A 71,951-nucleotide genomic window follows, 5' to 3' on the forward strand; every position below is an offset into this window, starting at 1 on the left:
AGACATCCGCACAGGCACAGTAAGACGTGGAGAAGCAGAGTTCACATCAAGAGCTGTCTCCTTTTTTTTTTTTTTTTTTTAAACTTTATTTTGGTTTTATTATTTCCAACAAGGAACACAAATAAGAAAACAGGGAGAGTAATACGGTCCATCCAATGTGAAATCTTCAAGGTGTATGCAGTTATGCAAATATACATAAGGTGCAAAAAAAACATAGGGTTACAGGAGAGCAATACAAAAATCGTAATGCACGGCACTACAACTGTTCAATCCAAGTAAACCACACATCAATACGTTGTTTAGAAAGTCCTAATCGTTTAGCTATGAGGCCCTCAAGGGTGAGGTTATTGCGTATTTCTGCTTTAATGGCTGGGAGGGCAGGAATGTCTGTTGACTTCCAGCACCTAGCAATCGCCGTTCGAGCCACAGTGAGAACCTGAAACAAGATCGTAATGTGTTTAGGAAGCAACAATTCTACATCCAGAGTCAACAGGGCCACCTCCGGACCCCATGGGAAGGGAACCGTGAGTAAGGAGGCAAGCAGGCTCCTCACTTGCTCCCAGAACGGTCGCAATTTGGGGCAGGACCACCAGACATGCAACAGCGACCCCTCCGCTGCCCTGCATCTCCAACACAATGGCTGTACTAACGGGAATCTGACTGGGGTGTAGTACCATCTATACAGGAGCTTGCGGGAAGCCTCAAAGTGAGAAGCACACCTAGAGTGTTTTTTAGGTAAAGAAAATGCTAGCTCCCACTGTTCGGAGGAGAATGTCATATTCAAGTCCCGCTCCCATTTGTCCTGAAAGGGGTAACGCTCCGGGCGATCTAATCTCACTATCTCAGAGTATCCAATAGTAATGCCTTTCCGAAACGTCCCCCCATCCAGGAAATGGGATTCGTAAGTCGTTTTAAGGGGAACCACCGGCCACTGTAGGGAGTGCATAAAATGTCTCAGTCTAAGATATAGAAAAAAGTCCTTATTAGGGATCCCATATCTAGCAACTATCGTGGAGAAAGGAAGCAGGCCATCTCCATCGACTATGTCAGAAAGGAATCTGATACCTCTAGTCACCCAGTGTCGAAAGTCAATGTCTGGAAGGTGAAGACCGATTGCCTCCACAGGAACCAGGCTTATTCTAGGGGGGAGTAATCTATTGCATACTGCAGACCTACTCCACTGTCTGATTGCAGCTGCTATCGTAGTGTAGGGAGAAGAGGGCGAAGAGGTAGAGTTGAAGCGGAGAGTCCATAGGAAATAGAAAAGTGAAGGAGAGGACAGAAGAGATGCTTCAATATCCACCCAATGTGGCGATTCCACCTGCCACCACCACTTCTTCAATTGATCTAATATAACCGCCTGGTAGTAAGCCCTAATATTTGGGACTCCCATACCCCCCCCTCTCCACAGACTGATACAGTAAGGCTGCTCTAACCCTGGATCTCTTCCCTGACCATATAAAGCGGAGTACCATCCTCTGGAGTTGTGCAATATAGAAGGCTGGTACTATCACCGGCAAATTCCTAAAGAAGTATAGAATTCTGGGTAATACCATCATTTTAGCCGTGGCTATCCTCCCCGCCCAGGAGATAGGGAGCGAATTATACTGTTCCATATCTTTCCCAATTTGTGCCTTCAAGGTGGAAAAGTTCACTGCCACTAGGTTGTTGGGATGGGGGGTTAATGATATGCCCAAGTAAGGTATCTTCTCTGAAGCCCACCTAAAGGGAAATTGCGCTTTCAGTCTATTCTCCAAGTCTACAGGTATGTTAAGTGCCAAGATATTGGACTTAGAAGCATTCAGTTTGTAATAGCTAGCGTGGCTGAAGTTCTCAAGTATCTCCATCACAGCTGGTAGGGAGATTTGAGGACGGGAGAGGCACAGGATAACGTCATTGGCAAAGAGGCCGATTCGGTCATTCGTGGGGCCCACTCTAATGCCGGTGATAACGGGAGATTCTCTAACCCGTTGTGCAAACGGCTCCATAACAAGGGTAAAAATTATTGGGGACAGGGGGCACCCTTGTCTCGTCCCATTAGTCAGGGAAAATCCCTCAGAGAGGGCACCGGACGAGAACACTCTCGCCGAAGGTAAGGTGTAGAGGGCCATGATCGCTCGCCCAAATGCAGGAGGAATGCAAAATTTAAGGAGAACCGCTCGCAGGTATCCCCAGTGAACCCGATCGAACGCCTTCTTCGCATCCAAGGAAAGGAGCAGAGAAGGCGTCCGATCAGCGCGGGCCTTAGTAATCAGGCTCAGAAGGCGTCTCGTGCCATCTAGGGTCTGACGTCGCTGCACAAAGCCTACCTGGTCTTTATTCACAAGGGAAGGGAGATAGATGTTAAGTCGGGATGCCAACACCATAGCGTATAGCTTGATATCACTGTTAAGCAGCGAGATGGGCCTATAACTACTCGGGTCATCAGGGGGTTTACCCTCTTTAGGGATGGTGACTATCAAGGCCTCTAACATCTCTTTTGGGGGCTGACCGGAGTCACTAATATTGTTGAAGACCCTGTTTAGATAGGGGGCAACCAGCGTGTCGAACCTCTTATAAAAGTCATTCAGGAGACCATCTGGTCCCGGTGACTTGCCCTTTTTGAGGGAGCGGATACAAGAAACCACCTCCTCCTCCATGAAAGGCCTACTAAGGTCTTCTGCCTGGTCAGGTGACAGAGTGGGCAGAGATACAGAAGAAAGGAATGAAGAGATAGTGTCAGCAGATGGTTGGTGTGTCAAGGGGTCCTGGCGTAGGTTGTATAAGTTGCCATAGTAACCAGCGAAGCAATCAGCCATTCCCTTCGGGTCAGTAAGTTTGACACCTTGCGGGTTAGTCAGGTAAGCTATTCTGGACCTAGCCATCTTCTTCTTCAACTGCTTGGCTAATGTAGAGCTCGTCTTATTTCCCTGCCAATAGTATGTCATTTTAAGTCTTCTAAGTGCCAACTCGTGGGAGTGTAAAGACAAGGCGTGTAGTTCAGCATGTAGCCGTGTGAGGTCAGCAGCAGTAGCAGGTGAGAAGCATTCTTTGTTATGTCTATGTAACTCAGCTATCCTCTGTTGCAGTTGCAAAGTCCTGGACACTCTCACTTTTCGCTCATGTGACGTCTGGCTAATGAAATGGCCCCTAATGGTAGCCTTAAAGGCGCACCACAAGGTAGTGTCGGCCACAGATCTATCATCATTAATCTGGAAAAAGGCGGGGATAACTGCAGCTGTGGCCTCAGCATACTCAGGATTGTGCAAGATCATGGGGTTAAGTCGCCAGACCGAAGCTGGATGGTGTGTGTACGCCTCCCTGATAGAGATACTAATGGGGGAGTGATCAGACCACTCCAACGGCATGATCGTAGTTTGTGCTATCAAAGGGAGCAGAGATCTAGACACCAAGGTGTAATCTATGCGGGAGTAGGTCCTATGTGCAGTAGAATAAAATGTAAAGTCTTTTTCAGTAGGATGGGTCACCCTCCACGCATCATACAACCCAAAGGCAGAGATCATAGAAAAAAAGCTAGTCGGGCCCGACCTAGAGGGCACAGCTGTAGTGTCAATCTGCGGCCACATTGACATATTGAAGTCACCCAACAGTACCATGTGAACTTTTGCCACTTTCTCCACCTGACGTAGGAGTGATTTAAGGAACATACACTGACGGCGATTAGGTGCATACAGAGCCACTAGCGTGTATTGCACACCATTGAGCGTGCATGTTAAAATTATATATCTGCCGTCAGTGTCAATTTGAGTATGTTGTACAGAAAAAGCCACCGAGTCCCGTATGGCAATGACCACCCCCTCTTCTTGTGCTGGGCGTGAGAGTGGAACATGTGGGGGTACCTAGAATGTTTTAGACGTCCGGCGTCTTCTACATTTAAATGAGTTTCTTGCAGGGAGAGAACATCGGCATGCAAGCGCTTGGCTTCAAGCCATACACGGGAGCGCTTAAATGGCGAGTTCAATCCTTTAACATTAATAGAGACTAAGTTAAGTACCATTGCAAGACATAGAAAAATTCACAGTCACCGCTAGTAACTTCTCAACAGTAATAAACACCAGTACTAGGAACCTCGTCTCTTTTGTGCAAATACAATCGTCAGGACTTGAGGACATGTACCTTAATGATCTAGACAGGACAGACCAACATACAGGGGTAAAACACAAAAAAGGGGAGAACAAGAACAGGAAAACCACAAGAACACAAAGAGCAATGAAGGCCATGTGGTAAGCCTCAATGGGGGACAGGAGAAATCGTAACGTCCGCAGCTGGGCCTGCAGAAAGAAATCCGTCTAGGAAGTACCTAGCAAAAGGCACAAAGAGGCTAAACAGGACCAGAAAGACTGTACCAGTTCCAGACGCAGTAACCAGTAGCAAATAGTCCACACAGCATAGGGAAAAATGCTGAGCAGAGATCACAGCACCATCACATCACTTAGGATTCTTTCGCTTGCGGTTAGTGACCACACTCCATTCCTCCTCTACTGCAGGGATGGGAGAAGTTCCAGCGGGCCGCAGGGACGGTGAAGTAGCAGGTAAGTTCCATTCAATGCATAAGCGCTCCAACTCGGCTGGCGTGGACACCACTTTCTTAGTGCCCTCATGAGTAACAATCATCTTGACTGGAAAACCCCACTTGTAGGGGATCCCCTGCTCCCGCAGCACTTTAGCACCAGCACTGAATTCCCGTCGCCTGGCAAGAGTGGCCGCCGAGAGATCCGTGTATAATTGCAGGGCAGCAAATCGTTCAGGCAGGTCCGAGGCAGTACGAGCAGCTTGCATAAGTTGGTCTTTAATGTGATAAAAGTGCATTCGGAGAATCACATCACGCGGCACAGAGCTGGGGAGAGACTTCGGCTTGGGCAGTCTGTGCACCCTGTCTATGAGCAAATCAAGAGCAGTGGCATGAGGAAGAAGCAAGGTGAAGAAGTCGGTTAGGTAGTCATGAAGGTCATGCGTTTTGACAGACTCCGGCACTCCTCTAACCCTAAGGTTATTACGGCGGGAGCGGTCCTCCACATCCGCGAGCTTCAATTTAAGGGCCAGCACCTCATCCTCCAAGGAGTTAGTCACATCCACCACTGCATTATGCGAGGCTGTGAGCTCCGCCATTTTAGTCTCAATATGAGAGGTACGGTGCCCTATATTAGCAAGCTCAGTCTGAATGCTTGTAACCGCCGTATGCAGGTCAGCCTGTATGGAGCGTTTCAGTTCTGATAATAAGCCTCTCATGACTTGCTCTGTGAGTGGGGCTTGGGCACCACCCTCAGTATCCCTCATAGACAGACCTCTTGGCGGTTGCTTATCTGAAGGCACAGGAGAGAGTCGTACCTGAGGGGAGCCGGGCAGTGCTGCAGAGCCGCCGGGAGCGGACAGAGCCGTGGATGCTGGAGCCAGGTAATGATCGCTGCTTGCCCTGGAGGAGGCCGAAGCTGGAGAGGCACTCCCCGCCGACGGTGATGCTGATCCACTTGCAGAGGGCACTCCAGCCTGCCGAGGCGGGAAGACCGCCGCGACATCTTGGGTGATCTCGGCAGCGGGGAAGAACGCCGTAAGTTTCATGGGGCTTTTCTTCTTGTTTCCCCTTGTACGAGTCATGGTTCCGCTGACAGGCAGTTCCGCAACCGGTGGCAGTCCGTGAGGAGCAGATTAGGCAGGTACAGACGCTATGAAGCCGCTAGCAAGCCCAGAGGAGAGTGGAGCACAGGGATTATGCGACCGCCGCCATGCGCTGCAGGACACGCCCCCCAAGAGCTGTCTCCTTTTTGTGCGGAGTCAGCGTGCGTCTTTCTTGGCGAGGAGGACGGATAGGACAATCCTTCAAGAAATGTTCGGTACCGGCACAGTACAGGCAAAGGTTCTCCATGCGGCGTCGTGTCCTCTCTTGAGGTGTCAAGCGAGACTGGTCAACTTGCATAGCCTCCACGGCGGAAGGCACAGGAACGGATTGCAGAGGACCAGAGGAGAGAGGAGCCGGGAAGAGAAACCGCCTCGTGCGAACAAAGTCCATATCCTGGCGAAGCTCCTGACGCCTTTCGGAAAAACGCATGTCAATGCGGGTGGCAAGATGAATAAGTTCATGCAGGTTAGCACGAATTTCTCGTCCGGCCAGCACATCTTTAATGCTACTGGATTTTAAAGGTCGCGCAGAGGGCCTCGTTATTCCAGGATAATTCGGAGGCAAGAGTACGGAATTGGATGGCGTACTCGCCAACAGAAGAATTACCCTGGACCAGGTTCAGCAGGGCAGTCTCGGCAGAAGAGGCTCGGGCAGGTTCCTCAAAGACACTTCGAATCTCCGTGAAGAAGGAGTGTACAGAGGCAGTGACAGGATCATTGCGGTCCCAGAGCGGTGTGGCCCATCACAGGGCTTTCCCAGACAGAAGGCTGACTACGAAAGCCACCTTAGACCTTTCAGTTGGAAACTGGTCCGACATCATCTCCAAATGCAGGGAACATTGCAAAAGAAAACCACGGCAAAACTTAGAGTCCCCATCAAATTTATCCGGCAAGGATAATCGGAGGCTGGAAGCGGCCACTCGCTGCGGTGGAGGTGCAGGAGCTGGCGGAGGAGATGATTGCTGAAGCTGTGGTAGTAGCGGCTGTAGCATCACGGTCAGTTGAGACAGCTGGTGGCCTTGTTGCGCTATCTGTTGCGACTGCTTGGCGACCACCGTGGTGAGGTCAGCGACAACTGGCAGCGGGACCTCAGCGGGATCCATGGCCGAATCTACTGTCACGATTCGGCTAGCTGGAGGTGGATCCTCTGTGCCAGAGAGGGATTGGCGTGGACCGTGTCGGTGGACAGGTTCTAAGTTGCTACTGGTATTCACCAGAGCCCGCTGCAAAGCGGGATGGTCTTGCAGCGGCGGTAGCAACCAGGTCGTATCCACCGGCAACGGCTCAACCTCTCTGACTGCTGAGATAAGCGCGGTACAAGGGAGTAGACAAAAGCAAGGTCGAAAGTAGCAGAAAGTCAGGGTAGGCAGCAAGGATCGTAGTCAGGGGCAACGGCAGGAGGTCTGGAACACAGGCTAGGAACACACAAGGAAACGCTTTCACTGGCACAATGGCAACAAGATCCGGCGAGAGAGTGCAGGGGAAGTGAGGTATAAGTAGGGAGTGCACAGGTGAGGATACTGATTAGGCCTGCTGCGCCAATCAGTGGCGCAGTGGCCCTTTAAATCGCAGAGACCCGGCGCGCGCGGGGCGGGGCCGCGGAGCGGGGCTGCGCGCGCCGGGACAACACAGACGGGGAACGAGTCAGGAACGGGAGCCGAGATGCGCATCGCGAGCGGGCGCGTCCCGCATCGCGAATCGCATCCCGGCTGGGAGTAATATCGCAGCGCACCCGGTCAGCAGGTCTGACCGGGGCGCTGCGAATGAGAGAACGCTGCGAGCGCTCCGGGGAGGAGCGGGGACCCGGAGCGCTCGGCGTAACAGGACTGACCCTGAACCACATGTGAGATGCAGCCTATCAGTATTCACTGACCCCTGTGATGTCACAACCCCTATATAATCGGCGGCTATCTTGCCTCTCTTCATTTCATCTATGCAGTCAGATGGAGAGGACGGGACTGCGTGTGTGTGAATAGCTCATACCACAGCGTTACACTGCAACTGCTAGTCACATCAGCATTAGGGAAAGACAGGAGTGCAGAGTGCTGTGCTGTAACACTGAGAAGGATCATTGATAGCTAAACCTCCTATTCACGTTATTGAGCATTGCAGCAGAGAGCTGTAGATAGCTGTCAGCTGCCTCATACAGATCTCCAAGCTGCCTGAACTTTCTGAAGCATCTTATCTGCTAATTTGTCAGCCCAATTGAGTTTAGTTTTATTTGCTCCACAAATCTTCTGCTGCTCAAAATTGTGTGACAATGAGTGCAATTTAGGGTTTAATCCCTGGATTTTTTTTTTGTGGTGCTGCACTGTTGGGTCCTGCTGCTGTTCAGAAATAAGTCATATTAGTGTGGACTTTAGTGCCTTTTTACCATTTTTCACCTGTTACTCTGTCTCTGTGCTAAATTCAGTGTTATATCACACGTTATACACCTGCGGGTGTATACAATAAAAAAAAGAGTTTTTTCTGCGTATAAATACGCTTAACAGTGCACTCATCATTGCAAAGGGCATACATAGAACCAAGTAGTGTACTATTTACTACCTGTTATTCTGTCTCTGTGCTAAATTCAGTGCTATGCCACACATTAGTATACACCTGCTGGTGTATTTAAAAAAAAAAAGTTTTTTTTCTGCGTAGAAATACGCATACCAGTGCGCTCATCATTGCAAAGGGCATACATGCAACAAAGGAGTGTACTATTTAGTAAGTGTTATTCTGTCTAGGGCCTATATACTTTGAAAGGACAGCCGTAAGTAATCGCCTGCTGCTGTTCTATACCCTCATAAACGCACTAAGTATGTCAGGCAGGGAAGTGCCAGGACGTGCACAGAGAAGGGGCAGAGGCCTACATATGTCAGGCAGAGTTGGCAGCAGACTTGGGGCGAGTGGCAGCAGGAGCCGCAGCAATAGGCTTGAGCTCCCGTTAACACCCAGCGGTTGTGTCGTCGACCCATTTCTCCTCGTCAATTGGTTTGCACACTCATCCCCATCATCACAAGCGTCATCTGACAACCTCAGTCAAGAGTCGGTGGGTTCCTCAGACACAACCCTCAGTTGGCATGGCACAGGAGCAGTCCCCGTAATCCCATTACCTTTGTCCTATGCTGTTCCCTCTCCCAAAGAAGTATCTCATGCTTTGGGTTCAGCTCCACTATTTAGTGAGGACGATGTAATAGAGGACAGTCAGTAGCTAATGGGCAGCCAAGAGTGTGAGGAGACATGCGTCGCTTGCTCCGCAAGGCGGGCAAGTAGTAATGCGGAGAGTGACGTGGGAGGCGGTGTTTCAATTGTTCAGGGTCCTGAGGCAGACACTGTTGTGGAACACGAGGAGGACATCAGTGACATGCACACATCTTTTGATGATGATGAAGCCGATCGCAATTGGAAGCCGGGTGCAGAAGCCGGGGCTTCATCATCAGGAGAAGAGATTTGCTCTTTGTCTATGAGGCAGCAAGGCGGTAGCATGGTTGGCAATCAGCGTGGTGGTGGCAGTAGTGGAAATTCAGGAGCCAAACGTGCCAGGGGGAGACCACCTGCTTCGCGGCAAACTATCATTCAGGGAGGTAGTGGAACAGGGGTTCCTGGAGACGGCGCCAATAACAGTGAAATAGTGCGGACTGCGGGTGGGAAAATCAGCTACTCTGCAGTGTGGTTGTTCTTCATAAAGAATCCGGAGGACCTTAGCGTAGTCACATGAAAATCTGTCGGCAGAAAGTGAAGCGTGGCCAGGGTCCCAATCTCGGCACCACGGCCCTGCGTCAACACATGATTCGCCACCATAAAGTGGCCTGGGATAACCGTGGCTCCGATGTAGTGGTCCAGCCTGCCGCATCACCCAGTGGCCATACGCTCCCTCCGTCATCCAGCCAAGGCTCCACCACCTCAGCTGAAGAGAGCATTGTGTCAAACCCTCCTTCTTGCGCTCCTACTTCTTCCGCTCGTAGTCAGCCATTCCGCCAACAATCGATTGGCGAAGCCTTGTCCAAGAGACAACAGTATGCGCCCACTCATCCAACGGCGCAGAAGTTGAATGTGCTCCTGTCCAAGTTGCTGGTGTTGCAGTCCCTCCCTTTCCAACTGGTGGACTCTGCAGCTTTCAGGGAATTGATGGCTTGTGCCGAGCAGAGGTGGAGAGTCCCAAGCCGTCATTTCCTTTCGAAGAAGGCAGTACCAGCCCTGCATAAGTTTGTACAAGAGAAGGCGGGCCAGTCCTTGAGCCTGTCGGTGTGTTCAAAAGTGCACGGCAGCGCCGACGTGTGGAGCTGTAGCTACGGGCAGGGACAATACATGTCTTTTATGGCCCACTGGGTAAATTTTGTTCCTGCACAGCCACAACAGCAACTTGGACAGGTCACACCGCTTCCTCCTCCACGCTCTCGCTCCCAGGCAGTTGGTCCTTTTACATTGTGCGCCTCCTCCTCCCCCATGTCCTCGGCCTCCACTGCACATCAAAATCTTGGTGGCCCTTCATCGTACCACGTGTGTAGGGCACAGCGGTGTCAAGCCGTCCTTCACATGGTTTGTCTTGGTGAACGGAGTCACACAGTGGTGGAACTCCTGAAGTTCATTAGGGAAGAAATCCGAGTATGGTTTACTCCACGAAATCTGGAAATGGGAACCATGGTGACCGACAATGGGAAGAACATTGTGGCCACGCTGCGACAAGAAAGTGTGAACCATTGGCCCTGCATGGCACACGTGTTGAATCTGGTTGTCAAGAAGTTCATCAAGTCTTCACCCCATTTGCAAGACGTCCTGACAATGGCAAGGAAACTGTGCATGCACTTCAGCCACTCGTACACCGCCAAGCACACTTTGCTTGAGCTGCAGCGTCAGAACGGTATCCCACAACATAGTCTCATTTGTGACGTTGCCACACGTTGGAATTCCACCCTGCATATGTTGGACAGACTATACGAACAAAGAAAAGCCATCACGGATTTTTGGATGATACAAGCAGATAGGAGTACTCCCCTGTGTAACTTCAATGTGAACGAGGTGAACGCCATGAACGACGTAATTCCGCTCCTACATTTACTCCAAAAAATGATTGAAAACATGGCTGGTCACGGCAATGGAGACGTTGCGCCTACATCAGAAGGCTACATGAGTCCTGTGGGGGATGAATTGGAGGAGGATGATGAGGGGCAGAGCGGAGCACAGTTTACGGTGGATGAGATGGCCAGTGTTTCTGGTCATTGGACAGGAGAGGAGGAGCAGGAGCAGCCAGAGGAGCTGGAGGGTTATTACGAGGGAGGCGAGACAGAGGACCCAGACACACCGTGGCAGTATGCAGTGGAGATGGAGGCAGGTAGTCCCAGCGAGTCACTGTCACAAATGGCACGATGCATGCTGAGTTGCTTGCGTAGTGACCCCCGAATTGTCAAAATTCGTCAGCGCAATGACTTCTGGATCTCCACCTTATTAGACCCTCGCTACCGGCCCAGAATGGGGGCCTTTTTTACACCCACTGAGAGGGAGGACAAACTAACCTACTTCAGGGAGCTTCTACATGTCACGATCCCGGCTGGTAGGAGGTGGATCCTCTGTGCCAGAGAGGGATTGGCGAGGACCGTGCTAGTGGACCGGTTCTAAGTCACTACAGGTTTTCACCAGAGCCCGCCGCAAAGCGGGATGGTCTTGCTGCGGCGGTAGTGACCAGGTCGTATCCACTAGCAACGGCTCAACCTCTCTGACTGCTGAAGATAGGCGCGGTACAAGGGAGTAGACAAAGGCAAGGTCGGACGTAGCAGAAGGTCGGGGCAGGCAGCAAGGATCGTAGTCAGGGGCAACGGCAGGAGGTCTGGAACACGGGCTAGGAACAAACAAGGGAACGCTTTCACTAGGCACAAGGGCAACACACTAATTAGAACCACTGCGCCAATCAGCGGCGCAGTGGCCCTTTAAATCGCAGAGACCCGGCGCGCGCGCGCCCTAGGGAGCGGGGCCGCGCGCGCCGGGACAGGACCGACGGAGAGCGAGTCAGGTACGGGGACCGGGGTGCGCATCGCGAGCGGGCGCCACCCGCATCGCGAATCGCATCCCGGCTGGAGGCGGTACCGCAGCGCACCCGGTCAGTGGATCTGACCGGGGCGCTGCAGCAACGAGGATGAGGCGAGCGCTCCGGGGAGGAACGGGGACCCGGAGCGCTCGGCGTAACAGTACCCCCCCCCTTGGGTCTCCCCCTCTTCTTGGGGCCAAAGAACCTGAGGAAAAAAAACTCAATTTTTTTGTGATGAGGTCCGATGCACATTAGGAGGGGTTCCGTGCGGTAACGCACGGCACAGTCCAATCTTCCATTGTCAACACAATTGATGTAGAGGGGTCCGGCGAGACTGGTCACAGGGACGTTGAACCTGTTGATAAGAGAGGCCAAAAAAAAATTTCCTGCAGATCCGGAATCCAAGAAGGCCATAGTAGAGAAGGAGAAGGTAGAGGAAGATATCCGCACAGGCACAGTAAGGCGTGGAGAAGCAGAGTTGACATCAAGAACTGTGTCACCTTTGTGCGGAGTCAGCGTACGTCTTTCCAGGCGGGGAGGACGGATAGGACAATCCTTCAGGAAGTGTTCGGTACCGGCATAGTACAGGCAAAGATTCTCCATGCGGCGTCGTGTCCTCTCTTGAGGTGTCAAGCGAGACCGGTCAACTTGCATAGCCTCCACGGCGGGAGGCACAGGAACGGTTTGCAGAGGACCAGAGGAGAGAGGAGCCGGGGAGAAAAAACGCCTCGTGCGAACAAAGTCCATATCCAGGCGGAGCTCCAGACGCCATCCGGAAAAACGCATGTCAATGCGAGTGGCAAGATGAATGAGTTCATGTAGGTTAGCAGGAGTCTCTCGTGCGGCCAGAACATCTTTAATGTTGCTGGATAGGCCTTTTTTAAAGGTCGCGCAGAGAGCCTCACTATTCCAGGACAACTCGGAAGCAAGAGCACGGAACTGAATGGCGTACTCGCCAACGGAAGAAACACCCTGGGCCAGGTTCAGCAGGGCAGTCTCGGCAGAAGAAGCTCGGGCAGGCTCCTCGAAGACACCACGGACCTCAGCGAAGAAGGACTGGACTGTGGCTGTGGCAGGATCATTGCGGTCCCAGAGTGGTGTGGCCCCAGACAAGGCCTTTCCAGAAAGGAGACCACGGCAGAGTCTAGAGTCCTCATCAAATTTGTCCGGCAGGGACAAGCAGGGGTTAGGAGCGGCCGGTTGCTGCGGAGGAGTTGCAGGAGCCGGCGGAGGAGATGGTTGTTGCAGTTGCAGCTGCTGTGACAGTGACAGCAGCTGCTGTAACTGTGACTTCAGTTGCTGTGTCACGGTGGACAAGTATGCCAGCTGGTGATTTTGTTGGGTGATCATCGTGGAAATGTCGGCAAGACTTGACAGCGGCACCTCAGCGGAATCCATGGCCGGACGCTGCGGAGGAGTTGCAGGAGACGGCGGAGGAGATGGTTGTTGCAGTTGCAGCTGCTGTGTCAGTGACAGCAGCTGCTGTAACTGTGACTTCAGTTGCTGTTTCACGGAGGACAAGTATGCCAGCTGGTGATTTTGTTGGGTGATCATCGTGAAAATGTCGGCAAGACTTGACAGCGGCACCTCAGCGGAATCCATGGCCGGATCTACTGTCACGATCCCGGCTGGTAGGAGGTGGATCCTCTGTGCCAGAGAGGGATTGGCGAGGACCGTGCTAGTGGACCGGTTCTAAGTCACTACAGGTTTTCACCAGAGCCCGCCGCAAAGCGGGATGGTCTTGCTGCGGCGGTAGTGACCAGGTCGTATCCACTAGCAACGGCTCAACCTCTCTGACTGCTGAAGATAGGCGCGGTACAAGGGAGTAGACAAAGGCAAGGTCGGACGTAGCAGAAGGTCGGGGCAGGCAGCAAGGATCGTAGTCAGGGGCAACGGCAGGAGGTCTGGAACACGGGCTAGGAACAAACAAGGGAACGCTTTCACTAGGCACAAGGGCAACACACTAATTAGAACCACTGCGCCAATCAGCGGCGCAGTGGCCCTTTAAATCGCAGAGACCCGGCGCGCGCGCGCCCTAGGGAGCGGGGCCGCGCGCGCCGGGACAGGACCGACGGAGAGCGAGTCAGGTACGGGGACCGGGGTGCGCATCGCGAGCGGGCGCCACCCGCATCGCGAATCGCATCCCGGCTGGAGGCGGTACCGCAGCGCACCCGGTCAGTGGATCTGACCGGGGCGCTGCAGCAACGAGGATGAGGCGAGCGCTCCGGGGAGGAACGGGGACCCGGAGCGCTCGGCGTAACACTACATAGTCGGTTGGCCAATGCCTATCGGCCACATGGTCCATCCACTCGCAGGTCTGACTCGGGGGGCCCTCGGCGCTCACCTTCCACTGCCACGGCTGCTGGGGAGGGGTGGCAGGAGCAGTACCGGCTCAATCAGCAGCAGCCTGAGTCTACAGTCCCTGATGAGTAGCTTCCTTCAGCCGCATAGTGAAGCTACTCATCAGCAGCAGGTGGACATGGAGCAGGACCTGAACCAGCAGGCGTTGGCTTACCTCGACGTGACCCTGCAGACAACCGTTGAAGATCCGCTGGACTTCTGGGCAGCCAAACTCGATTTATGGCCGCAACTAGCGGAGTTTGCCCTGGAAAAGCTGTCCTGCCCGGCCAGTAGTGTGCCATCAGAGCGGGTGTTTAGTGCGGCCGGGGCCATAGTCACCCCAAGGCGAACTCGTCTGTCCACTAAAAATGTGAAGAGACTGACGTTTGTCAAGATGAATCAGGGATGGATCAGCCAGGATTTCCAGCCACCAACGACAGATGGGTCTGAGTAGATTGACCATGCTCCTACAACAAAATTTTCTCTATTGTGGTTGGTTATGAAACTCTCTGGGGCAGACCTGGGCATTGTACGGCCCGCTTGCCACATACGGCCCTTTGATTGGCTCTGACCGGCCCGCGCTAATTGGGGGACAACTATGCTGCCTAATCTGGGGGACAACTATGCTCCTAATCTGGGGGACATCTATGCTGCCTAATCTGGGGGACAACTATGCTCCTTATCTGGGGGACAACTATGCTCCTAATCTGGGGGACAACTAAGCTCCTAATCTGGTGGACAACTATGCTCCTAATCTGGGGGACATCTATGCTGCCTACTCTGGGGGACAACTATGCTCCTAATCTGGGGGGCATCTATGCTGCCTAATCTGGGGGACAACTATGCTCCTAATCTGGGGGACATCTATGCTGCCTACTCTGGGGGACAACTATGCTCCTAATCTGGGGGACATCTATGCTGCCTAATCTGGGGGACATCTATGCTCCTAATCTGGGGGACATCTATGCTGCCTAATCTGGGGGACAACTATGCTCCTAATCTGGGGGACATCTATGCTGCTTACTCTGGGGGACAACTATGCTCCTAATCGGGGGGACATCTATGCTGCCTACTCTGGGGGACAACTATGCTCCTAATCTGGTGGACATCTATGCTGCCTAATCTGGGGGACAACTATGCTCCTAATCTGGGTGACATCTATGCTGCCTAATCTGGGGGACATCTATGCTGCCTAATCTGGGGGACAACTATGCTCCTAATATGGGGAAAACTGATGCTTCTGGCCTTGGGCCTATAATTTTTTGATGTTTAGCAGTAGTTTAACCCCTTAAGGACGTTTTAATTTTTTCCTCCTTGCCTTCTAAAAATCATAACTCTTTTATATTTTCATCCACAGACTAGTATGAGGGCTTGTTTTTTGCGCAACCAGTTGTCCTTTGTATTGACATAACTCATTATATCATAAAATGTATGGCGCAACCAAAAAACACTATTTTTGTGGGGAAATTAAAAAGAAAAACGCAATTTTTCTAATTTTGGAAGGTTTCGTTTTCACGCCGTACAATTTACGGTAAAAATGACATGTGTTCTTTATTCTGAGGGTCAATACGATTAAAATGATACCCATTATTACATACTTTTATATTATTGTTGTGCTTAAAAAAAATCACAAACTTTTTAACCAAATTAGTACGTTTATAATCCCTTTATTTTGATGACCTCTAACTTTTTTATTTTTCCGTATAAGCGACGGTATGAGGGCTCATTTTTTGCGCCATGATCTGTACTTTTTTTTGATACCACATTTGTATATAAAAAACTTTTAATACATTTTTTATAATTTTTTCTTTGATAAAATGTATTAAAAAAGTTGCCATTTTGGACTTTTTTTTTTCCTTCACGCCGTTCACCGTACGAATCATTAACATTTAATTTTAATAGTTCGGACATTTACGCATGCGGCGATACCAAATATGTTTATAAAATTAATTTTTTACGCTTTTTGGGGGTAAAATAGGACGTTTTACTTTTTTATTGGGGGAGGGGATTTTTTTTTTACTTTGACATTTTTTTAAATTTTTTTTTACACCTGAATAGTCACCATAGGGGACTATTCATAGCAATACCATGATTGCTAATACTGATCTGTTCTATGTATAGGACATAGAACAGATCAGTGTTATCGGTTATCTTCTGCTCTGGTCTGCTCGATCTCAGACCAGAGCAGAAGACGCCGGGAGCCAGAAGGAGGCAGGTGAGGGGACCTCCGTGCGGCGTTCTGAATGATCGGATCCCCGCAGCAGCGCTGCGGGCGATCCGATCGTTCATTTAAATCACGCACTGCCGCAGATGCCGGGATCTGTATTGATCCCGGCACCTGAGGGGTTAATGGTCGACGCCCGCGAGATCGCGGGCGTCGGCCATTGCCGGCGGGTCCCTGGCTGCGATCAGCAGCCGGGATCAGCCGCGCATGACACGGGCATCGCTCCGATGCCCGCGGTTATGCACAGGACGTAAATGTACGTCCTGGTGCGTTAAGTACCACCGCACCAGGACGTACATTTACGTCCTGCGTCCTTAAGGGGTTAATACATGCTTAATGCAAATGTCAACATTGATCTTTAAATGTAAGGGGTTATGAAACCCTCTTGGGTACTGCAAATGACTGCTCCAGACTCATTCTGTGTCTTTCACAAACTACTTGCCTCCCTGGTGCCTCAGGCCTTGGGCCTATAATTTTTTGAAGTTTAGCAGTAGCTGAATACATGCTTAATGCAAATTTCAACAATGATCATTAAATTCTCGGCACTCTTCCAGGGCCTACCCCGCCTGGGCCGATCCGAGGACGTCACTAACCAACTCACTAACTAATCCAATCGCTTATAGCGACGGGCGGTGTGTACAAAGGGCAGGGACTTAATCAACGCCAGCTTATGACCCTCACTTACTGGTAATTCCTCGTTTTAAGGTTAAATAATTGCAATCCCAGATTCCTATCACGAACTGGTTTCAGAGTGCAACACGCACCTGTCCTTGAAAGATAGACACGCTAATCTGTTCAGTGGAGTGCTAGTGCGGCCCAGGACATCTGAGGCCATAACACACCTGTTATTGCTCGATCTCGCAATTGATTGGGCAAGGTAAGGGGTTATTAAAGCCTCTTGGGTACTGCTGAGGCCTACTCCTGACTGCTCCTGGTGCAATGTATGGGGTAATTAAACACTCTTGGGTAGTGTTATTGTTAAATTTACTGATAATTTTATCAGTAATAAAATTGAAATTTGCAGAATGCTAACCGTTACACAACGGAACGCTTGTTGCGTGTGATTTTTTAATGAAAAAAAAATATATATATATATATATATATATATATATATATATATATATGGAGAGGGATTAACTCTGCTTAATCATTTTTGGCAATTATAATCCTTTTGTGATCTGATCTTTTGGAGACAGATGCGCTTACACACATGTAATAATTTTTTTTACCAAATTTCAAACATTGTGTGGTTTATTATTTTTGAGAAGAATGTCTTTTGGTGGTCCACCGTCCTGCATTATAGAGTCTTCTGAACTGCTGTATATGTGCTTATTTTAAAAAAAAACAGGTATTTTGTCAGACAATTTCAATAAAATTTTGCATTTTTTGGGGTGGATTGTGAAGCCCGGGTGTGTACTCGTGCATCAGCCAACTCCAGGCTGTGTCTTTCAGGCAATCTATGGATTCCGGATGCCGCTGAGGTGGGGCCTGGGTCTGGGAATTTAAAATTTTTGGATTGCGGGTGCTACATCCGTTCAGTGGAGCGCGCCTGTGGCCCCGGAGATCTGAGGGCATAACACACCTTGTATTGCTCGATCTCGCAATTGATCGTGCAAAGGTAGGGGGTTATTAAAGCCTCTTGGGTACTGCTGAGGCCTACTCCTGACTGCTCCTGGTGTAATGTATGGGGTAATTAAACACTCTTGGGTAGTGTTTTTTTTTTTAATTTACTGTTAATTTTATCGGTAATAAAATTGAATTTTCCAGAATGCTAATCGTTACACAACGGAACGCTTGTTGCGTGTGATTTTTTTATGAAAAAAAAAATAATAATTAAAAATACGGACAGGGATTAACTCTGCTTCATCATTTTGGGCGAAAAAAGTCCTTTGGTGATCTGATCTTTTGGAGACAGATGCGCTTACACACATATTGACTTAGTTTTTGTAAAAAAAAATCAAACATTGTGTGGTTTATTATTTTTGAGAAGAATGTCTTTGGGTGGTCCACCGTCCTGCATTATAGAGTCTTGTGAACTGATGGATATGCGCTTGTTCTGACACAAAGGTATTTCTTTAAAACATTTCAAAAATTGTGTACTGTGTACTGGTGCATCAGCCAACTCCAGGCTGTGTCCTTCAGGCAATATATGGGTTCCTGATGCCGCAGAGGTGGGGCCTGGGTCTGGAAATTTCAACTTTTTGGATAGCGCGTGCTACCTATGAGAAATCTTGTCAAAAATGTCATATATTGTGTTGTGAAGGGATTGTGAAGCCCTGGTGTGTAGTGTACTAGTGCATCAGCCAACTCCACGCTGTGCCATTCAGCCACTAAATGGTCTCGTCTTGCTGCCAACATGTCCACGCTGTGCCATTCAGCCACTATATGGTGTCCTCATGCTACCAACACCTCCACGCTGTGCCATTCAGCCACTATATGGTGTCCTCATGCTGCCAACACCTCCCCGCTGTGCCATTCAGCCACTATATGGTGTCCTCATGCTGCCAACACCTCCACGTTGTGCCATTCAGCCACTATATGGTGTCCTCATGCCCAACACCTCCACGCTGGGCCATTCAGCCACTATATGGTGTCTTCAGGCTGCCAACACCTCCACGCTGTGCCATTCAGCCACTACATGGTGTCCTTATGCTGCCAACACCTCCACGCTGTGCCATTCAGCCACTATATGGTGTCCTCATGCTGCCAACACCTCCACGCTGTGCCATTCAGCCACTATATGGTGTCCTCATGCTGCCAACACCTCCACGCTGTGCCATTCAGCCACTATATGGTGTCCTCATGCTGCCAACACCTCCACGCTGTGCCATTCAGCCACTGTATGGTGTCCTCATGCTGCCAACACCTCCACACTGTGCCATTCAGCCACTATTTGGTCTCCTTATGCTGCCAACACCTCCACGCTGTGTCATTCAGCCACTATATGGTGTCCTCATGCTTCAGCCTCATCCAAGCTGTGTCATTCAGCCACTATTTGGTGTCCTCATGCTGCCAACACCTCCACGCTGTGCCATTAAGCCACTGTATGGTGTCCTCATGCTGCCAACACCTCCACACTGTGCCATTCAGCCACTATTTGGTCTCCTTATGCTGCCAACACCTCCACGCTGTGTCATTCAGCCACTATATGGTGTCCTCATGATTCAGCCTCATCCAAGCTGTGTCATTCAGCCACTATTTGGTGTCCTCATGCTGCCAACACCTCCACGCTGTGCCATTCAGCCACTCTATGGTGTCCTCATGCTGCCAACACCTCCACGCTGTGCCATTCAGCCACTATATGGTGTCCTCATGCTGCCAAAACCTCCACGCTATGTCATTCAGTCACTATATGGGGTCTCCTGACACTGATGCCACCACCAGGCTCTGTCATTGTGCTGCTGTGCGGCAGTGATTCTAAGAGCGATGCCGGTAATCTGCATGCTATTCTGAATAACAGTATTATTTCACTACCCCAGCACACTCCATATGCGTTTTAGGACACAGCAAAGTGTTCTATACTCCTATAGAGGCTGTATGTAGGCTAGAAATAGCCTTTTTTAATATCGATTCGCCGCGAACAAATTCGGATCGAAGCAAACTTTTCGGGAAAATTCGGCGAATCGGCCGAATCGAATTTTTGAAAAGTTCGCTCATCTCTAAGAATGATCTTGTAATCGACCCAATAACGCATCATTTTCTAGTATGTTTGAGTGACCAGTTTGGTTTTCTTGGCAGTCCATTATATACAGTCATGGCCGTAAATGTTTGCACCCCTGAAATGAAGTATTTCTCACAGAAAAGGATTGCAGTAACACATGTTTTGCTATACACATGTTTATTCCCAATGTGTGTATTGGAACTAAACCAAAAAAGGGAGGAAAAAAAGCTAATTGGACATAATGTCACACCATTACAATACATACACATTATCAGAATAATTTTCACACATAGTATAATCCTTGACACATATTATATAATATTTTTTTCAGATCAATTCCACACTGTTTTCTTTTACACATATTCACATCATTCACACACATTCCTTGCACATCCCTTTTTCTTTTTTCTTTTTTTACACTTGTGTAGTTTTGTGGTGTTTGGTTCACTTTGTGAGTGTTTTTCTATTTTTGCCTTTTTTTTCTTATTTAATATGCTATTCTAGGATGGATTTATTAATTATTATTTTTTATTCATTGATTCTTTCTATTTTTATTCTTAAGTTATAACATTACTGGAAATCGTAGGAAATGTCCACACGGATCCTACTGGAACAATGGGATATGATGTCCATAGGATACATGAATATCGATAACATACTGGATATATTTGCGATTTGGAAACTACAATGTTGCTGTGTGTAGGGACTGCACTATGTATATTTGTTTTGCATGTGAATAGGGACATTAGCAGGATTGGATTATGTCTTTTAGACATTTTTCTGAAGATGCATCTTCAATATATTTAGAGATTAGGGACTTAGTCACCAAGTGCACACTATAAATTTGGTCTGTATAAGACAATGTTATATGTCACCGTGGGTATCACTTAATTGTTTCAGATTGTATAGTGCTACACTATATGTACATAATTGTCTTATGTGCATTCTTCCCAATTTCTGGCACTTTGGGAATGTGTGCTGCGGGCGTGGGACTTGTATGTTTGTTTAGTTCCACTCCCCCAGCGCAAAGTTGATATGTTATATGTCTTCTTTGTAAAAATTTATCCAGGATCCAGTGTATCTTTATTTATTTAATTAATTTTATTTTACTTTCTAGTCAGGTTCCATTCATTTGCTCCCATTATAGTATGGGCAGGTCTGTATTTCAGCTCAAGTCCCAGTCTCATTGGAGAGTTAATTACGCTATATAATGAGCCTCACTCTATCTAAGGGGAGTGTTACAGCGCGCGGAATGAAAGGGTTAAGCCTAATCTTGGCATAGTTAGCATAGTTCAAGCCTCGTTTTCACCATGAGATCGAGCTCTAGTCAGGTCATTTGTCTCATGCGCATGGCGCGCTTGCGCACTATGTGCATGATTGCCTCACCAAACCTTACTCTGATTTTCAGATAGGGAGCCAAGCCTCGCTATGAAATGTAATGACATGCGCATTATGCGCAAATCCGCTAGAGAGAGTTTCATTTTAGGTCACTTGACATTCCCTTACGTCCTAACCAGTAGCACAGATGGGTATTCTACCCCCCGCGAACTGGTAGGACAGATGGAATTTTTATTGATTAATAAACTAATTAACAAACCACACCCACAATACCCTGTATAAAGGAGGGGTCACCCTCTGTCCCCTTGTGTTTTTTCTGTCCTCCCGGACAGTGGGACAGATGGTGACCCTCCGTGCTTAGGAGGTGTTCTCTCTTTTTTCACTGCCAGTTACTGGCTCCCCTTGAACAGCCTTCTGTGGCTGTAGGGAAAAATCTATAGTTAGCTCTGCTCACCTTCGGGCAGGCTCTCTCCTTGGCTATCCCTCTGATGCCGACCTGGCTCTGAGGTTTCCGCCCACCGGCCCGGCTCTTTCTTCCTCTCTATGTGCGGCTAAGCCCCGCATCTCGGGCCGGCGGAAGTGACGTCAGCGGCGTCTTACGTCACTTCCCCTCCTTTCGAAAAAAAAAAAAAAAGGCAAAAGAGAAAAGAACAACTTTTCCTATGTAGATATCGTTTCCCCAGGCGGGGGGATCTCTCTCTCCCAGACACTTTTTAGATAATTACATTTAGATATAATTTTTTTTATTAGAATAAATTATTTTCAGGTTGCTCCGCCCTAGTGGGCGGAGCTTCCTCTAGGCGCCAATTTTGAAGGGTATTTAATCCCTTCCAGAGTGCAGCTCAGTCTCCTTGAGCTCAGATGCATTGGCTTGTCCACGTATCTGTCTTTTGAGATTGTGATCTTAGGCCTGTACTGTCCTTGTGGAAAGTACTGTGACTTATTTTTCACTCGCGCTTTGGCTGCTTTTCGGTAGTCCTCTTTGCTTTAGATTTTATGAGTATTTTTTTCTCTGAGCTTGCTTAATAATAATATCAATATCTTCCTCAGATTATGTCTACGGAAGGCTCCGCTGACCGTGAAGGTCCTGGGAAAAGGACCTCCAAGCGGAAACACCTCGCTTGTCATGATTGTAGTGTTCCGCTAGAAGATTCTTATGAATTTTCTAGATGTCCACCTTGTAGGGCCAAGACTCTACCCTCCCATCTGGCGGAACCTACTGTGCAAGATATGTATGTGTGGGTTTCCACGAATATGTCTGCTATGCATGCATCCATTGAGGAATTAAAGAAAGCTGTTGCTCAGAAACGTCCCAGACCGGCCTCTCCCCCTAGAATGGATGTATCTATGGGACCGGATAAAGAAGATCCTACATCATCCTCTTCCGATGAGGAAGAGACCATCTCTTATTTTTTTCCGCTGGAAAAAACCCAGCGACTTTTGAGATCCATCAGGTCGGGGGACCAGGATGTTGATCCCGGGGAAGCTTCCTCCTCCGCCTCTAAGGGGCCTAGGGCCTTTAAAGCGGACGAGACCCTATTGTCTGTACTTAAGACAGAATGGAAAAAGCCTGAAAAAGGCCCGGTCTTGTCCAAACGTTTCAAGACCATGTTTCCCATTAGGGAAGATCAGCTGGCTTCATGGGGCCCTGTTCCCAAAGTGGACATAGCGGTTGCTAAAATGTCCAAGAGAACCTTGGTTCCTTCAGAGGATGGGTCTTCCCTCCAGGATCCAATGGACAGAAAAGCTGATTGCGCTTTTAGGCGCTCTTACTCGACAGCAGCTGCTTCAGCTTCAGTCTCTATTGCCAGTTCAGAAGTGGCAAACTTCCTTAAGACTCGCCTCTCCTCCATTCAGGCGGATTTAGACCAGGGGGTCCCTAGAGACGAAATTTTGGCCTCCTTCAAAACGGCCAATCTGGCCATGGATTTTCTTTGCGATGCTGCTATCCAGCAGCTAAAACTGGCTTCTAAGACTATGGCCTTGTCTTCCGCCGGACGACGTCCTCTCTGGTTAAAGCCGTGGAAGGCTGACAACGCCTCCAAGCATACTCTTTGTAGTATGCCCTATGAACCCGGCATTTTGTTTGGTAAAGAGTTGGACCGCATAATGGAGGGCCTGTCTGACAAAAAGGGAAAGTCCCTTCCTCAGCAGTCCTTTCGCGGTCGGGGCAGGCGTTTTGGGGACAGATCAGCTGCCCAACCTAGACCCCAGAAGGAGTGGGGTAATCAACGCCGGGGCGGTAAGCGCTCCCGTGGTCCCAAGGAGAGAAGACTCTGACTATGGGCTTCTAGGAAGCTCTGGGTTCCCTGCCGGGTTGACCTTTCCAGTTTCCCATCCTGCCCCCCATATTCCTGTAGGCGGCCGCCTACATCATTTTTTAGATGCTTGGACTCTACTTATTCAGGATCCTTGGGTCCTGAGAATAATTTCAGTTGGTTATTCAATAGATCTTGTATCAATTCCTCCTTCCCGGTATGTGCAAACAAGAGTTCTTCCCCCAGTCAAGCAGTTGGTTCTAGAGTCCTACATTCTGGAGTATATCCAGAGTGGTGCCCTGGAGGAAGTTCCTACACCGGATTTGGGGGCAGGGATCTATTCCCCAGTCTTCCTTGTTCCCAAGCTAACGGGAGACTGGCGGATGATTATAGATCTAAGATTTTTCAATCAGTTTGTAAAGCACAAACGCTTTCGCATGGAAACCATTCAGTCTGTGGTCAACCTTATCTCGCCAGGAGATTACCTGGCCACCCTGGACTTAAAGGATGCTTACCTCCATATCCCTATTCATCCTGCATCCAGGAAGTATTTAAGGATCGCTGTTCAGGTAGGGGGAGTTCTAAAACACCTCCAGTTTGTAGCCCTCCCATTTGGGATCTCTTCTGCCCCTCACACATTTACCAAGGTTGTGGTGGCAGTGGTAGCTGCTTTAAGGCTCCAGGGGCTCAGCATTGTTCCCTACCTAGACGATTGGCTCCTCAGAGCTCCATCACAAACGATCCTGTCCCAACATCTCCAGCTAGCCGTATCCTTCCTTCATCAGTTGGGTTGGATAGTCAATTGGGCCAAGTCCAATTTCCTCCCGACAACATCAGTGAGGTTCCTTGGCTTCATAGTCGATACAATCTCAATGACACTCTACCTCCCTCCCAAGAGAAAACTCCGGGTTCAAAAATCGGCTCAACATTTTTTAATATCCCGGAAAGTGTCCATTCGCACTCTCATGCGGATGTTGGGACTTATGTCCGCTACCGCAGATGCGGTACCTTGGGCTCTTTGGCATCTTTGCCCTCTCCAAGCAGAGGTTCTTGCCATTTGGAATCACCGGCCATCCGGCCTGAACAGGTGTCACTCCCTGTCTTGCGCAACCCGTTCATCTCTGAGGTGGTGGTCTCACCTAGAGGACGGCCGGTCCCTGATCCAACCCTCTTGGATCATACTTACTACCGACGCATCCCTTGTGGGTTGGGGAGCGCATCTTCAGGATCTGACAGTGCAAGGTGCTTGGTCTCCTCAGGACAAACTATTAACCTCCAATCTCCTGGAGATTCGTGCAATCAGGCTAGCATTGCTGCACTTTGCTTCTGTCCTCCAAGGGAAAGCTGTCAAGATCCAATCCGACAGCATGACGGCTGTGATGTACATCAACAAGCAGGGAGGCACTCGGTCACAAAACCTCCTCAGAGAGGTGGGTCTGATCTTGGATTGGGCAGAAAGGAACCTCACCCACCTGTCCGCGGTTCATATTCGAGGATCCCTCAATATGATAGCCGACCGCATGAGCAGAGGACTCCTAACCGCAGAATGGTCTCTCCACCCAGTCATATTCAGAGAGATAACGCTCAGGTGGGGTGTGCCAGAGATAGACCTCATGGCAACGAGGTTCAACTCCAAGTTGGAGAGGTTCTGTTCCCTTTACAGGGAAGACAACCCGGTGGCAATAGATGCTTTCTCAATCCCGTGGAGGTTCAGGCTGGCCTACATCTACCCTCCAATTTCCTTGATCCCAAGGGTATTGATGAAGATCAGGCAAGACCAAGCATCCGTCATAGCCATAATCCCATTTTGGCCCAAGAGAGCTTGGTTCACCCAACTCTTTCAGATGAGTTGGGGACAATATTGGAGGCTTCCCCCAGAGCAAGCATTAGTGTCGGGGGACACGCACAGCTGCTCGAATCTTCAGATGTTCAACCTGACAGCCTGGAGGTTGATCAGTCCCTTCCACATTTAGAAGGGCTTTCCAGTGCGGTCTTGAAAAGACTCTCACACTCCAGAGCGGAGTCAACCAATAAAACATACAAAAGAATCTGGACAATTTTCCAATCTTGGTGCTCCAAGAAGCAAGTTGGAAGAGATATAGCTGCTCCTACCATTCTCAGCTTTCTCCAAGATGGACTAGGCAAGAATTTGTCTCCTTCTACTCTCAAGGTCCAAGTTTCGGCCATTTCTGCTTACATTAATAAGCCTTTATCTCAAGACCCACTGATCAAAACATTCTTGAGAGGGGCCTCAAGGTTGAAACCTACAATTATACAACCAGTTCCCACTTGGGATTTATCAGTCGTACTCAAGGGACTGTCATCTCCTCCCTTTGAGCCTATGGAGGACGTGGACATGAGGTTTGTTACCATTAAAACAACATTTTTACTGGCTATAACATCTGCCAAGAGAATTGGTGAATTACAAGCGCTCTCTGCGTTTGAACCCTATACAGATTTTGGGTCACACTGTACAGCCCAGTGTCAGAAAGCTGGGTTTGCGTCCGAGATCTTTGGTCTTCCAGCAGGACAATGACCCCAAACATACGTCAAAAAGCATCCAGAAATGGATGGCAACAAAGTGCTGGAGAGTTCTGAAGTGGCTAGCAATGAGTCCAGATCTAAATCCCATTGAACACCTGTGGAGAGATCTTAAAATTGCTGTTGGGAAAAGGCGCCCTTCCAATAAGAGAGTCCTGGAGCAGTTTGCAAAGGAAGAGTGGTCCAACATTCCGGCTGAGAGGTGTAAGAAGCTTATTGATGATTATAGGAAGCGACTGATTTCAGTAATTTTTTCCAAAGGATGTGCAACCAAATATTAAGTTAAGGGTGCAAATCATTTTGTCCATCCCATTTTTGGAGTTTGGTGTGACATTGTGTCAAATTTGCTTTTTTTCCTCCCTTTTTGGTTTAGTTCCAATACACACAAAGGGAATAAACATGTGTATAACAAAACATGCGTTACTGAAATCCTTTTCTGTAAGAAATACTTCATTTTCTTGAAAATTTTCAGGGGGGGCCAACATTTACGGCCATGACTGTATATGGGCTGGGGGACAAAGTTACTGAATCGGTGAATGGTGTTTGGCGCAGCTACTATACTCTAACAAATGGAGAGTGAAGTAAGCTGAGGATTGATATAAGCAGTGAATGGAAAAGTCTTCAGATATTAGTCCAATGCATGAAGGATAATTTATAAAAGGTCGGATAGCTTCAGGTAATGAGCTGAAACAAATGGTTAAAGTAAGAGAACCTGATATAAACGCAGTGGCAAATTGTGTCTCTGAGCAGAGGACTTGCATAATGTTTTTTTCTCTCTCTCTCTCTTTCCTCTTCTCGCTGGTCGTGAGTATGTAGTTGGATAAAGATGGAGGGGTCGGGCTCCGCATCTTCAAACCTGATGGCACGACTGAATCCTTTCGCACGCCAGAAGATGCCCAGTCGGTGCTGAATCTGAGGGCGGTTGTGGAGGCCAATGCAACAGCGGAGAACAAAAAGCGAAGGCGCAACGCCAGCCCACCACAGACGACTACTGCACTGGAGTGAGTTGGACTGTTTTTTTGATTCTTTCTTACTAGGTTGGAGGTTACCTGTGCTGGATACCTGGGTGCATAATACAAACCTCCGTGTTCTTTTTCTTTATTATCTACTGCAACTTTTTGTGGCCATGGCTGCTGGGCTTTCACTAGTTTGGTAGGGAATAGCCCGGGACTATCTACTGAACACTCTGCTGTTTAGTTCCAAATGTAAAATTTTTATTTTTGGTGACTTGGATCCTATGTTTGCTTTTTAGCCACTGTTTTTTAACCAACAGTGTTTTCTTGTCACCTACTTAGAGATGGGACTCTTGTTTTCATGATTCTATTGTCACGATCAATGCCGACCGGAGCGTTGCAGACAGAAGCACGCCGTGAGCGCTCCTGGGGGGCAGCAGGACCCGGAGCGCTCACGGCGTGCTTCTGTCTGCAATGCTCCGGTCGGCATTGCTGACCGCGAGCGCTGCTCCCTGGTCTACGGAGGGGACGCGATCCGAGGCACGGGTCGTGCCCGCCCTCGGATCGCGCCCCATGTCACTCACCTCTCGCCCCCGTCTGCTTCCTCCCGGCGCGTGCGGCCCCGCTCGCAAAAATTTAAAGGGCCAGTGCACCACTAATTGGTGCCTGGCCCAATCACTTCCATTCTTATAAAAACCCACTTCCCCTTCCTCTCCTTGCCGGATCTTGTTGCCTTGTGCCCTGAGAAAGCGTTATAGTGTGTTCCAAGCCTCTGTACCCAGACCTTCTGCTGTTGCCCCCGACTACGAACCTCGCTGCCTGCCCTGACCTTCTGCTACGTCTGACCTCGCCTCTGTCTAGTCCTTGTGTACCGCGCCAGTCTCAGCTGCCAGAGAGGTCGAGTTGCTACTGGGGAACACGACCTGGTAGTTACTGCCGCAGCAAGTCCATCCTGCTTTGCGGTGGGCTCGGGTGAACACCAGTAACTGTTTAGAACCGATTCCCCAGTATGGCCCACGTCATCGCCTCTCTGGCACAGAGGATCCACCTCCAGTGTCTTCACCAGCCGCTAGTCCGGACCCTGACAGTAGATCCGGCCATGGATCCCGCTGAGGTGCCGCTGCCAAGCCTCGATGATGTCACCTCCGTGGTTGCCCAGCAGTCCCAGCAGATTGCTCAACAAGGACAACAGCTGTCGCAGTTGACTGCCATGATACAACAGCTTCTGCCTCCACAGCCTCAACCGTGAGCTCCAGCATCTCCTCCTCTCCAAGCCGCTGCTACCTCTGCTAGAGTCCACCTGTCTCTCCCAGATAAGTTTGACAGGGACTCTAAAAAGTTCCAGGTATTCCTGTCCCAATGTTCCCTGCACTTAGAGATGTTGTCGGACCAATTCCCCACAGAATGGTCTAAGGTGGCGTTCGTCGTCAGTTAACTTTCTGGGAAGGCCTTGGCCTGGGCCACGCCGCTCTGGGACCGCAACGATCCTGCCACTACCTCCGTCCAGTCCTTATTTTCTGAAGTCTGCAGTGTCTTTGAGGAACCTGCCCGTGCCTCATCCGCGGAAACTGCCTTGCTGAACCTTGTCCAAGGAGACTCTACTGTGGGCGAATACGCCATACAATTCCGTACTTTGGCCTCTGAGTTGGCCTGGAACAATGAGGCTCTCTGCGCGACCTTTTAAAAAGGTTTATCCAGCCATATTAAGGATTGTCTGGCCGCACAAGAGATACCCTCCTCCCTGACTGAACTCATCCACCTGGCTACCCGCATTGATATGCGCTACATTGAAAGACGTCAGGAGCTCCACCAGGAGAAAGATCTCGTTCGCACCAGGCGATACCCACGCCTGGCTACTCTCTTCCAGCATCCTTTGCAGCCTGTTACTGTGCCTCCCGCTGAGGAAGCCATGCAAGTGGACCAGTCTCGCCTGACCCAACAAGAGAGGACTCGCCGGAGGAACGAGAACTTATGCCTATACTGTGCAAGCTCTGAACATTTCCTAAATGATTGTCCTCTTCGTCCTCAGCGTCAGGGAAACGCTCGCACCTAGTGAAAGTGGGAGAGGCGTCACTGGGTGTAAATTCCTCCTCTCCATGCCTGATTATTCCAGTGTGGATTTCTCCAGCTGATAAAGCCTTCTTCTTTGCGGAGGCATTCTTGGACTCTGGTTCAGCAGGAAACTTCATTAAACCTCCTTCATCAACCGGTTTAACATCCATGTTGTCCGCCTCGTCAAGCCCTTCTTCATTTCCTCAGTTAACGGAGAACAACTGAATTCCATCGTGCGTTACCGCACGGCCCCAGTACGCATGACCGTGGGGGTTCTCCATCAAGAAATGATTGAGTTCTTTGTCCTGCCTAACGGCACCTCTGACATCCTTCTTGGCTTACCCTGGCTCCAGCGGCATTCTCCTACCCTCGACTGGACCACTGAGGACATTAAATCCTGGGGCTCTTCCTGCCACACACGCTGCCTTAAGTCGCTACCTACCAGCCAAGTCTCCATTGCTTCTCCATTGCTCGGCCTTCCAAAGGCCTATCAAGACTTTTCTGACGTCTTTTGCAAGAAACAGGCAGAGGTCTTACCACCACATAGGCCCCTACGACTGCCCTATTGACTTGCTCCCTGGAACCACACCGCCCCGTGGCAGGATTTACCCTCTCTCCGCTCCAGAAACTGAGGCCATGCCGGAGTATATTCAGGATAATCTCAAAAAAGGTTTCATCAGGAAGTCTTCTTCTCCTGCTGGAGCAGGATTCTTCTTTGTTGCCAAGAAGGACGGGTCTCTACGCCCTTGTATTGACTACCGCAGTCTCAATAAAATCACTATAAAGAACCGCTACCCTCTGCCTCTCATCTCGGAACTCTTTGACCGGCTGCGCGGAGCAAAGATTTTTACAAAGCTTGACCTCAGGGGCGCGTATAATCTCATCAGAATTCGTGAAGGAGATGAGTGGAAAACCGCTTTTAACACCCGAGATGGTCACTTCGAATACCTGGTCATGCCATTCGGTCTTTGCAACGCCTCTGCAGTCTTCCAAGACTTTGTCAATAAAATCTTCCGGGACTTGTTGTATACTTGCATGGTGGTCTATCCCGATGACATTCTAATCTTCTCCTCCAACCTAGAGGAACACTGCCTCCATGTTTGTCAAGTGCTCCAGCGCCTCCATGTTAACCATCTCTACGCCAAGATTGAAAACGTACCTGTCTTTGTACCTCTTTGAATGTACCTGTCTTCCTTTCCTGGGATATCTGGTCTCAGGACAAGGTCTTCAAATGGACCCCGACAAGCTCTCCTCGGTCTTGGATTGGCCACGCTCCTCCGGACTTCGCTCTATCCAGCGCTTCCTTGGATTCGCTAATTACTACCGTCAGTTTATTCCCCACTTCTCCACTATCGTGGCTCCCATTGTGGCCCTGACCAAGAAAGATGCGAATCTGAGATCCTGGCCTCCCCAAGCGAAGCTTTTACTCGCCTTAAGGCCGCCTTCGCCTCCGCACCAGTCTTGACTAGGCCTCATCCTCTGAAACCATTCTTCCTTGAGGCAGACGTCTCTTCAGTAGGAGCCGGGGCAGTTCTTCTTAAAAAAAACGCTAAAGAAAAAAACGTCACTTGCGGTTTTTTCTCTAAAACATTTTCTCCTCCTTAAAGAAAATACGCTATTGGTGACCGAGAATTGCTGGCTATTAAGTTGGCACTTGAGGAGTGGAGGCATCTCCTGGAAGGATCCCTCCATCCTATCACCATCTACACTGACCACAAAAATCTGTCCTACCTTCAGTCCGCCCAGCGCTTAAATCCTCGCCAAGCCAGGTGGTCATTGTTCTTCGCCTGCTTCAATTTCCAGATCCATTTTCGTCCTGCGGACAAGAATGTCAGGGCGGATGCCCTATCACGTTCCACTGATGCCACGGAAGCAGAAACCTCTCCCCAACACATCATTCCCCCTGAGTGTCTGATCTCTGCTGCTCCTTTTTAAGGCGTGCGCTCCGGTCCCCGTCCCCGGACCGGAGTGCCCGCCCCCTCGACCCTTTGCCCCGGGATACCGGCATCTCCTGGTCAGTCGGGTTCCCTTGTGTCTGGGATGCGGCTGCCGTGACGGCTGGCCCCCGTTCACGCGCCGCGTCCCAGCTCCACTCACCTGGCTCCCCGCTCCTTGCGCCGTCCTTCTCTGCCTCTCGGCGCGCGCGGCCCCGCTCTCAGTAAATTTAAAGGGCCAGCGCACCGGTAATTGGTGCGCTGGTTCCTCACTTCTCCTGCCTTCCCTATAAATGGCACCTGCCCCTTCCTGCTCTTGCCGGATCTTTGTGCTCTAGTGCCTCTGAGAAAGCGTTCCTATAGTGTGTATTGCCTTGCCTGTTGCCGAACCCGTTGCTACCGCCTACTCGCCTGTGAACCCTTGCCGCCTGCTCTTACCTCTGCTACGTCCGACTACGCTCCTGCCTGCTCCCTGTGTACCACACCATATCAGCTGCCTGAGAGGTTTCGTTGCTACTGGAGGATACAACCTGGTGGTTACCGCCGCAGCAAGACCATCCCGCCTTGCGGCGGGCTCTGGTGAAAACCAGTAACCACTTAGAACCGGTCCTCTGGTACAACACGCGTCATCGCCTCTCAGGTCCAGAGGATCCACTACCAGTCCAGCCGGTACGTGACAGTAAGATCCGGCCATGGATCCTGCTGATGTTCCTTTGCCAAGCCTAGCGGACCTCACCTCCATTGTGGCCCAGCAAGGTCAGCAGCTGGCCCAGCTAACCGCCATGATGCAGCAGCTCCTGCCGTCTCAGCAACAACCGGCTCCTCCTCCTGCATCTGCTGTATCTCTACCGCCTGCAGTTATCTCCGGTTTCTGAGTCCGTCTATCCCTTCCGGACAAGTATGACGGAGATCCCAAGCAGTGCCGAGGGGTCCTCTCACAGTGCTCTCTCCACCTCGAGCTACTGTCTGACCAGTTTCCTTCCGAGCGAGCCAAGGTAGCCTTTATCCTCAGTCTGCTCTCCAGGAAGGCCCTGTCCTGTGTGTGGGACAGCGCTGATCCAGTCACCTGCTCCGTCCAGAGCTTCTGCCAAGAGTTCCGGAATGTTTTCGAAGAACCGGCCCGGGTTATCTCCGCAGAGACTGCCTTACTAAACTTGTCCCAGGGAAACTCTACCGTGGGCGACTATGCCATTTAGTTTCGCACCCTAGCTTCAGAACTGAACTGGAACAATGATGCCATTTGTGCCACATTCAAAAAGGGACTTAATAGTGAAGTAAAGGACATTCTGGCTGCACGTGAACTACCTTCCACCCTTAGTGACCTCATCTTGCTGGCCACTAGAATAGACAAGCGTTTTGCCGAGAGACGGGAGGAACTTCTTCTAGAAAAAGGAAAAGCTCAACCTAGACGCTACCCTTGTCTGGCTCCCGTTTTCCAGCATCCACCTCAACCCCTTTCCGGGCCTCCCGCTGTGGAAGCCATGCAGGTGGATCGGTCACGCCTGACCCCGCAGGAACGAAGCCGTCGCAGAGACGAGAACCTATGTCTGTACTGCGCCAGTACTGAGCACTTCCTACGAGACTGTCTTCTCCGTCCACCGCGTTCGGGAAATGCTCGCACCTAGTAAACGTGGGAGAGGCGTTGCTAGGTGTGGATTCCTCCTCTCCACGACTCATCATATCCGTGCAGTTGTTCATCTCTTCCAAGTCCTCTTTCTCCGCTTCCGCCTTCTTGGATTCCAGTTCAGCTGGCAATTTCATTCATGCTTCCTTGGTTGACGAGTACCATATTCCAGTAACCCGTCTTCCTAAGCCGTTCCTCATTTCTACAGTTAACGGTGAGAGACTCTCTACTATGGTGCAGTTCCGTACCCAGCCTCTGCAGATGGACATTGGAATATTCCATACCGAAACCTTAGAGTTCTTTGTCCTCCCATTCTGCTCCTCCGAACTCCTCCTGGGTCTGCCGTGGCTGCAACGTCCCGTCCTGAATTGGACCTCCGGTGAAATCCTGCGTTGGGGCTCCTCTTGTTCTGGCCGTTGTCTCAAGCCTTCCCCTGTCAAACAGGTCCCGCAAGTCGCTCCACCTCCTGGCCTGCCCAAGCCGTACCATTCTTTTGCGGATGTCTTTTGCAAGAAGCAAGCTGAGGTCCTTCCTCCTCACAGACCTTATGACTGTTCTATTGACCTGGTGCCCGGTTCGACCCCACCTCGGGGCAGGATCTATCCTCTCTCTCCTCCTGAGACTCTTGCCATGTCTGACTATATTCGTGAGAATCTAGAGAGAGGATTTATTAGAAAGTCTTCCTCCCCTGCTGGAGCTGGGTTTTTCTTTGTGACTAAGAAAGACGGTTCTCTCCGTCCCTGCATTGACTACAGAGGACTTAATAAGATCACCGTCAAGAACCATTATCCTCTGCCCCTGATCTCGGAACTGTTTGATCGCCTCCGAGGGGCAAAGATCTTCACCAAATTGGACCTACGAGGGGCATATAATTTGATCCGCATCCGATTGGGGGACGAGTGGAAGACCGCCTTCAACACAAGGGACGGGCACTTTGAGTACCTGGTGATGCCCTTCGGCCTTTGTAATGCACCTGCCGTCTTCCAAGAATTTGTCAGCGACATCTTCAGAGACCTACTCTATACCTGCGTGGTCGTATACTTGGATGACATCCTAATCTTCTCCCCCAATTTGATTCAACATCGTGTCCGTGTGCGTAAAGTTCTCACCCGCCTTAAGATCAATCGCCTATACGCCAAAATTGAGAAATGCCTTTTTGAACGGTCCTCCCTACCTTTCCTGGGATACATTATCTCAGCCCAAGGACTTCAAATGAATCCAGACAAGCTCTCTGCAGTACTGGATTGGCCACGCCCCTCTGGACTCCGATCCATACAAAGATTTCTGGGCTTTGCTATTTACTACAGACAGTTTATTCCGCAGTATTCCACTCTCGTGGCTCCTATCGTGGCTTTAACTAAGAAAGGAGCCAACCCCAAATCCTGGCCTTCTCAAGCCGAAGAAGCCTTCCAGTCACTGAAAGCTGCCTTTGCCTCTGCACCGGTTCTCTCTAGGCCAGATTCCACCAAGCCTTTCTCTCTCGAAGTGGATGCCTCCTCGGTGGGCGCTGGAGCTGTTCTTACCCAGAAGTCTCCCGGGGGCAAAACAGTAACTTGTGGCTTCTTTTCTAAAACATTCTCCCCCGCAGAGAGAAACTATTCTATTGGAGACAGAGAACTGCTGGCCATTAAATTGGCACTGGAGGAATGGAGGCATTTACTCGAGGGCGCCCCACATCCTGTGAACATCTTCACTGATCACAAGAACTTGGCTTATCTCCAGTCCACCCAGTGACTAAATCCCCGCCAAGCACGATGGTCCTTGTTCTTCGCCCGTTTTAATTTCGAAATCCATTTCCGTCCTGCATGCAAGAACATTAGAGCAGATGCGCTGTCTCGCTCTTCTGATGTAGTGGGCGATGAACTAACTCCTCAACATATTATCCCACCTGAACGGCTGATTGGCGTAGCTCCCGTGGACCTGAGTCTTCTTCCTCCCGGCAAATCTTATGTACCTCCACGTCAGCGGTTGCAGGTGCTCAAGTGGGGCCACTCTTCTCTTTTTGCCGGGCATCCAGGGATGCAAAAATCCCTTCAGCTGATCTCCCAAAGATACTGGTGGCCATCTCTGGAGAAGGATATCTCGAACTTTGTCCACGCCTGTGTGATTTGCGCCCGGGATAAATCGCCCCGCCAGAAACCAGCGGGCCTTCTCTTGCCTCTGCCTGTTCCCGCAAGGCCCTGGTCTCACATTGCCATGGACTTTGTTACAGACCTTCCCTCCTCCCATGGCATGACTGTGATCTGGGTTGTGGTTGATCGCTTCTCCAAAATGGCTCACTTTGTACCTCTCTCCAGTCTACCTTCTGCACCCATGTTAGCCAAACTATTCTTCCAACACATCTTCCGTCTCCATGGCCTCCCCGAACATATTGTCTCGGATCATGGGGTACAATTTGTCTCCAAGTTCTGGAGGGCCCTTTTTGGGCAATTTGGGATCAAATTGGACTTCTCTTCTTCCTGCCACCCTCAGTCCAACAGCCAAGTAGTATTGGTGAATCAAATTTTGGGTGACTATCTGCGCCACTTTGTATCCTCCCATCATGACAATTGGGTGGATCTCCTTCCCTGGGCAGAATTTTCTTACAATTACAAACAATCCTCTGCTACTAACAAATCTCCTTTTTTTGTGGTTTTTGGCCAACATCCTCTTCCACCTCTGCCGCAGTCTTCTTCTCCTTCTTCTGTACCTGCTGTTGACAATCTAGTGCAGGACCTTTCCACCATCTGGCATGATACCCAAACGGCTCTCCTCAGGGCATCTGCTTGTATGAAGGTCCAAGCCGACAAGAGACGCAGAGCCCCTCCGGAATTCCGCCCAGGTGACAAGGTTTGTCTCTCCTCGAAATATATCCGATTCAAGGTTTCTAGCTACAAGTTGGGTCCTCGCTACTTGGGACCCTACAAAATCAAGAGTAGGATTAATCCGGTCTCCTACCAGCTCCATCTTCCTCCCTCCCTCCGAATCCATAACTCTTTCCATGTCTCCCTTCTTAAACCTGCTGTCTTCAACCGTTTCTCTCCCAAGCTTTTTTCTCCTACCCCTGTTGCCGGTACCTCCGATATTTTTTCTGTTAAGGAGATCTTGGCCACCAAGATCTCTCGGGGGAAAAGATTTCTTCTGGTGGATTGGGAGGGTTGCGGCCCTGAGGAGAGGTCTTGGGAGCCTGATGAGAATATCTTGGACCGCAGTCTCATTCTCTCTTTTCTGTACACCAAGAAGAGGGGGAGACCTAAGGGGGGGTACTGTTAAGGCATGCGCTCTGGTCCCCGTCCCCGGACCGGAGTGCCCGCCCCCTCGACCCTTTGCCCCAGGATCCCGGCGTCAGTGTGACTGACCGGGAGCCCGGGTTCCCTTGTGTCTGTGACGCGGCTGCCGTGACGGCTGGCCCCCGTTCACGTGCCGTGTCCCAGCTCCACTCACCTTGCTCCCCGCTCCTTGCGCCGTCCTTCTCTGCCTCTCGGCGCGCGCGGCCCTGCTCCGCCTTCAGTAAATTTAAAGGGCCAGCGCACCGGTAATTGGTGCGCTGGTTCCTCACTTCTCCTGCCTTCCCTATAAAAGGCACCTGCCCCTTCCTGCTCTTGCCGGATCTTTGCGCCCTAGTGCCTCTGAGAAAGCGTTCCTATAGTGTGTATTGCCTTGCCTGTTGCCGAACCCGTTGCTACCGCCTACTCGCCTGTGAACCCTTGCCTTCTGCCCTGACCTCTGCTACGTCCGACTACGCTCCTGCCTGCTCCCTGTGTACCACGCCATATCAGCTGCCTGAGAGGTTGAGTTGCTACTGGAGGATACGACTTGGTGGTTACTGCTGCAGCAAGACCATCCCGCCTTGCGGCGGGCTCTGGTGAAAACCAGTAACCACTTAGAACCGGTCCTCTGGTACAACCCGCGTCATCGCCTCTCAGGTCCAGACGATCCCCTACCAGTCCAGCCGGTACGTGACACTCCTGCTTCTCTGGTGCCAGTTCCTTCAGGAAAAACCTTTGTCCCCCCACGTCTTCGCCTCCGGACTCTCAAATGGGGTCACTCCTCCCACTTGGCGGGTCACGCTGGAATCAAGAAATCCATTCAGTTGATTGCCAGACACTATTGGTGGCCTTCCTTTGAAAAAGATGTGACTGACTTCGTACGCTCCTGTACTGTCTTTGCACGTGATAAAACTCCTCGCCAGAGGCCTGCGGGTCTTCTTCTTCCTCTGCCGGTACCGGAGCAACCTTTGTCACACATAGCGATGGACTTCGTCACTGACCTTCCTGTATCTCATGGCAACACTGTCATTTGGGTGGTCGTTGATCGATTCTCCAAAATGGGCAATTTCGTTCTGCTTCCTGGTCTCCCTTCTGCGCCACAATTGGCGAAACAATTTTTTTTGCACATTTTTCGTTTCCACGGACTGCCTACGCATATCGTCTCCGATAGAGGCGTTCAATTCATCTCGAAATTCTGGAGAGCACTCTGCACCCATTTGAAGATTAAATTTAATTTTTCCTCCGCCTACCACCTGCAATCTAATGGACAAGTGGAGAGAGTAAACCAGATCCTTGGTGACTACCTGCAACATTTTGACTCCTCCCACCAAGATGATTGGGTTGACCTGTTACCCTGGGCTGAATTCTCGTACAATTTCAAAAACTCTGAGTCATCCGCCAAGTCTCCATTCTTTGTGGTGTATGGCCGTCACCCGCTTCCCCCCCCTCCTTGTCTTTGCCCCTGGTGACAAAGTGTGGCTCTCTGCCAAATATATTCGGTTTCGTGTCCCTAACTACAAGCTGGGTCCACATTACCTCGGGCCATTTAGAGTCAAAAGTCAAATCAACTCTGTCTCTTACAAGCTCCATCTTCCTCCTTCTCTTCGTATTCCTAACTCCTTTCATGTTTCCCTTCTCAAGCCTCTCATTCTTAACCGCTTTTCCCCCAAGGTCACCGTTCCTGCTCCTGTCTCGGGGTCCTCTGACGTCTTCTCGGTTAAAGAAATCCTCGCTTCAAAGGTTGTCAGAGGTAAAAAAAAAATTCTGGTTGATTGGGAGAATTGTGGCCCCGAAGAGAGGTCTCGGGAGCCAGAGGACAATATCCTAGATAAGGAACTCATCTACAGATTCCTCGGTTCCAAGAATAGGGGTAGACCCAAGGGGGGGTACTGTCACGCCGAGCGCTCCGGGTCCCGTTGCCCCCCCGGAGCGCTCACGGCATGCTTCTGTCTGCAGCGCTCCGGTCGGCATTGCTGACCACGAGCGCTGCTCCCTGGTCTCCGGAGGGGACGCGATCCGTGGCACGGGTCGTGCCCGCCCTCGGATCGCGCCCCATTTCACTCACCTCTTGCCCCCGTCTGCTTCCTCCCAGCGCGCGCGGGCCCGCTCCCTAGGGCGCTCGCGCGCCGGCTTGCTAAAATTTAAAGGGCCAGTGCACCACTAATTGGTGCCTGGCCCAATCACTCCCATTCTTATAAAAACCCACTTCCCCTTCCTCTCCTTGCCGGATCTTGTTGCCTTGTGCCCTGAGAAAGCGTTATAGTGTGTTCCAAGCCTGTGAACCCAAACCTTCTGCTGTTGCCCCCGACTATGAACCTCGCTGCCTGCCCTGACCTTCTGCTATGTCTGACCTCGCCTCTGTCTAGTCCTTGTGTACCGCACCAGTCTCAGCTGCCAGAGAGGTCGAGTCGCTACTGGGGAACACGACCTGGTAGTTACTGCCGCAGCAAGTCCATCCTGCTTTTCGGCGGGCTCTGGTGAACACCAGTAACTGCTTAGAACCGATTCCCCAGCATCATTGCCTCTCTGGCACAGAGGATCCACCTCCAGTGTCTTCACCAGCCGCTAGTCCGGACCCTGACATCTATAAAGTGGTACTTGAAGTATGAGTACTTTCCATATTCTGTTTTTTGACTCTACTGTCCAAGTTTTGCTGTCTCTCCTTTTCTTGTTATCTTTCTCTCCTTGTGTTGTTATACTCTCCCTTTTTTTGTGTTTTCTTTTTCTCCATTCTTTTCCTTTTTCCTGCTTCCCTACTGAATCTTTATGCTTTCTACCGTCTTAATGCCTCTTCTTCTTCCACGGTCAGGGGCCGGACCTGTCCTCCGCATTGTCATGTATTCCTATGATACCATTAGCTACTGGGACTGCGAGGACCCGTTGGACATACACGAAAAAAGTGAAGTCCTAAATAGTTATTTCTCGCTTGGGCTTCTGAAGCCCAGATATGTGGGGAGGGGAATTACTTTTTGTTATTGTTTGTGGGTTTCTGGTTTATTTTTTTCTATAGTTTGCCCCCACATTTCTTGCTACCCCTAAGAGGCACCATGTTTTTCCGGTACTATTGTAGCTATATCTATATGTGCTGAGATTGGCTTTTACCTCTATATGATTGCTGATATATTGTAATGAAATTTATTACATGGAATGTGAAGGGCCTGCGATCTCCTGGGAAGTGCTCATTGGTCCTCCGCCATCTCCAGAAATTGAGGGCAGATGTTGCGCTACTACAGGAAATGCATCTGGTGCGGGAGGATTTTGCTAGACTTAAAAAACAGTGGGTGGGGGCTGTTTTAGGATTGCCAGCAGTGGGACGGAAGGGAGGTTTCATTATTTTAGTTCATAGGAACCTGGCTCAATCCATTTTGTCTCATTGGAAGGATAATGAGGGTATGCTGCAACACTTATTGCTAGGAAAGGGGGAGACCAAATATAGTATTTATAATGTTTATGGCCCACAAGTGAGAAAACAGTAATTTTTTGATGCCCTGGCAGTTCGTATTCAGGGGGACCTGGAATTAAACATTGTAGTTGCATCAGAAGATAGGAAACAAGCAGATCTTACCATTTCTCCACATGCTGAGTTGTATTTGCAATCCTTCACACGACAAGACTGACTTATTCTTGGAGATATCATAACCCCACTGGAACGGGAATATACTCATGTTTCCCATCCCTACCAATCGTGGTCTAGATTGGATTACAGTGGTCCCTTAACATACGATGGTAATTCGTTCCAATGAGCCATCGTTTGTCGAATCCACCGTATGTTGAGGGATTCGTGCAATGTAAAGTATAGTAAGCTGTACTCACCTGTCCCCGCCGCTTGAGATGGTGTCCCCGCCGCTCCCGATGGTGACCCCGGCCTCCGCTGGGCTCTCCGCTGTCTTCTCCGATCCTCTTCTGTCTTCTCCGGTCCTCTTCTGTCTTCCGCAAGGCCTTACTGGGCCTGCGTAGCGACGTCATTACGCCGCTGCATACGCCATTCCTATTGGATGACGTGCGCAGAAGCGTATTGACGTCATCGGAGAGGGCCGAGAAGACACCGGAAGACCAGCGCTGGACCCGGAGGGCACCCCGGAGCATCGTGGAGGGGTAAGTAATACTTACCGCACCACACGGGGAACATTAACCTGCTATCCGGCAGCAGCTTAAGCATTTGGCGCTGCCGGATAGCACTTAATGCGATGGCCCGAACATAAAAAAGCATTGTATGTCGATGCTGACATCGACATTCGATGGCCTCTGAGAGGCCATCGTATGTCGATTTCATCATATGTCGGGGCCATCGTAGGTCGGGGGGTCACTGTATATTTTAGTGTCTAGGAATTTTCTTCCTCGGGTGACAACGGATTGCATTTATGACATTGTCATCTCTGATCATGCTCCGGAGGGAATGGACTTGACTCCTACGCTCCTACCAGGCTCGGATATGGTGTGGAGATTTCCTTCCTATTTGGTAAACCATAACAATTTCACACAGTTGTTAGGTCATTGGTGGGAAGACTATGCTACAAGTAACAAAGTACACGTCAGATCTTTTTTTGGGGGGAAGCAGGGAAGGCAGTTTTGCGTGGGAACATCATCTCTCATGTCACTCACCATAAGAGGGTTGCCAGGGAACGATATGAGACAATGACATCCGTATTAAGTGAAGCATATACCGCCTTTGTCACCACGCCATCGGGCGAGACGAAGCGGGCTTGGGTACAGGCCCAACGCGCCTTTGAGACATCTCAGGCAGCAATTGATACTTACCACAAGGACCGTTTTATGTCCGACTTCTATAAGTTTGGCAATAAATCTGGCAGACTTCTTGCAAACATGGCGAGGGGTCAAAGAGCGGTTAAACCTATTAGACCTTTGAGGGATAAAAAGGGTATACTACATAAACGTTTCATGGAGATAGTAGATATCTTCAGATAGTTCTACCAATAGCTCTATGCCAAACTTCCAGTGCATATAGAGGCAGTTGCGAAGTTCTTAGATGCTCTCTCTTTACCATCTTTGTCGGAAGAGGATAGAACTATCCTTACAGCACCTGTCACAGTAGAGTAGATCTCTGTGGTAATAGGTTCGCTGAAAAATCATAAGGCACCGGGGTCCTGATGGGTATTCGAGATAATTTTTTAAAATTGCTATAAGATAAAATAGGCCCATCTTTGCAGGCGGGATATGCTAATATTTTGCTACAGGGACCCTTCCCCAGTCAGGTAATGTAACCCATATAAAAGTGTTACAGAAGCCGGGTGAAGACCACACCAGGGGCATATCGTCCCATTTCTTTAATAAATGTGGACATTAAAAAACTATTGAAACTGTTTGCAGACAGACCAGCTGCCTTGATGCCTCAACTCATAGGTCCACATCAGCTTGGTTTCATTAAGGGTAGGGCAGCTGTTTATAATCTCAGGCCAGTTCTAGCAGTTAAGGGCACAGTGGCCTCTCAACCATCGTCCAGCCAGGTCCTAGCATTGTTGGCTTTAGATGTTGAAAAAACATTTGATAATGTTGATTGGACCTGGCTGCATGTGGTTCTTTCGAAGATGGGCCTTTTTGGGTCTTTTCGAGTGTTTTTGTCAGCCTTATAAAAATATAAAAAACCCATGTCCCGCACTCATCTCCCTGGATAGGGATGAGACAGGGGTGCTCATTAACCTTGCCTTAGAACCCCTAGCGCTATATTTTCTCCTTTCCCCGTATATCAAGGAATCAGGGTGGAGTCTTCAGAAATAAAAATCAGCTGCTTTGCGGATGATACCCTTTTGTATTTAAATTATCCAGATACACAGGGGCGGTTTTTGAGGCGTCAAAACTATTTGGCTCGTTTTCGGGATATGAAGTGAACATAGATAAATGTCAGCTATTATTTCTGGGTAGTGGCACTTCAACTCCCTTACAGGTAAGGCTCGGTTCACACCACCCTTTGCCATACTGTTTTCAATCGGTTTTTCTAAAGAAAACCGTATGGCAAAAAAACGGATGGAACCGTATGGGAAAAAGTAAACCGTATGCGTTTTTAAACCGTATACTGTTTTAAAAAGTGCAGTGTAAAAAGGTTCCGTCAATTATTATAAAAAAAAAACATAACCATTTTGTACATTTTTAATGGAAGGGGTGTTGGGTGGGGACTTTAGGATGCAAATGCGCATGCGCAAAGTAAAAAACTTATATGGTTTCTCGTATGGAACCGTATACATGTGCGTCTCCCATTGACGTCCATGTTAAAAAAAACGTATGCGGTTGCAGTGCGGTTCACCACGGTTTTGTCTCCAGTTTAAAACCATACTGCAACCGCATACGTTTTTTTTTTTACATGGACGTCAATGGGAAACGCACATGTATACAGTAGCTAATAAGTACTGGAAGGTTTAAGATTTTTTAATAAAAGTAATTTACAAATCTGTTTTTGGCACCAGTTGATTTAACCCCTTAACGACGCAGGACGTAAATGTACGTCCTGGTGATGTGGTACTTAACGCACCAGGACGTACATTTACGTCCAGAGCATAACCGCGGGCATCGGAGCGATGCCGGCATCATGCGCGGCAGGTCCTGGCTGTGGATCACAGCCAGGGACCCACCGGTAATGGCGGACACCTGCGATCCCGCGGATGTCCGCCATTAACCCCTCAGATGCTGTGATCAATACAGATCACGGCATCTGCAGCATCGCGGTCACTTAACAGGATGATCGGATCGCCCGCAGCGCTGCCGCGGCGATCTGATCATCCTGCACGGCAGACGGATGTCCCCTCACCAGGCTCCGCTGCCTTCCGGGAGTCTTCTGCTTTGATCTGCCTTCCCGCAGACCAGAGCAGAAGATGACCGATAATGCTGATCAGTGCTGTGTCCTATACATAGCACTGAACAGCATTAACAATCGAATGGTTGCTATAAAAAGTCCCCTATGGGGACTATAAGAGTGTAAAAATAAAAGTAAAAAAAGTAAAAAAATAAAGTAAAAAAAATTTGAAAAACCCCCACCCCCAATAAAAACGTTAATTTTCCCATTTTCCCTATTTTACCTCCAAAAAGTGTAAAAAAAATATTTCATATACATATTTGGTATCGCCGCGTGTGTAAATATCCGAACTATTAAAATAAAATGTAAATGATCCCGTGCGGTGAACGGCGTGAACGTAAAAAAAAGCTGCTTTTTTTATAACATTTTATTCCAAAAAAATTTATAAAAAATGTAATAAAAGTTTTGTATAAGTTTTGTATGGTATTAATAAATGAGCCCTCATACCACCACTTATACGGAAAAATGAAAAACTTATAGGTCTTCAAAATAGGGGGATTTTAAACGTACTAATTTGGTTAAAAAGTTTGCGATTTTTTTTAAGAGCAACAGTAATAGAAAAGTGTATAATCATGGGTATCATTTTAATCGTATTGACCCAGAGAATAAAAAACACATGTAATTTTTACCATAAATTGTACAGCGTGAAAACAAAACCTTCCAGAATTAGCTAAATTGTGGTTTTCTTTTTAACCCCTTAAGGACTGAGCCCTTTTTCACCTTAAGGACCAGAGCAGTTTTTGAACATCTGACCACTGTCACTTTAAACATTAATAACTCTGGGATGCTTTTACTTATCATTCTGATTCCGAGATAGTTTTTTCATGACATATTTTAATTTAACTTAGTGGTAAAATTTTGTGGTAATTTGCATCCTTTCTTGGTGAAAAATCCCCAAATTTGATCAAAAAAATGAAAGGTTTGCATTTTTCTAACTTTGAAGCTCTCTGCTTGTAAGGAAAATGGATATTCAAAATACATTTTTTTTGGTTCACATATACAATATGTCTACTTTATGTTGGCATCATAAAATGTAATAGTTTTTACTTTTGGAAGACACCAGAGGGTTTCAAAGTTCAGCAGCAATTTTGACATTTTTCACAATTTTCAAACTCACTATTTTTCAGTGACCAGTTCAGTTTTGAAGTGGATTTGAAGGGCCTTCATATTAGAAATACCCCACAAATGACTCCATTATAAAAACTGCACCCCCCAAAGTATTCAAAATGACATTCAGTAAGTGTTTTAACCCTTTAGGTGTTTCACAGGAATAGCAGCAAAGTGAAGGAGAAGATTCAAAATCTTCATTTTTTACACTCGCATGTTCTTGTAGACCCAATTTTTGAATTTTTACAAGGGGTAAAAAGGAGAAATTTTTTGCTTGTATTTGAAACCCAATTTCTCTCGAGTAAGGACATACCTCATATGTCCATGTAAAGTGTTCGGCGGGCGCAGTAGAGGGCTCAGAAGGGAAGGAGCGAGAAATGGTTTTTGGGGGGCATGTCACCTTTAGGAAGCCCCTATGGTGCCAGAACAGAAAAAAAAACAAAAACACATGGCATACCATTTTAGAAACTAGACCCCTCGGGGAACATAACAAGGGGTGAAGTGAACCTTAATACCCCACAGGTGATTCACAACTTTTGTATATGTAAAAAAAAAAAAAATTTACCTAAAATGCTTGGTTTCCCAAAAATTTTACATTTTTAAAAAGGGTCATAGCAGAAAATACCCCCAAAATTTGAAGCCCAATTTCTCCCGATTCAGAAAACACCCCATATGGGGGTGAAAAGTGCTCTGCTGGCACACTACAGGTCTCAGAAGAGGAGTCACATTTAGCTTTTTGAAAGCAAATTTTGCTCTGGGGGCATGCCACATTTAGGAAGCCAGAACAGCAAAATGGTGCCAGAACAGCAAAAAAAAAACCACATGGCATACCATTTTGGAAACTAGACCCCTCGGGGAACGTAACAAGGGGTAATGTGAACCTTAATACCCCACAGGTGTTTCACTACTTTTGCATATGTAAAAAAAAAAATATATTTTTTTTTACCTAAAATGGGTAATAGCAGAAACTACCACCCAAAATTTTTAACACAATTTCTCCCGAGTACGGCGATACCCCATATGTGACCCTAAACTGTTGCCTTGAAATATGACAGGGCTCCAAAGTGAGAGCGCCATGCGCATATGAGGCCTAAATTAGGGATTTGCATAGGGGTGGACATAGGGGTATTCTACGCCAGTGATTCCCAAACAGGGTGCCTCCAGCTGTTGTAAAACTCCCAGCATGCCTGGTCAGTCAGTGGCTATCTGGCAATACTGGGAGTAGTTGTTTTGCAACAGCTGGGGGCTCCGTTTTGGAAACAGTGGTGTACCAGACGTTTTTCATTTTTATTGGGGAGGGGAGGGGAGCTGTGTAGGGGTATGTGTATGTGTAGTGTTTTTTACTTTTTATTTTATTTTGTGGTAGTGTAGTGTTTTTAGGGTACAGTCGCACGGGCGGGGGTTCACAGTAGTTTCTCGCTGGCAGTTTGAGCTGCGGCAGAAAATTTGCTGCAGCTCAAACTTGCAGCCGGATACTTACTGTGAACCTTCGCCCATGTGAGTGTACCCTGTACATTCACATTGGGGGGGGGGGGGGAATACCTCCAGCTGTTGCAAAACTACAATTCCCAGCATGTACGGTCTATCAGTGCATGCTGGGAGTTGTAGTTTTGCAACAGCTGGAGGCACACTGGTTGTGTTTGGTAACAAACTCAGTGTTCTGCAACCAGTGTACCTTCAGCTGTTGCAAAAGCTACAACCCCCAGCATGTATGACAGCGGAAGGGCATGCTGGGACTTGTAGTTATGCAACAGCTGGAGGCATACTACTTTGGCTGGGGATTGTATTTATGCAACAGCTGGAGACACACTGGTTTGCTACTTAACTCTGAGTTTCACAACCAGTATGCCTCCAGCTGTTGCAAAACTACAACTCTCAGCAGTCACCGACAGCCAATGGGCATGCTGGGAGTTGTAGTTATGCAACCAGCAGATGCACCACTACAACTCCCAGCATGCACTTTAGCTGTTTGTGCAAGGTGGGAGTTGTAGTTATACAACAGCTGAAGGTACACTTTTCCATAGAAAAAATGTGCCTCCAGCTGTTGCACAACTATAAGTCCCAGCATGCCCATAAGGGAATGCTGGGAGTTGTGGTGGTCTGCCTCCTGCTGTTGCATAACTACAGCTCCCAGCATGCCCTTTTTGCATGCTGGGAGCTGTTGCTAAGCAACATCAGGAGGCTGTCACTCACCTCCTACTGCTGCTCCGGGACACAGGTCAGTCCCTCGCCGCCGCCGCTCCTGGGGCCTGATCCCAACATTGACGCCGGGGATCGGGGTCCCCAGCTCCCGGGGTCTTCTTCCCACACCCGCTCACGTCCTCCGGAAGAGGGGCGGAGCGGGTTGCGGGAGTGACACCCGCAGCAAGTGCCCTGATTGGTCGGCCGGTAAACCGGCTGATGAATCAGGGCGATCGTGAGGTGGCACCAGTGTCCTTAAGGACTTGGAAACGGGGGCATATGGCTACACCCTGTGTCCTTAAGGGGTTAATTTCCCCACACAAATAGTATTTTTTTGGTTGCGCCATACATTTTATGGTAAAGTGAGTGATGGCATTGCAACGGACAACTGGTCGCGCAAAAAACAAGCCCTCATACTAGTCTGTGGATGAAAATATAAAAGAGTTATGATTTTTTGAAGGGGAGGAGGAAAAAACTAAAACGTAAAAATAAAATTGTCTTAAGTCCTCAAGGGGTTAAAAAAAAAAAGTTTTCCAACGGAGTACCCCTTTAATATAGGCCGTACACCTTTATCGTCGTATAATTGGAGATTTTCCTACCCTTGGTGATGGAAAATATAGATTTTATTAAAGACAGGAGACTCACATTATGCTAAATTTTTTCTTTACTGAATTGGTAGCAGCAAACAAAGAGTTAACAAACAGTTGACAAGAAAAAAAGTTGAAGCAGTACATTAAGTCTAGTATTTAATCAGTAATGGTACAGTCCAGGTGAATACAAGGACCCATCAGGTGAAGCCCCTCCTCTTTCTTTGATGAAGTGGTAGATGAGATTAATATAAAGTTGAAGTTCTCGTGTTGAAAACAGAATGAACAGAACTGGAACTAATTTTATAACAAGACAGGAGACTCACATTATGCCTGTTTAAAGCTTATACATTAATGAAAATATATACAATCAATTAATCTAAAGTTAAAATAAAGACATAAAAACGCGTGGGTCTAAAATAACAAGTTTTGAATGTGGATTCTGATGACTAATAAGCAGCTTTCAATATATCTGCCAAAGAGCCTCCTGCTTGTCTAACTTTAGTGGACATGGCACTTCTAGTTGAATGGGCCCCAAAAACAGAAGTATTGATACCTACTAGAGACATGACTTGTCTGATCCACCTAGCTAAAGTTGGAGAAGATACCGGTAAATGAGATCTGCAAAAGGAGATAAGTCATTGAGAAGTTGAGTGACTCCTAAGAGTTTCCGTGTTTAGTTCATAAAATTTCAAGCAACAAACATACATTTTCTGGGTAAAAACGATTGGTAAAAACTGTGCGAAGGTTAGTCTTAGTTTGTTTAATTATGGAAAAATATAACTCTTTGAGGGGAAAATCATCTGTGAGAAATATCTAAAGCTCTAACATTTGAGACTCTTAAAAGAAATGAGATATGATAACATTGTGAGTTTATAAGATAATAATTTTAATCGTATGGAATCATTATCTCCCCATGAATTGATCAAATTTAAGACTACCGTGACATCCCAATTAGATTGATATCTAGGAGCAGGGAGTCTTCTATATTTAATACCTATCAATAACTTGCACATTACAGGGTGTTTTCCTAACGGTAAAGCGTGCACTGTGCATAGTAAAGAGAGATGGCTGAACGATATACATTAATAGAATGATAGCTTTACCCACACCAAAAGAATCTGAAAGGAAATTGATGACTTGAGTTATAGATGCATGTATGGGATCCAAATCCCATTGTATGCACCAATTAGACCAAATTTTCCAGGCTTTTCCATAAGGATATCTCTAGCTGACTGTGAAAGATCGAAATCAGGTTCTAATGACCTGAGATGAACCAGGCTACTAGAGACAATTGGTGTGACAAAATCATTCCCTGACAGATCTAATAGGATGGATTGATGTATTGGTATCATGCAAGGAAAATCTATAGACATTCCCAGAATCTGAGAGAACCAAGATTGGGTCGGCCAAAGAGGGGTTATCGAGACAATCGTCGATTTCTGTAATTTGGTAATAGAAGAATTCTTGGAATTAATGCAAATAGTGGAAATGCATAAAGGGTCTCTGATGGCCAAAGTAATGCATCTGTGCCGAAAGATTCTGGGTCAGGATACCAACTGAAGAATTGTGGCAGTTGGCGATTTAGACAGGATGTGAAAAAGTCTAGGGGACCCCAGAGAGAATTGAGTTGATTGAAAATAAGAGGATCTAGTCTCCAATCGCTGTTGTCGATTATGAAACAAGAGCTCCAGTCTGCTATGGAGTTGGACAAACCTGGGAGGTATTCTGCTTTCAAAATAAAGTTTTGATTTAAACAAAAGTGCCAACAATATTTTGAGATATTGGCTAACATTTTTGATTTGGTACTTACTAGTCGATTAATGTATTGTGCCACAGGCAGTGGCAATAGAATACAACAATGTGACTTGTCTTTGACAAAACTCTTGAGGGCAAAAGAACCCGCCAAAAGTTCTAAACAATTGATATGAAGAAGGGATTCTTCTTCGGATCATTTTCCTCCTGTGGAAAGAAGAACTGCAGTGAGCACCCCAACCCAGACGACTGGCATTCGATTCTATGATCATATCCAGAACTGGACTGAAGTTGGCTGTGCCGTTCCAAGCTTGGATATAATGAAGCCACTATAGAAGTTCTTCTTTGGTATCTAAAGTAAGATGGACTGAAGATGAATGAGATTTAAAGAATCGGCCATGATGAGAATATCGTCCAAATATATTATAAGATGAACTCCTTGAGCCCTCAAAATAGCGATTACTGATTTCAATAATTTTTTAAAGCACCAAGGTGCTGAGGATTGACCGAATGGCAGGCTGGCGAATTGCCACTTTGACCTTCCCATAAAATCAGGAGGTATGGTAGAGACATAGGGTGTATAGGCACCGTGAAATAGGCATCTTTGAGGTCTATCTTGGCCAGCCAGTCATTTTGTAATAATAGATCTCATAAAAGATGTATTCCCTCCATCTTGAAATTATGGTAAAGGACATTTTTTAAATGTTTAAGTTGATTACTGGCCTGTGACCTCTGTCTTTCTTTTTCACCAAGAATAGATTGCTCAGAAAACCTGGAGTATTGAAGGGTACTGGAATTATGGCACCTTTGGAATACAGTTCTTTGATTTTATTTTTTTTGAACGAGGTTGTGATTTGATTTGGAAAATATCAATGGTTGAGGTACTTGAGTTTGAACAGTTGGACAAATAAATGCTGTTTGATATCCTAGAACTGTGTTCAAAATTCAAGTGTCTGAAGTTATCTTGGACCAGACATGGAAAAAATGTGCTATTCTCCCTCCTACAGGTATTTGAGAAGAATATGGATCATTAGAAGCCTCTATGGCCCCTGGCCCTCCATGGACGCCCTATGCTTTGAAAGAAGGGGGTTGGTTGATAAGAAACCTGTGGTAAAGAGAAGGTATCTGGTCTAGGTGAGGGAAGGCCTCTGTATGGTTGTCTGACATATTTGTTTATATCTTCAATGTATGAGTTCCCAAACAGATAATTATCAGCAGACAGGGTAGAGTCTGAAGATGCCAAATGGATTAATTGCGGGTCCAGTTTCATTAGAGTGGATTGCTTCTGCTACATACATAAAGAGGCATTGGCATTTCCAAACATGCAAAAAGCACATTGTGCCCAACCTTCAAGAGTAGATAGGTCAATAGGATCTAGGGCACTCCAATTTTACTTTGTTCCTGGCCAGTTTGTCAAGAGGTTTCTGTGGATGGGGAATAATCTCACCCGGGTCAAAGTATGGATTTCTCAAACTATCCAGAATGACAAGACCAGAGGATTCGTCACCCAATATATCATCTCCTTCCTCAGAAATGTCCTCATATTGTGATTGGGTCCGAAATATCAGCCTCATCAGAGGAGGAATGAACAGGTTAAGTAGGGAAGGAGGTAGGCTTTCTCTTTGTAAGAGGCCTTATATGCCCACTTATGGTATACTTCCCCTGGGGCCGAGGATCTATAAGGGCCTAGTATGGAAGGAGGTAGGCTTTCTCTGGGTAGAGGCCTTAGCTGCCTGCTTATGGTATACTTGCTCTGGGGCCGAGGGTCTATGAGGTAACTTAGAAACCTGTTGAATTGAGCTTTAGATAAAGCCTTTATAGAAACCTGATCTCCTGCTTGTGATGCCATTCTCTTTTGTTTGGCAGCATAAGGAGTGGTAATGAGGTGACATTTTTGGGTAGCTTTACCCTGTTCAAATCCACCTGCCATGTGAGAGGTGGAGTCCTCTGCAGACCAAAACAACTCAGAGGGTGTGGCTGGACCCATTTGAGCGGAACCATGAAATATTTATTGACCGTCTGGTCCACCATAGGCTATAATAGATTTTCATCTATAATATCAAAACTATGAGTGTCAGATATTTTAGTTGTTTCCTCATTCTCCATGTATGAATAGAAAAAAATATATATGAGAGAAAATATAGGAAATAAAATAATAAATTAAGGATAAATAGAATTGTATAGTAATTGTAAATATGTATATATAATTAATAGTTAATGAATAAATATGAATTCATTTTTAAAATAATTATTAATTTATTAGTCCTATTTATAATTTATTAGTAAATTAATTATTTATTTACTTATTGACTTCAGCTATTAACCTCTTCAGGAGTCCTTAAGGACGTGGGGCGTATGCATACGCCCGTGTGAATTCCGGTCCCTGCCGCTAGCCGGTTGGGGACCGGACCGGGATGCATGCTGAAATCATTCAGTAGGCATCCCGGCACATCGCCCCCCCATGTCGGCGATCGCAGAAAATCGCATGTCAATTCAGACATACGATTTTCTGTTATTCCGGGCTGATCGGGTCTCTGGTGACCCGATCACCCGGAAAATAGGGATGATCGGAGCTGTCAGTGACAGCCCCGATCATCCTGAGGGCTAGGAGCGAGGTCACAGTGCTGCGATCTCCACCTATCCCCTGCCATTGGTCAGAACTGATTCTGACCAATGGCAGTGCAGGACAGTGGGTTGCCATGGCAACCCCCCGTTCTGCCCACCCCTGCATGTCGTGGGGAACGTGGGGAGAAGATGGAGGCCGGTACCTGGAGGAGAAGATGCCTGGGGACTCCAGATGATCGCTGGAGACAGGCACAAGTAGGGAAACTACGGTGGTGGGAGCTGAAAGTGAAAGTAAAGTTATCTTTACTGTGGCAACCACTAGGAAGGCCAAACTGCAACTCCCAGCATGCCCAGACAGCCGAAGGCTGTCTGGGCATGCTGGGAGTTGTAGTTTTGCAACATCTTGAGGGTCACAGTTTGGAGACCACTGTTACAGTGGTGCCCAAACGGTAGCCCTCCAGATGTTTCCAAACTACAACTCTCAGCATGCCTAGACTGCCCAGGCATGCTGGGAGTTGTAGTTCTGTAACATCTGTCCCTTCAGATTTAGCAATTTTCATGAAATTTTTGAAAATTGCTGCTCTACTTTGAAGCCCTCAAATGTTTTCAAAAAGCTAAAATATGTCCATTTTATGATGCCAACATAAAGTGGACATATTGTATTTATGAATAAAAATAAAATGTATTGGGAATATCCATTTTCCTTACAAGTAGAGAGCTTCAAAGTTAGAAAAATGCTACATTTTCAAAATTTTCATGAAATTTTGGGATTTTTCACCAAAAAAGGATGCAAGTAACGCCGAAAATTTACCACCAAAATAAAGTAGAATATGTCACGAAAAAACATAATATTCGGTAAAAGCGTTTTCGAGTTATTAATTCGTAAAGCGACGGTGGTCAGAATTGCGAAAAAGGGCTCAGTCCTTAAGGTGAAAAAGGGCTGCGTCCTTAAGGGGTTAATATATTTATTATTAAATTAATGACAATAGTAGTATGAATTGAAGAAAAGGAATCTGAACATAATGAATTGCTATAATACTGTATATTGAATGTAGTTATCTGAAATAAACACTAGATGGCATCAGTCTTTTAATGGAGCTGAACCTTGACTTAACCTCTTCAGGACATAGGGCGTATGGATACGCCCTGAATCCCGAGTCCTTAAGGACCGAGGGCGTATCCATACGCCCGTGGGAATTCCGGCCCCCACCGCTAGCCGGTTGGGGACCGGAGCCGGATGCCTGCTGAAATCGTTCAGCAGGCATCCCGGCATATCGCCCAGGGGGGTCATTATGCCCCCCCATGTCGGCGATCGCCGCAGATCGCTGGACAATTCAGTCCAGCGATCTGCGGCGATTCCGGGTCAATCGGGTCTCCAGTGACCCGATGACCCGGAATTACTGGCTGTTCGGGGCCGTCTCTGACGGCCCCGAACAGCCAGAGCCTGCAGGGGTGAGGTGGCACTGGTGCCACCTCACGATCGCCCTGATTCGTCGGCCGGATTACCGGCCGACCAATCAGGGCGCCTGCTGCGGGTGTCACTCCCGCACCCGCTCCGCCCCTCTTCCGGAGGACGTGAGCGGGTGCGGGACGTGCACCCCGGGTGCTGGGGACCCCGATCCCCGGCGCCCCTGTTGGGATCGGGGCCCCAGGAGCAGCTGCGGCGGCGAGGGACGACGAGGGACTGACCTGTGCGGCGAGGATCGTTGGAGGTGAGTGACAGCCTCCTGCTGTTGCTTAGCAACAGCTCCCAGCATGCAAAAAGGGCATGCTGGGAGCTGTAGTTATGCAACAGCAGGAGGCAGATCACCACAACTCCCAGCATGCCCTTATGGGCATGCTGGGACTTATGGTTTTGCAACAGCTGGAGGCACATTCCTTTCTATGGAAAAGTGTACCTTCAGCTGTTGTCTAACTACAACTCCCAGCTTGCACAAACAGCTAAAGTGCATGCTGGGAGTTGTAGTGGTGCATCTGCTGGTTGCATAACTACAACTCCCAGCATGCCCGTTGGCTGTCGGTGACTGCTGAGAGTTGTAGTTTTGCAACAGCTGAAGGCACACTGGTTGTGAAACTCAGAGTTTTTTCTTACCTAACTCAGTGTTTCACGACCGGTGTGCCTCCAGCTGTTGCAAACTACAACTCTCAGCAGTCACCGTACACCATGCACCGTACATGCTGGGAGTTGTAGTTTTGCAACAGCTGGAGGCACACTGGTTGTGAAACACTGAGTTAGGTCACAAACTCAGTGATACATAACCAGTGTGCCTACAGTTGTTGCAAAACTGCAACTCTCAGCAGTCACCGACAGCCAACGGGCATGCTGGGAGTTGTAGTTATGCAACAGCTGGATGTCCCCCCCCAATGTGAACGTACAGGGTACACTCACATGGGCGGAGGATTACAGTAAGTATCTGGCTGCAAATTTGAGCTGCCGCAAACTTTCTGCTGCAGCTCAAATTGCCAGCGAGAAACTACTGTGAACCCCCCGCCCGTGCGACTGTACCCTAAAAACACTACACTACACTAACACAAAAAATAAAATAAAAAGTAAAAAACACTACATATACACATACCCCTACACAGCCCCCCTCCCCTCCCCAATAAAAATGAAAAACGTCTGGTACGCCACTGTTTCCAGAACGGAGCCTCCAGCTGTTGCAAAACAACTCCCAGTATTGTCGGACAGCCGTTGACTGTCCAGGCATGCTGGGAGTTTTGCAACAGCTGGAGGCACCCTGTTTGGGAATCACTGGCGTAGAATACCCCTATGCAATCCCTAATTTAGGTCTCAAATGCGCATGGCGCTCTCACTTTGGAGCCCTGTCGTATTTCAAGGCAACAGTTTAGGGTCACATATGGGGTATCGCCGTACTCAGGAGAAATTGGGTTACAAATTTTGGGGGGTATTTTCTGCTTTTACCCTTTTTAAAAATGTAAAATATTTGGGAAAACAAGCATTTTAGGTAAAAAAAAAATTATTTTTTTTACATATGCAAAAGTCGTGAAACACCTGTGGGGTATAAAGGTTCACTTAACCCCTTGTTACGTTCCCCGAGGGGTCTAGTTTCCAAAATGGTATGCCATGTGGGTTTTTTTTTGCTGTCCTGGCACCATAGGGGCTTCCTAAATGCGGCATACCCCCAGAGAAAAATTTGCGTTCAAAAAGCCAAATGTGACTCCTCTTCTGAGACCTGTAGTGCGCCAGCAGAGCACTTTTCACCCCCATATGGGGTGTTTTCTGAATCGGGAGAAATTGGGCTTCAAATTTTTAGGGGTATTTTCTGCTATTACCCTTTTTAAAAATAAAAATTTTTTGGGAAAACAAGCATTTTAGGTAAAATTTTTTATTTTTTTTTTACATTTGCAAAAGTCGTGAAACACCTGTGGGGTATTAAGGTTCACTTTATCCCATGTTACATTCCCCGAGGGGTCTAGTTTCCAAAATGGTATGCCATGTGGTTTTTTTTTGCTGTTCTGGCACCATAAGGGCTTCCTAAAGGTAACATGCCCCCCAAAAACCATTTCAGAAAAACGTACTCTCCAAAATCCCCTTGTCGCTCCTTCCCTTCTGAGCCCTCTACTGCGCCCGCCGAACACTTTACATAGACATATGAGGTATGTGCTTACTCGAGAGAAATTGGGCTACAAATACAAGTAAAAATTTTGTTCTTTTACCCCTTGTAAAAATTCAAAAATTGGGTCTACAAGAACATGTGAGTGTAAAAAATGAAGATTGTGAATTTTCTCCTTCACTTTGCTGCTATTCGTGTGAAACACCTAAAGGGTTAAAACGCTGACTGAATGTCATTTTGAATACTTTGGGGGGTGTAGTTTTTATAATGGGGTCATTTATGGGGTATTTCTAATATGAAGACCCTTCAAATCCACTTCAAACCTGAACTGGTCCCTGAAAAATACTGAGTTTGAAAATTTTGTGAAAAATCGGAAAATTGCTGCTGAACTTTGAAGCCCTCTGGTGTCTTCCAAAAGTAAAAACACGTCAATTTTATGATGCAAACATAAAGTAGACATATTGTATATGTGAACCAAAAAAAAATGTATTCGTAATATCCATTTTCCTTACAAGCAGAGAGCTTCAAAGTTAGAAAAATGCTAAATTTTCAAATTTTTCATCAAATTTACGGATTTTTCACCAAGAAAGGATGCAAATATCGACAAAAATTTACCACTATGTTAAAGTAGAATATGTCACGAAAAAACAATCTCGGAATCAGAATGATAACTAAAAGCATCCCAGAGTTATTAATGTTTAAAGTGACAGTGGTCAGATGTGCAAAAAAACGCTCCGGTCCTTAAGGCCAAAATGGGCTCCGTCCTGAAGGGTTAAAGGGGTACTCCGGTGGTCAACGTGTTTTTCCAATTTTGACTTACCCTATTTGTTTTGTTTCATTTCTATTCTTGTTGTTTAGGCAACTCCATTTCCGTTCTTTGTTGTCTTTTTATCCCCCACTTTGTTTTCCTATCTTTGCTTCCATTTCCTGTTTCTTGCTGTGCTGAAAACTACAAATCCCAGCATGCCACATGCCTTGCTGGTTTGGGGCGGCTCCTTTTTTTTTTTTTTGTTCTGCCCTTTACCCACCCTACTATTTTCCCGGTCGGCCCCCATATACACAGCACACTAATATAATCGGCCTTGGTTGGGATACACTGGCATACACACACAAAAGGGACTACAACTCCCAGCATGTGTCATTCAGGAGTCTTCAGTCTGTGGTATAACACCAGCATGCTGCCTCTGTAGGGCATACACCAGTGTTTCCCAACCAGGGTGCCTCCAGGTGTTGCAAAAGTACTACTACCAGCATGCCTGGACAGCCAAAAGCTGTCTGGGCATGCTGGGAGTTGTACTTGGGAAACAATGCACTTTGTTTGTAATATACTGAATAGGCTAGGCCAGTGTTTCCCAATCAGTGTGCCTCCAGCTGTTGCAAAACTACAACTCCCAACATACTCAACGGCTGTCAGGGAATGCTAGGAGTTGTAGTTTTACAACAGCTGGAGGCACACTGGTTTGGAAACACTGGTGTAACATGATGTGTATGCTGAATAGGCTAGGACAGTGTTTCCCAACCAGTGTGCCTCCAGCTGTTGCAAAACTACAACTCCCAGCATGCCCAAAGTCTGTACAGGCATGCTGGGAGTTGTAGTTTTGATACAGCTGTAGGCAGACTGGTTTGTAGACCCTAGCATGCACACACAAAACAGGGACTACAACTCCCAGCATGTGTCATTCAGGAGTCCCCCCCCCCTCTATCCTTCACACACAGAAATCATCCCCAGTCCGAGATTTATTCCCCTGCAGTCTATACATCCCCAGCTGTGCACCTTGTTATCCCTTCACAAAACACTTCCTCCCCTTCACATACATCTTCTTGTCTTCTTTCAGTGCAGATCTGCGTCCTCACAAGACAAAGCAGGGGGAGGGGGAGATGAGGAGCTGTGTAGGAGCTTCTTGCTCTCATGCGCACCTGTGTCCTCCAGGAGGGGGAGATCCGGGGGTGTGGCCTATCTTTGTCATGCAGTTCTGAAAGAACAGTGAAAAAAAAAAAACATGACATCTTGTCCACAGCCTAATCCTAACCTGTGGACAACAGTCAGGGATCCAACACAGAACTACAGAACTTCCTGGGCCACAAACAGGTAAGAAAAAAAGACACATGCTACACAAACATATAATACATGTCAATTGCAAAAAACATGAACATTAAAAGCAATATAGCCAAAAATCTTAACCACCGGAGTACCCCTTTAAAGCTCTGGCTGCCAAAGCTGTGAGGTAACCAACTGACAGGAGAATCAGTTATGTGTCAGGAAATTGATGCCTGTGTCTGAGGTGATTTGAGTGTGGAGCTGCCTGTGTCTGAGGTGATTTGAGTGTGGAGCTGCCTGTGTCTGAGGTGATTTGAGTGTGGAGCTGCCTGTGTCTGAGGTGATTTGAGTGTGGAGCTGCCTGTGTCTGAGGTGATTTGAGTGTGGAGCTGCCTGTGTCTGAGGTGATTTGAGTGTGGAGCTGCCTGTGTCTGAGGTGATTTGAGTGTGGAGCTGCCTGTGTCTGAGGTGATTTGAGTGTGGAGCTGCCTGTGTCTGAGGTGATTTGAGTGTGGAGCTGCCTGTGTCTGAGGTGATTTTTAGTGTGGAGCTGCCTGTATCTGAGGTGATTTGAACGCATGTAGCTAATCACCAGCCCAAGCGCAGGAAGCAGGGACACCACAGTGTTGTGTCTGAGGTAATTGTACAATGGGATAATGAATTTTAAAAACACAGTAAGGCTGGGTTCACACTACGTTTTCTCCCATACGGGAGCGCATACGGCAGGGGGGAGCTAAAACCTCGCGCTCCCGTATGCCTTCGTATGCGCTCCCGTATGTCATTCATTTCAATGAGCCGGCCGGAGTGAAACGTTCGGTCCGGTCGGCTCATTTTTACAACCGTACCTAAAACTGTGGTCAACCACGGTTTTAGGTCCGGTTGTTAAAGCGCATACGGCGCAAAAATGAGCCGACCGGACCGAACGTTTCACTCCAGCCGGGTCATTGAAATGAATGACATACAGGAGCGCATACGAAGGCATACGGGAGCGCGAGGTTTTAGCTCCCCCCTGCCGTATGCGCTCCCGTATGGGAGAAAACGTAGTGTGAACCCAGCCTTACAGGGAAAAATATATGAAAAGAAAGTAGTTAAGAATAGAAATATATACCATATATATGAGAGAAAATAGGAATGAAAAGGGTGAAAATTTATAGAAATTGACAAGGGATTAAATATATATATATATATATATATATATATATATATATATGCAAATCATAAAATGTTGCAGTATCTTGTAATACCTTTTTTATTGAACTAACAGCATTTTGTAGAGACAAGCTTTCGGGATTCCTCCCTTTATCAAGTCCAAAGCAAATCTAAGCTCGCAAATAGAAGACACAGGTTACATCTCACAAATATGCAGGGGTTAAGACAATAGATGTGGAGAATTCACACTAAGATGGGCCATAAATTGTCCTGTTATGGGAACATAGACTGAATAGATAAGGATAAGAAAAAGTACCACTGGTAGCCACATACAAACCGGCCCTTGAAGAAATACGAAAAATTATCAAGGACCTACAGCCGATATTGGCGGAAGATGAGATGCTAAAAGAAATCTTCCCTGAACCTCCCATCTTGGCCTTCAGACAACCACACAATTTACCTACAGAAAATTACCTACAGAAAGAACAGACACAGAGAATGGTACCAAAGCCTGCACCAAACCCCGCTGTAAACTCTGCTAACATATCTGCACCAAGATGGAAGCCACCCACAACAACAAGACATATAACATTAGGGGACTATACTCCTGCACATCCCCAAATGTGGTCTACATGATACAATGCACCAAGTGTGACATGGGATGCTATATTGGGGAAACCAGCCAGAAACTCAACGAAAGGATGAATCTACACAGACATTCCATCAACCGCCATAAAGAAAATGACTACTGCACCCCAGTTGGACATCATTTTACCCAATCAGGCCACTCCATACATGATCTTACAATCAAGATACTGAGAGGGAACTTCAAAAACACACAAGAGAGAAAGACATTTGAAGCCAAAATGATACTGTTTTTTGACTCGAAAAACAGGGGACTTAATGTGGATTTGAGCTTCTTATCTCATTCTCAAAATTTCATATAACCTGTGCTGTACTATATTCTCTTATAACCTGCACTGTGTTCTCTTTTGCATCTAACTATGTCCTGCTCCAGTCTCTCCCCTGCTCCCCCCTCCCTTCCCCTTTTTCTCATCCTTATCTATTCAGTCTATGTTCCCATAACAGAACAATTTATGGCCCATCTTAGTGTGAATTCTCCACATCTATTGTCTTAACCCCTGCATATTTGTGAGATGTAACCTGTGTCTTCTGCTTGCGAGCTTAGATTTGCTTTGGACTTGATAAAGGGAAGAATCCGGAAAGCTTGTCTCTACAAAATGCTGTTAGTCCAATATAAAAGGTATTACAAGATACTGCAACATTTTATGATTTGCATCTGCATCACTGGACTAATACAGCTACTCAAATTTACTATATATATATATATATATATATATATATATATATATACTGAGAAAATAAATTAAAACAATAAGGGAATATATATAATGAAAATTATATATATATATATATATATATATATATATATATATATATATACACATAGGGGTAGATTTATCAAAACCTTCCCAGTGGAAAAGTTGCCCAGCTGCCCATAGCAACCAATCAGATCGCTTCTTTCATTTTGCAGAGGCCTTGTTAAAAATGAAAGAAGGGATCTGATTGGTTGCTATGGGCAACTGGGCAACTTATCCTCTACACAGGTCTTGATAAATCTCCCCCATAGAGCAAAAATACTGTACTTATCTTAACCATTAGCAGCAAAGAAAGAGGAAGGGCTTCACCTGAGGGGTCCTTATATTCACCTGAACTGTACCATTACTGATTAAATACTAGACTTAATTGGGGAATATCAAAAACCTGTCCAGTGGAAAAGTTGTCCAGTTGCCCATAGCAACCAATCAGATCGCTTCTTTCATTTTTAAAAAGGCCTCTGCAAAATGAAAGAAGTGATCTGATTGGTTGCTATGGGCAACACAGCAACTTTCCTTTGCACAGGTTTTGATAAATCTCCCCCAATGTACTGCTTCAACTTTTTTCTTGTTAACTGTTTATTAACTCTTTGTTTGCTGCTACCAATTCAGTAAAGAAATAATTTAGCATAATGTGAGTCTCCTGTTTTGTTATAAAATCTAAACTATCCTCCCCTGATTGCTAAGATAGAAAAGGAACTCTTGCGCTGGCACTCACTCCCTGGTAGGGTATATCTCATCAAAATGATTGACTTTGCCCAAACTACTATATCCACTATTGACAATGGGGTATATTTATCAAAACCTGTGTAAAGGAAAAGTTGCCCAGTTGCACATAGCGACCAATCATATCGCTTCTTTCCTTTTGCAGAGGCCTTGTATAAAATCAAAGAAGCAAGCTGATTGGTTTCTATGGGCAACTGGGCAACTTATCCTATGGACAGGTTTTGATAAATCTCCCCCAATACCCCTACTTCTACGACACACAGATGTAAAAAGGATTCATGGGAGCTTCACGAAATGTATATGGTCAGGCAAATGCCCTAGGGTGGCCTATGACAGCTTATGTTTGGGGCGACAGGATGGAGGGTTGCAGGTGCCAAATGTAAGATGGTACAATCTTTCAGCACTCCTTCGAAATATACGGGACTGGGTTCATAACACTGCCTATTTTTTGAGCCTATGCCCCTTGGGCTCATTGCAGACATTATTCCATCTTCCGTACAAAGATGTATCCCCCACCATTCGGAAAAATGTTTTATTTAGTGACACATTGGATACTTGGAAAGCAGTGCACAAATTGTGTGGATTGCCCTGGTGTCTAAGTTTTTCCAATTGTGGCATACACCCGCTCTGCACCATTGTACCCACAACCCGGCTAGTAGACTGTGGGTTGCCAAAAATATTATCACCTTATATAATCTTTTGGACAGCACCAGTGGAGTTGTCTTACGATGGGAGGATTTCAGAGCCAAGTATGATCTGCCTGCTGTCCATCATTGGTTGTACAATCAGTTTGGTTCATTCTTTAGTGCCTTGGTATGCTGTCCATCATTGGTTGTACAAGCAGTTTGGTTCATTCTTTAGTGCCTTGGTATGCTGTCGTGGAAAAAGGAAACAACTTCAACAGGCTGATGGGTGCCACTGCTACTCACTATAACCTTTCATTACACTACGCAACCATCAGGGATGTAGCGTTCAAGGGAGCAGCTGCAAAGGCACTCATAAAACGGTCCTCTCACATAGAGGAGTCAGATTTACAGGTTTCAATGAAGGAACGTGTATTGGCAGTAGGTAACTCTACTCCTTCATTGGCAAATAGTGCATAAAGCGACTTATGCCTTCAAATGGCATAGGACCCCACCACCCCCACCTTACCTCACACATTGCCCTACATGTCAGCTACCCGGAGCAGACCTCTGGCATTGTCTGTGGGACTGTCCACAGGTTTCTAGTGTATGGCAGGAGTTCAGGGATTTAACACAAACAATCTACCACGCTTTCCAGAACCATTTTTATTTCACTACCTTCCAGCACGGGAATCAGATCCTCCAGACAGGGTCGGGTAAATAAGGGCATTCATTTATTGTTTCTTGTCACAAAACAATGTCTTTTAAGGCATTGGCTTGTTTCATTGGTTCCAAGTCTGGAGGAAATTAAAACTGAGTTTCACTCTGTCCTACATAAATGTCGCGTACCTGGATGCAGATGTCACTGAGCAGGTAGTGGATCCTCTACCTGTGTGGCTGATGACTCGGACCGAATCAAGGAGCAGAGTCTAAGGTGCCGCTGGTCTTCACCAGAGCCCGCCGCAAGGCAGGATGGATTTGCTGCAGCAGGCGGCACCCAGGTCGCTACCCCCAATACGGCTCGACCACACAGGTACTGGGCAAGGCGAGGTACAGGAGGATGAGACAGAGGCGTAGTAAACATAGCAGAAGGTCAAGGCAGGCGGCAAAGTTGTAGTCAAAAACGTAACAAGGAAGTCTGGTAACACGGGTAGGCAAAACAGGCAATGGGAACGCTTTCTCTTAGGCATTGAGCACTGAAGATCTGGCAGGGATGTATGGGAGGTGCAGGGATTTATAATGTAGTGTTCAGCTGCACTTACTAATTATGGGCGCACTGGCCCTTTAAATTTCAAAGCAACGGCGCGCACGTGCCCTAAGGGACGGGGACGTACGCGCCGAGGCAGAGATGAAGCAGCAGAAGTGGACGTGGCTAAGTGACAGGTCGGGATCCGCATGCGGGCGCGTCGCGCAATGCGAATCCCGGCCCCGCCGGTGACACGGGGCAACTGCGCTCACGGCTGGTGCTAACTGTCAGAGCGCAGAATGTAACAATAAAGAATTGCTACTAGCCATTTGAAACTTAGAATTGCATGTTTTTTTTTTCCACAAATGGAAAACATACCTTCATTATTTACCTAATGACTCGGAACGACACAGGATAGTGAGTCATTTTAAATCCTCCACTTAGTATAACGTAGAAAGTTTGCGGGGCTCACTAGGTAACCTAAAATTACCCTAATGAGATGTCATGCTACTTTTCTTCGTCATACCGTAATCATTTCGGTCCTATTGCTTCGGACAAGGGAGATGATGGGCTAGGAAGCGGTAACTGTTGGGTAGTCCGGAAAGTGTCTAGGTCTGTAGTTGTACTGGTAGCCTCTAAGGTACTTTATTATTTACTACTATCATGGTGACCATGGGAGAGGTTTAGTTTATTTGTTTCCTTGTTTATATGAGGTTAGTGTTTACATCTGTTTTAAATAAGTAAAACCCAGAAGTTATACATGTATTCACTCTACTGTCAGCTACCTGATGAATGTAACTTGTACATGTTTTCCTAATATGTATCTCTGTTAGGTTCTGACTTATGACTTTCTGACTGTATATTGTCATGCATGCTTCTGAGAATAAACTTTATTTAAAAAAAGATGGAGGGGTCGGGTCGCTGGGTGGTCCCCCAGGTCCCACAAACCCAAGGGTTGATTCCAATGAATAGCTAATGTATGATATGTTTTAAATATGTAAAAAAAACAGTCTGATGAATATTGAATTGTTTACTTTTTATTGTAATAAGGTTTTCATACTTTATAATAGAAAAAAAAATGCCAGTGCGTCATCTTAGAAAGGCGAAAGCCAAAGACTCTCTAGGAAAAGACGCTGTTCCTTAAACATACATATAGCCGAAGATGCTTGAAAATGGTTCCTGTTGGGAATTATAATGCTGCTGCTGTGACATCAGTTGAATTAATTACTTTTTTGCTTTAGAAATTTGGGAGTGCTGCACAATTATGTACCTAGTTGTGTTTCATGATCGGATCTGGGAAGCTGGCACCCAGTATCTCTGTACTGGAGTTCTGCATTATATTTTGGAATAGCTATGACCACAGCTGTGATTAAAACATGAGTACACATACGGATGTGCGACAACAGACTTTCAGCACTGGTACACCCATGCGAAGAGACACAGCTCCTTGTGCTGACGAGCAATCATCTAATGTCCAAGGAAAAACCAATCGTAAGGCCCTGAAGCCACAGAACAAGAGTGACATATTAATACATTGGGCATAACAGACATGGAAAAATGCATGATCTAACGCAACATGGTGTAGAAAAGACTTGCCAACATCGATGACCGTCCCGAGAATTACACGAAATTGAAGTTCACGTTCAAAGACAAAATCAAGATTCTGGACTTCTCAGCAAGGGAAGATCTTAGCCTACTATTCAAACGGTTGAGAAAAAAATTAGTAGAACATGCAAAAAGACTCAGGTCAGCAAATATGAACCACCCCAAAGTAGGTCTTGACTTAGTATTGGAAAGACTAGATGTATGCTGTGGTAGTCTCAAAGCAGTAGAAGATGCATTCTTTAAGAGAGTCGACAATTTTCCCAGAATTTTAACCAAAGACTATTCAAAGCTGCAAGAACTTGATGACCTGCTGCAGGAACTGGAGTCTGCAAGGAAAGACCAATCCCTAACATGTCTCAAAATCCTAGACTCAGCTCGGGAAGTGAATCCCATCTTTGAAAAGTACCATACAGCCTCCAATAAAGATGGACCTTACAAATTGCCTGCCCTCCCTTTTAATTATTTTTGAGCTTTATTTGCGAAGCAGCCAGAACAAAAAATTACCCCAGCTTCGTTTTAGGTACTCATAGTGCATCCAGAGCTAGCAGCCTAAGGAATGAAAGACTAGTGATGAGGTGTGGTAATTCTAGAATAACCTACTACAGAACAAATGTGTCCCCTACAACCAACACAAGTCCAAAGCAGTCGGTTTCCAGGAACAGGAAACTAAGAGACTAACAAGAATGCACCAAACTTAAAAAGCTAAATCCACCTACAAGTGTATTGAGTTCAGAATGAAGCAGATAAAGGAGCTCAAGACCTTACTCCAAGAATAGGGTGTTGTACAATGGGGCAAAAAAGTATTTAGTCAGCCACCAATTGTGCAAGTTCTCCCACTTAAAAAGATGAGAGAGGCCTGTAATTCATCATAGGCACACTTCAACTATGAGAGACAGAATGGGGAAAAGAATACAGGAAATCACATTGTAGGAGTTCTAATGAATTCATTGGTAAATTCCTCGGTAAAATAAGTATTTGGTCACCTGCAAACAAGCAAGTAATAATAATAAATACAAACAAACAAAACAAGGCTCTCACAGACCTTTAACTTCTTTTTTAAGAGGCTCCTCTGTCCTCCACTCGTTACCTGTATTAATGCCAGCTGTTTGAAACAGTCACACTCCAAACTTCCCTATGGCCAAGACCAAAGAGCTGTCAAAGGACACCAGAAACAAAATTGTAGACCTGCACCAGGCTGGTAAGACTTAATCTGCAATAGGCAAGCAACTTGGTGTGAAGAAATCAACTGTGGGAGCAATTATTCGAAAATGGAAGACGTAAAAGACTACTGATAATCTCCCTCGATCTGGGGTTCCACGCAAGATCTCACCCAGTGGTGTCAAAATGATTACAAGAACGGTGAGCAAAAATCCCAGAACCCCACGGGGGGACCTAGTGAAAGACCTGCAAAGAGCTGGGACCAAAGTAACAAAGGCTACCATCAGTAACACACTGTGCTACCAGAGACTCAAATCATGCAGTGCCAGACGTGTCCCCCTGATTAAGCCATTACATGTCTGGGCCCAGAATGTCATATGGTCAGATAAAACCAAAGTAGAACTTTTTGGTAAAAACTTAACTCGTCGTGTTTGGAGAAGAAAGAATGCTGAGTTGCATCCAAAGAACATCATACTTACTGTGAAGCATAGGGGTGGAAACATCATGCTTTGGGGATGATTTTCTGCAAAGGGACCAGGATGACTGATCCGTGTAAAGGAAAGAATGAATGGGGCCATGTATCGTGAAATTTTGAGTGCAAACCTCCTTCCATCAGAAAGGGCATTGAAGATGAAATGTGGTTGGTTGGGTCTTTCAGCATGACAATGATACCAAACACATCGTTCGGTCAACGAAGGAGTGGCTTCGTAAGAAGCATTTCAAGGTCCTGGAGTGGCCTAGCCAGTCTCCTGATCTCACCCCCTTGGAAATCCTTTGGAGGGAGTTGAAAGTCCGTGTTGCCCAGCAACAGCCCCAAAACATCACTGCTCTAGAGGAGATCCGCATGGAGGAATGGGCCAAAATACCAGCAACAGTGTGTGAAAACCTTGTGAAGACTTACAGAAAACGTTTGACCTCTGTCATTGCAAACAAAGGGTATATATCAACGTATTGAGATGAATTTTTGTTATTGACAAAATACTTATTTTTTACCATAATTTGCAAATAAATTCTTTAACCCCTTAACGACCACGGACGTAAATGCACATCCTGGTGAGGCGGTACTGATGCTCACGTCGTACACAGCAGATGTCTGCGCGATCGCGAAGATGTCTGCCATTAACCCCTCAGATGCCGTGATCAGTACAGGTCACGGCATCTGCGGCAGTGCGCATATTAAAATAGATGATCAGATCGCACTCTGCGCTGCCACAGGGATCCAATCATCTGTAATGGCAGACAGAGGTCCCCTCACCCGCTTCCGTCCATCTCCCGGCGTCTCCTGCTCTGGTCTGAGATCGAGCAGACCAGAGCAGAAGATAGCCGATAATACTGATCAGTGCTATGGCCTATGCATAGCACTGAACAGTATTAGCAATCAAATGATTACTATAGATAGTCCTCTATGGGGACATAAAAAGTGTAAAAAAAGATGAAAAATGTAAAAATAAAAAGTAAAAAAAAAGTGAAAAATCCCCTCCCCCCCAAAAAAAAGAAAATTGTCCGTTTTTCCCATTTTACCCCCAAAAAGCGTAATTTTTTTTTTTATAAACATATTTGGTATCGCCGCATGCGTAAATGTCTGAACTATCAAAATATTATGTTAATAATCCTGTACGGGGAACGGCGTAAACATAAAAAATAAAAAAATTCCAAAAATGCTTCTTTTAAGTTACATTTTATTCCAAAATTTTTTTATAAAAGATTATCTAAAAGTTTTATGTATGCAAATGTGGTATTGATAAAAAGTACAGATGACAGTGCAAAAAAGGAGCCCTCATACCATCCTAGATACGGAAAAATGAAAAAGTTATGTGGTCAAAATAGGGCGATTTTAGATTACTGATTTTGTACAAAAAGTTTTAGATTTTTTTTAAGCGATACAAAAATAAAACAGTATCTAGCCATGAGTATCATTTTAATCATATTGACCCACATAATAAAGAACACGTGTCAGTTTTACCGTAAATTGTACAGCGTGAAAACGAAACCCTCCAAAATGTGCAAAATTGTAGTTTTCATTAAAAAAAATTTGGGGGGGGGGGGGGGGTTGCCGTAAATTTTATGGTAAAATGAGACAAAGTACAATTGGTAATGCAAAAAACAAGCCCTTATATGGGTCTGTAGATGGAAATATAAAAGAGTTATGGATTTTAGAAGGCGAGGAGGGAAAAATGAAAACGCAAAAATAAAAGGTCCTTAAGGTTAAAATTGGCTTGGTCCTTAAGGGGTTAAAAATCAGACAAAATGATTTAATGGATTTTTTTTTTCTCATTATGTCTCTCATAGTTGAGGTATACCTATGATGAAAATTAAAGGCCTCTCTCATCTTTTTAAGTGGGAGAACTTGCACAATTGGTGGCTGACTAAAAACTTTTTTGCTCCACTGTATTAAATGCCGTGCTAAAGGGAGTCTGGCATCAGTGTCACCTGCACTTACCTGTTATACAGACTTGTAGTGCAGATGACATTGATGAAAATCATACTTAACATGGGCCAAACCATCGCCTAGGAACATCACAGCTGCTGCTTCCTCACTTCCGCCCTTCTGCTGGCAGGCTTGTCTACGATTACTAGATATTTGACCCTTATGTAGATAATACTATTATATGCATATTTGTAATATACATTGGTTAGAAATGTGTAAACTTTGGGTAAAGAAATGCTGTCCCTGCAGCTATTGCCTGAGTGCCTCTGTGAGCAGACCAAATACAGGAAGTGTGGGCAGGATAAGCAGAAGTTTGTCCTCAGTACACGGGGCCCTGCTTGTCCACTTACACTTCCTGTATTTGGTCTCTTTTGGAGACACACAGGCCATAGCTGCAGGGACAAAAATATACTTATTTTTTTAACCAATGTATATTACAAATTTACATATAATGTTATTGATAAAAAACATTTTTTGCCAATGACAGGTACACTTTGAAAATGAAGACTGAACAAGAAACCAGTGTTTTTTTTTTTACATATTTGACAACAAAGATAAAAATGAATTACGGGGGGCGTGGCCTGGACGCGCTGGAAGATGGCCGCGTTTCCTTAGTGCTGCTGCAGAGCCTCCTGCTATAAGGGCGACTACCAACGGTTATGGGCAACAAACACAAGAAAAAACAGAAGCCTGACCCCCAGAACTGTCCCCGCACCTCCCTGCGTGCCATCACATCATTTTTCCAGCCACAGCCCGACGAGGAGAGACCGGACTCCACAAAACCGCGCCACCTCCCTCAGGGCCCAGCGCCATTACAGACTGCCACTTCGGCTCCTGCACGGATCATTACCCCAGCACAGTGCGACAGCTCCGCCGCACTGCCAGCGATGTCGGAGGCTAAAACTGCGGCGACGGGACATGGAGTGGAAACCCCCCACACCACGCCAAGTGGAGCGGCAAGTACAATCTCCCCTAGACATGAGCACTCACCTGCCCCGGAGTCTCTCTCTGTGAGCGCCGAGTCGCTGGGATCGGCGGGCAGCGCTTCTCGTGTCACTCTCCCCCCTGGACAGAGACAGCTTCCCTGCAGCACTGTGGCCACACGGCCGACCCAGGCTCCAGGGGAATATCCCCCTGTGTCGGACTGTCCTGTGGAAGCCATTGCTGGAGAGCACAGCCCACGTCCTCTAATGTCCCCTAAAGGACCGGGATCATCACAACCTCCCAGCCATCACAGCACAACCTCTCCTCCACAATTTGTTAACCCCTCAACTGCCCTGTCCTCCCAGGTCCGATGTTCCCACCCTGCCTCACCCCTAGACCACACTGCCTTGCATCAGACAGACTCAGGGCCGTCGGCTTCAAGTGGAGGTTCTACAGGAGAAGATAGCCCCCCAGAATATTGGGGAGCCAGCCCCCCCCCTGCTAAGAAGAAACTCTTCCGAACCCCCCAAAGGGCTGCTCCACCCCAACGCTCTCGCTCCGACCATTCTTCTTCAGAAGACACACGGAAGAGAGAAAAACGTACTCCCAAAGACGTCTGTTCTCCTGCCTCTACGTCTGTCTTGAATGTTGATTTTCCTCACAACAGCTCAACTGTGGAACCCACCCTCCCCACACCAGAGATGGCAGTTCATACTCTAAAGAACCATCCGGAGCTACAAGCCCTTCTGGCACTACTGCCCACGAAAATGGACTTACTCTCCTTAGCCACTGATCTCAAATCTGCCTGGCAGAAAGACTTGGATCCTGTGAAGGCAGAAGTTGCTGTACTGACCCAAAAGATGCAAGATATAGAGACTTTCCGCACTGATATATCTACTGAGATTGAAGTTCTCAAGTCGGCCACAACCACGCTCTACGCGTCTCAAGCCTCGATGATAGAGCACTTAGATGACATTGACAATCGCAATCGACGCAACAATGTCCGCATAAAGGGGCTCCCAGAGACTGTCTCCTCTCAGGAACTCCAAGGAGTGGTCCAACGCATATTTAATGAAGTTCTCAAAAAACCAGCTGAAAACCCCATTGAGCTAGACAGGGCTCACAGAGCACTTAAAGCAAAGAACCCCGACCCCAGCAAACCCCGAGATGTGATCTGTAGGGTACATCATTATACCACTAAGGATGCCGTCATGAAGAAAGCGAGAGATCTTAAACATCTAACCTACAATGGCGCAGCGATTCAACTCTACCCAGATCTCTCAATCCGTACCCTACGCCTCAGGGCCTCTCTTAAGCCCCTGCTACAGACTCTGCAAAACGCCCGAATACTCTATAAATGGGGTTTCCCCTTTTCTCTCACCGCCAGACATGGCAGTACAACAGCAACCCTTAGGTCACCTAAAGACCTTCCTGCATTTTTGTCTACATTTAAACTCCCACCGGTTGCTTTGCCTGATTGGGAGTCATTCTACCTGCCCACGTTCCCGATCCATCCTGGCACCCCTTGGAAAAACATGCCAACCCCTCAGGAAATGGACACTACCCCTGCCGCACCCCTGCCACAAAGGCAGAAACGCAAGACCTGAGGTTCCTGTCTTCCTGATAGAGCGAATAATCTCACACCCCCCATGGACTATACTCCCATGTTGACCCTAGGCTGTCGACACCGACCTTACCGGACTTTGCTTATGAAACCTGTTATCACTCTGCTATTCTATCTCCCGTATGATGTGATAACTGCCTGATAGTTGTTATGCTATTGTTTTCTCATTTTCTGTTAAGCTTCCATCGCCCTACCCCCTGACTCACTGGATTGCCACCGCAATCCTTAGACTAAGTGATGCCCTTACACTACTGTACTCTTAGTCCTTACCTATGGACGAAGTTTAATTTTTCTTTGATGTAATTTAGGCTCACACTGCGAATGCACTAATGTCTACGTTATTTATGTTATACCTTGTTGTTGACATTTGGCTGCCTTCTTGGCGCCCCTCCCACACCACCCCTATTAGGGATACGACCAGACTGGATCTGGTCCTGCTTTTGGTCCTTATGACCACCTCTTCTAGTCCCTTTGTAGCTGTCTCCTTTAGGTCGCTACTGTCTTTCCTCCCCACATCTTTAATTTCTTCTCATTATCTCTCACCTCTCCTATCTAGGTATGCCTCATGGACTGATCTGAAACCTCATGTGACTGCGCGGGCGGACTCTCGGCGTGGTGGTAAGTACTTTCATCACCCCACACATCCACATGGCAGTTGACATCAAGGTGGCTTCTTTTAATGTTAAAGGCTTGAACACCCCCGAAAAGCGATCCCAAATCCTGTACTCCCTCCATAGACAAAGAACGCATATCCTGGCTTTACAGGAAACTCACTTTATGGAGGGACGTGTCCCGAAATTTAACAACCGCTACTACCCGACCTGGATTGACTGTGTCAACCCGGAATCTAAAACCAAAGGGGTTGCACTGGCTTTTCATAAGTCCCTACCCATTAAAATCATAAACACTACTAAAGACCCCGGAGCACGATACTTGTTCGCTAACTGCGAACTATCCGGCCAAAACTACACAATTGCATCCATTTATGCCCCTAACCAAGGTCAAACGTCTTTCCTTTGCACAACCCTTGAGACCCTGTCTTCCTTCGCTACGGGCCACATCATCCTATGCGGAGACTTTAACATTCCTCTGGCCCCTCTCTCTGACACTTCCACCGGCCACTCCTACCTATCATATCGCCAACTACGGATTATCCGACAAAAACTTCACTCCCTCCAGCTCAGTGATGTCTGGCGTACGTTGCACCCCCAGGGACGTGATTTTACTTTCTACTCACACCCCGGCCAAATGTATAGCCGCATTGATTACACCTTCTGTCCACACTACTTATTACCCTCTGTCACCTCTGCCTCCATCGGATCCATCACCTTTTCAGACCACGCTCCTACTTTTTTCTCCTTCCGCATGCCCTCTCTTGTCAAGCCCCATGCCACCTGGCGCCTAAACGAAGCTCTCCTCCTAGATGAGGTTTGCTCTCAAGAACTCAAAAATACGATAACTGACTTCTGTAATGACCACGTGAGTGATGACTCCTCACAGATGATCAAATGGGAAGCCTTAAAATGCGTTCTCCGTGGTGTACTGGTGAAACATGGGGCTAGACTGAAGAGAGAAAACTCGACTAAGCTTGCCTCCCTCAACTCCGAACTCTGCTTCCTAGAATCCCTACATAAACAGACCTTGCAGGAACAGACATTGAGAGACTTGATCCGTGTTCGACAGGAACTGCTAGCTCTGCTAAACTCTAAACATAGATATTATAAACAGCTTACGGGACGCTATTTCTATGAGTGGGGCAATAAATCAGGTAGGCTGTTAGCGAGGGCACTGAGAGAAACGAGATCCTCCCTTTTTGTCCCTTCCATTAAAACCCCTTCGGGCCATCTGTCTCACCTAACCACTGATATTCTCACTGCTTTTAGACAATATTATGCGGACCTATATAATCTACCAACTCCTTCCTCTATATCCTCGACTTCTCCCTCATCTATATCCCTACAACACTACATCACCTCTACGGCCTTACCCACTCTTTCCTCGGAGATTATCTCCTCTCTTGAGTCTCCGTTCTCTCCGGAGGAATTAGAACTGGCAATAACAAGCCTCCCGGCTGGGAAGAGCCCTGGTCCAGATGGCTACACGGCCAAATTCTTTAAATCCCTCCGGACGGAACTGACCCCCACCCTTCTTTTGGCCTTCAATTCCATTGCTGAATCATCCCCACTCCCCCCTTCCTTTCTAAGAGCCTTCATCACGGTTATCCCCAAAGAGGGTAAAGACTCCACTCTCTGTCAAAACTACCGGCCTATCTCCCTTTTGAATACAGATACCAAACGCTTTGCAAAGTTGATAGCTAATAGGCTGGCTGCCCATATGGAGTCCCTAGTCCACCCGGACCAAGTAGGATTTATTAAGGGAAGGGAGGCTAGAGACAACACTCTCAGAGCTTTTTCTTCCATCTATTATGCGCGCAAATTAGATTATCCTCTCTTCCTCTTATCCCTTGACGCTGAAAAAGCCTTCGACCGGGTGGACTGGGGCTTCTTGGAGGCCACTCTCTCCCAGATAGGCCTGGGTACCCTGATGAAGGCTCGCATCATGGCCCTTTACTCAAACCCCCAAGCCCAGGTCCGAATTAATGGACAACTCTCCCCTTCTTTCCACATTCGCAATGGCACGCGGCAGGGCTGCCCCCTCTCTCCTATCCTGTATGTGCTCTGCATGGAGCACTTGCTCAACGCAATCCGTAACAATCAGGACA

General features: G+C 47.2%; 1 long non-coding RNA gene across 1 annotated transcript; it reads right to left on the reverse strand.

Annotated features, from left to right (window-relative positions):
- Positions 1-46,582: 46,582 nt before the first annotated feature.
- LOC130367920 (uncharacterized) lies at positions 46,583-60,560 on the reverse strand. Its single transcript, XR_008892216.1, has 4 exons — positions 60,368-60,560; positions 56,289-56,344; positions 47,037-47,097; positions 46,583-46,773 (listed from the first exon to the last, which is right to left on the reverse strand). It is a non-coding gene; the product is annotated as an uncharacterized LOC130367920 (long non-coding RNA).
- Between the last annotated feature and the right edge of the window lie 11,391 nt (positions 60,561-71,951).

This window comes from Hyla sarda, chromosome 1, assembly GCF_029499605.1.
Source record: "Hyla sarda isolate aHylSar1 chromosome 1, aHylSar1.hap1, whole genome shotgun sequence".
NCBI classification, from domain to species: Eukaryota; Metazoa; Chordata; class Amphibia; order Anura; family Hylidae; genus Hyla; species Hyla sarda.